The 56,948-nt window shown below is 45.2% G+C and overlaps 2 protein-coding genes and 1 pseudogene across 2 annotated transcripts; 1 reads left to right on the forward strand and 2 right to left on the reverse strand.

The window, feature by feature from the left end:
- Nucleotides 1-6,413: 6,413 nt before the first annotated feature.
- PpV (Protein phosphatase V) lies at nucleotides 6,414-52,435 on the reverse strand. Its single transcript, XM_084588448.1, has 10 exons — nucleotides 52,277-52,435; nucleotides 50,455-50,550; nucleotides 50,110-50,175; nucleotides 49,951-50,018; nucleotides 33,759-33,832; nucleotides 32,844-32,923; nucleotides 32,613-32,730; nucleotides 23,131-23,222; nucleotides 7,684-7,741; nucleotides 6,414-7,609 (listed from the first exon to the last, which is right to left on the reverse strand). Exons 1-10 carry the CDS (start codon nucleotides 52,343-52,345, stop codon nucleotides 7,419-7,421), a joined length of 912 nt encoding a protein of 303 aa, XP_084444574.1. The 5' UTR covers nucleotides 52,346-52,435; the 3' UTR covers nucleotides 6,414-7,418.
- Nucleotides 15,152-19,539, reverse strand: LOC146202894 (uncharacterized; annotated as a pseudogene).
- A 140-nt stretch (nucleotides 52,436-52,575) lies between the features above and the next one.
- On the forward strand, nucleotides 52,576-54,935 carry Bx42 (Puff-specific protein Bx42). The gene has a single exon (XM_084588447.1). It carries the CDS (start codon nucleotides 52,619-52,621, stop codon nucleotides 54,212-54,214), a length of 1,596 nt encoding a protein of 531 aa, XP_084444573.1. The 5' UTR covers nucleotides 52,576-52,618; the 3' UTR covers nucleotides 54,215-54,935.
- The last annotated feature ends 2,013 nt before the right edge of the window (nucleotides 54,936-56,948 follow it).

The raw sequence follows: 56,948 nt of genomic DNA on the forward strand, positions 1-56,948 counted from the left end.
TAATCGCCATCAAATCGGTCAGTAGAGAGTTTCAGCTTACCGTGAACCGCGATCCGCTACCGTGATCCGCCACCGCACATTCCACTGCGCATGCTCAGACCCCCTTGACGCCAACAGATGGCGCCACATACTGGATGCCGGCACACAGACCTGCTGCGTCGGGTCCAATCAGTTTGAGCGCCCCGCCCACGCGCGGTAGAGAGTCACGGTGGCGGATCGCGGATCACGGTAAGCTAAATCTCTAGTGAAGGTGCTCCGTGCCAGTTTCAGACATTTTCGGACAATCTCTGTCCATATTTTCCCATCTCTTGAAGATTTCTTCTTTGTGCCGGAGCGCGTCTCGTCAGGCCTAGCTCACCAAGGGCTCCTACATTTGCCGGTCAGGCCTAGCGCCGCCGGCTGCTCATCGCCCAAACTCTTTGACTGCTTCATCTTTCAAGATGGCAGTTGGTGTAGAAGGAGAAGATATTTCACCAGAAGAATTTCATAACAATCCTCGTTGGGCCCGTGCGGTGCGGGCCCGGAACAAGCTCTACCCCAACCTGGAGCAAGCCTCGGACAGCGGCGCGTCCGCGTCTGCTGGAGCCTCGACAAGTTCGCACAACCTTGCTTCCGCGCCGAAAGGCAAGACTTCCACTCCCAAGCTGAAGAGGCATGCTCCTCTTTCCCGGTTGCCGACATCGGACTACAAAGTTGTTTTCCAACCGGGCAGGGACTTGAATCTTCGTCTAATCAATGGAGGTGCACTCCTGCCTCTGCTCTTTGCCGGAGCAGTAGTCGACTACAATGAAGCCAGAATCAATGACAAATTGCGCATCAACCTGCACAACTCTTTCACGGTGAGCACACATTCTGAAACTCGTATGAAGCAGTTTGTCCATATCTCTCACTTCTTGTCTTGGCAAACTCTTTGAACATGTGCTCGCACGCCTCCAGAACCGCACAGGCGACCAAAACCTCTTCCCTGACACAATGGTCGGCTTCCGGCCATATCTTTCCACACAGGATGTTATGCTGCAGACATTCATAACCCTCGCCACCAAAGCGCAGCCGAGGAATTCTTGCCCTAGACGTACCTCACAAAGGCCTTTGCTAATGTCCGTCACGCAGCCATTTTAGATGATCTTTCATCGCTTCAAGTCGGCTCGCGTGTCCACCCGTACATATCCGCCTTTCTTTGTCACTGCACAGCAGAAATCACCATCGGCTCCCTCTCATCTCCATCTTTCAAGCTTGGTAGCATTGGAACACCACAGGGCTCTGTCCTCTCTCCACTACTTTTAATATTACCCTCATCCCCATGGCACACGCCCTCAACCAAATTCCAGCCTTGTCCCACTCCTTATACGCCGATGATATTACACTGTGGACCACCACGGGTAACAATTGGCGCCATAGAAGATACATTACAGGCCAGAGCAGACATTGTAGTATCTTTTGTCGCAAATGTCGACTTGGCTTGTTCCCCTACCAAATCGGAGCTTGTCATACTCTGACCTCCTATATGTCGGACAGACAGAGGCCCTCCTCCCCCCATCTTCGTGACAGTTGACAACAACCGGATACCAGAAGTGGAAAAAATCCTGATTCTTAGTATCCTGATGCAAAACAATGGCAAGAATACTGCAACCATCACTAAGCTGACGATGATGGTTCATCAAACAATCCGCCTCATTTGCTGCATAGCCAACTGCCATCGCGGCATGCGCGAGCATGACCTCAGACGCCTGGTACAGGCATTTGTCCTGAGCCATGTTGTGTACTCGCTCCCCTACCTCTTCCTTACGCGGGCATAGGAAGACAAGGTTAACGCCCTTAGCCGACAGGCATACAAGGCCGCCCTCAACGTACCCCTCTACACCTCCAATGAGCGCCTTCTTCACATGGGCATCCATAACTCTGGCTGAGCTCACGGAATCCCACCGCTCAGCCCAGTTGGAGCGACTATCATCTACCCTCACCGACCGCAACATCCTCGCTCGCTCCCGGTCACTACTCCCCCTGCGATACACCGCGTTGTTAAGGTGCATCCTCTGCCTAAGAATATGCACCCAGAGAACCATGTCGCTCGCCGCAAGGCACGCGCTGAAGCTCTTCAAAAACACTGTCTTCCAGCTAGAGACCCTTTACGTAGACGCTGCCTCATACCCCTCCCGCCCTGCGTTCGCCCTCAGCGCTATCTCCAACTCAATTGCAACTGGTCGCGGCCGGTACAACTTTTGCCTCCACTTCCCTGGAGGTGGTGGTTGCCCTCGCCGTAGCTACTGTACCGGCCACCATCTTTAGCGACTCTAAATCCACCGCACGGAACTTCGCCCGCGGTCGGATCACTGGCCTAGCCTTCCGGTTCCTCGCCTCCCTCCCCACCCCCGAACACCCTATTCAATTAATATCTGTGCCCGCTCATACGGGTCACCCAGGCAACGAAGCAGTTCACTCTTTTGCTCGAGGATACGTCAGCCGAGCAGGGACTGCCACTGCCTGAGGAGATGCTCGTGAGCGCATGGTATCCTATCACGAAATCTCTCTCCATTACCGTGATCAACGAACCATCTACACTCCTCCTCATAAATTTCTAAGCTACAACGGGTGATATGGCGCCAGCTTCAGTCCCGTACATTCCCATCCCCTGCTTCCTTAGTTTTGATACATACAGTAATGTTCTCGCTGCAGCGCACCATGTGTGGGGCACCTAAAGCTGGTTTGAACACATTATGATCAAATACTCGGAATTCCACCGTCCAGCCACTTGGCAACTCTCCGACCTCGAGCAATGGGAGGCTGCGGTATCCAGCTCTGACCCGGCCGTTCAAAAGCGGCTGACTGACTGGGCTTTGGGAGTCGCTGGGAAGCACTAGCTTCCGGCCACAACACGCAGCCAAGAGCCTACCCATTATTAGTATGTAATCACTTAAGGCTTCCAACATTGCATAAAGTGTTTCACCACGACCATCGCGCTGGCATGACACTAGACAAAGAAGGTACGTTTCTCGTGCCCGGCGGGCTGTCAGGATAATTGACAGCTATAGTTTGACCGAACAGGCCACAGTATGAGCCAATAAAGGCTTTCGCCTTAAAATGAAATTCTCTGCGCTTTCGTTGCCAGGCGTCGGCTGCGCATGCACAGGGAACAAGTGTCCTTCTGGAAATAGCTACAAAGCTCCTACAGCTAGGGCACCCTACCCCACTTCAACGCTGCAGAATGCAGAAGAGCAGCTCCGCAGATACCATGATATCTATATTATTCTCTGCATAAAATTACCAACGAATATCGTTGTACTCTTCAAATATGCAATTTATTTTGAGCTCCATGCATTTCGGAAACGTTTTTTTTTTCCTAAGCCGGGCGCTCACGTGACAGCTGTAACAGAAAATGAGCATTCCTAATTACAACCTAAATATACTGAAAAAAAAAGTGTAATTTTACATATATTTTTATAGCGCAACAAGAACAAATTAGTATCTCCCACGCGGTGATGCAGGTTCGAAGAACGTTCGCTCGTCGTTCGGGCGTTCCTGCGCCATTTGCCTAGTGCAGAGAACAACGGTGTTACTAGTGTTGCCGTAGAGTGCCCAGTCAGTCTCGGCCTTTCAGGGTTACCTCATTATCACTGCGGCTTCCTGTGAGAAGAGTCTGGCCCTACTTTTTAGCAGCCTGGCATAATGCCGTGCGTCCATGACGCAGTGTTCAACAAATCTGATCACACCGCAACATTCTCGGAGATGTGCCAGCACATTTTCCAATTCTCATACAACGGACTCGAGACGAACTTCCGCGTTCCTGCAGAACTCGAACGGCGAGGCAAGTGGCAGTTGCACCTGCTTTCTTTGAACGACTTCTGCAGTTCCATTGGATTCACCCCGTACCGCGTCACGGAGGGCGGCGGCATGTCTTTTGTTCGCGTCCCTCGACTTGAAGGATGGCCAGGTCGCGGGTCGTCCGATGACGGTTGTGACTGCCTACTGAACGCTACCTTCCTGTCCAACTACTCCTGCGACGGGACGCAGGACACCGTCACCCTCGTCAGGGAGAGGCCGCCTCGAACTTCGGTGGCTGGTCTGAGGCGTTCTGCAGCGCTGCTTGGACCCGTGGTTTGAGGCGTTCCTCCGGCCATACCTGGGCCTGGCACCTGCGACTGGCCGGAGGCACCAGGGCACTTACCAAGCTCTCGCAGAGGCTGCCCAAATCATCCGATAAACGCATCAGCAGTGTCCGACATTGCTTTATTAGCATATTTTGATTTTTTTGCACGTACTTACGTATGCTGAATAAACGTATTTTGACGAGATTGGTCCGATTGCTGAACGATGAAAATTATCCCATCGATGAACCCTTGACGTATTCTCGGGCGCCTGCACGGTGACGCTGTGCCGTTTGTGAGTGGTCCTGTTTCGCTGATGCGTTTGAACTTGCATACTGGTTCTCTGCAGCGGAATCGGAGCTATGCGCTGCGGACGATGCCTTCCACAAGTGTGCTCCCATGCTCTCGGGAGCCGACCGCCGACCTTTCACTTTTGGTAGGCGTCTCCTAACATTACAAAGGCACGGTTCATGTCGATATACGTGTGAATTTCACCGTTTGCCATATTATCGCGAGTTGAGATCCTATTGGTGACATGTGGTTGCATTAGATGAAACACACGAATCTATGACACAGACACGACACGTATCTCCATCTGTGGCGTTTGTCGTTTGGCTGTTTATCTTTTACTCGAGATATGAACCAACTAGCTAGGATCCAGATACTTGCATACTGGTTCTCTGCAGCGGAATCGGAGCTATGCGCTGCGGACGATGCCTTCCACAAGTGTGCTCCCATGCTCTCGGGAGCCGACCGCCGACCTTTCACTTTTGGTAGGCGTCTCCTAACATTACAAAGGCACGGTTCATGTCGATATACGTGTGAATTTCACCGTTTGCCATATTATCGCGAGTTGAGATCCTATTGGTGACATGTGGTTGCATTAGATGAAACACACGAATCTATGACACAGGCACGACACGTATCTCCATCTGTGGCGTTTGTCGTTTGGCTGTTTATCTTTTACTCGAGATATGAACCAACTAGCTAGGATCCAGATCTTCAGAAACATTCTTTTTAATTGTCTTCAGAAATTTTCATTGCTGTTTTCCCGTGTCTGTATTTATCCGAACGTAATATGAACACAAGCTTTAGCAGTTTGACGAGTATGCTGAGGACATTGGAAGTATTGTCGCTTTACCACAAACATTTTTTTTATTTTAAAGGCCTGAAAAGTAAAATTTCCTTTCCCGGACTGATTTTGAGAATTTTTTAAAAACCATCTACACTACCCAAAAAAGCAAAAAATAACTGAATACAAATCAAGACATATACTTTTAGTCAGGCAATTTTCAGCAACCCACTTTTTATATTTTGTGCAATTCATAACCAAAGTTTGCCAAAACTGCAGAGAAGATAAGTGCGGCATTCCACCTCTTTATTAAATGTTTTGGCAGCAAAACCAAATGCACATCTCTTTTCCATTGTAGTAATATACAAAATTTTGAAATAAATTTAAAAGGTCGACTGACCATCCTTTGATCTTACCTCTATGTTTAATGAAGATTACCTTATTGTCTTGCACACGCGATGACCGTGTTGCAGTATGTCTACAACCTACAACTGCAAGCGAACAGAGAAGTTGATAAGTTTCCTTCAAGCTGTTCTGTAGGCCAAGTTTCGACATGCATGATTTCACTGTTCTCTCGAGTTACGAGAGAGGAGTCTACCAGATGCAGTTTCTTTCATTGTTCCTGTTCACGGCGCCTGTCGGTCTGCGCGGCTGCAGCCACGTTTAAGATGCTTAACAGCTTTGAGAAATGCGAGTGATGCTGGAAAAAAGGAAAAAAAAAAAAAAAAAAAGCCGGCACACTGGTCTATTTTAATTGCGCCAAAATTCCATGACTGGCCATAAGAAGCTTAGTTCCGATTGGTGTGTGACGTGTATCCCAGAATCCTGAGCAAGGACATTTAAGAGGATTTTTTGCCGCAAAATTGGCGACAGCATACAGTCTCGGCCGCCTGCATTCTTTCCGATTGTCCTATACCCTGGTCTGCCGTGAATAAACCATCACCCTGTTCAGGAAGTCTGCTTTCAACCTGCAACATGTCGCTGGACAAGCAGGCGAATGAGCTTTGCGTTATTTGTCGGCGCACTGTATGATCATCCAACCAGCCATCACTGCCCTGGCTACATCTAGTCATATTTAACTGCAAATATGAAGAGATGTGGCCAGATAGCTGAAGGGATACCTAATGGTTGTGCGCATTCTCTAGTTTCATGGGCCCTGTAGCATATATCTTGTACCATAAATGGTGTTTTGGGTAACAATCTGAGCAAAGGGTCCTACTTCAGCATAAATAGGCACTTCTGCAGATCAAAACAAGAAATCAGAGCTTGAAATAGGCATTTATTGTGCCACTCTGCCCCTGGACCAAGGACTATGCTGCCAATACTAACACCTCAGTGATGCTCATTCTTGCTGTGAAGCCACCAGACAGCTGTTAAATGTTTGGAAGCAAGCCAGCAAGCTTGTTCCAGATGCAAGCAATGTTTTGATTTCTGCAAAATTCATAAAACTGCTCCAAATGGGTTTTAAGTAATAAGCAATGCCTGTGGTCGGTCATCAGACTCCAAAACATTCACATAAAAATACTGATTACTAAAATCAATACAATATTCTACCCTTAAATATTTCAGCTTTCCAAGAAAAGAAGCTATATAAAATATGCAAGCACTATAATCCAAGTTTACAACAGATGGAAAATCCACCTACAATTAAATGCAACACAGGCTATAAAAATTTACACATAGCATGTTTATGCAGTCTAGTCTCAACAGGAATCACTTTGGGATATGAATACACAAACACATGAAAGTGCTATCATTATCAACATAGAAACATCAGGTTTTAACTTCTTTAATAAGAATACCATAGCGCACATTGAAGCTATTAAAACTCAGTGAAAAGGGCACTGCAAGGAAGTCACCACAGTGTAACATAACACAATTCAATATGATATGTCACTTAACCACAGTACATGGGCCATCAAGTATCATAAGGAACTAGAAGCATGCTCCACTATGATGCAATAAGCCAAATCCAATAAAATGAACATGGGTATTTTAATTACCATTGTCTAAGCCCCTTATGACAATGCCACAATATGTGATGATTTACACATGCAGTGCTGATTTAATAAAGTTTTTCTCAGCACGTAAAGCAATACTGAATACAAAAAATATCGCCGAGCTTTCTGGCAAAGTACACCAAAGGCTGGCAGCAGCAGGACCAAAGTCCACACTTTTGAAATGACACAAACTGCCCTCTCATTAACAGCATGTCTCACTGCTTCACAAGCTGTCTATGGATGGGTACAGCATCACGATCCCCGCTACAAGAAGTACGGTGTTGTGTTCCTGGGTGGTATCACACGCTCTGTGTCTGGCACTGCATGGTACAGCTTTGCGGTTCGAGTGTTAACGTCCGTGAAGGCCAGAACAGCAGCAATGTTGCCACATCGATAGCAGTAGTTCGGTGCAGACCAAACTGTCACCAGCTTGTCATCAAACATGTACTTGTAGCCTGGAACCACAATTCAAATAAAAAGGTCAAGAACAAAGCAATGCTAGCAAAAATGAGAAGTTATACAGCCTCACCTTCGTGAACTAACTGGTGTGCCCTGCATATCAGCTTCAAGTTGTTGAGGTGCATGAACTGAAAGATTTCAATGATGGAGGTTACAAGACAAGCAAAGCAACTAAGCTGGCCCTGCCAAGAAGAGCCCGTACAATTATACACAGCAGCACAGTTTCGAACCACTACGTCCTGCACCAAATGATCCTGCGTGCAACTATTAAAGCAAACTGCCATCGCTCACAAGGTCACAGATTATGGTCTTAAGTTCTTTGAGATATAACTACACATTGATGCTTGCCTACATTTTCTCGAATTAAATAGAAACTGCTGGTGGTTGAGAGTGGTTTTTGCAGACGTGAGCCAAGAAGCTAAGCCAGGACACTATTCCACCTTCCACACAAGGAAGCAACTAAAAGCACTGTTTGGTGGATGGGCAAACTGTTTTGTTTTGTTTTTTCAAAAGTTACACCTGCATCTTTACCCTGTTGCATTTAGAGAAGCAATGGCTCTTCCTTCTGATGTTAATTTTAATGAGCAGACAAATGGCATCTCTAAGGGACTACACAACTTGCCCATCTACCAAGCCAAGCTGTTTCTTATTTCTGCAAAAAGCAGAGGATGCATCCCATTGTTGCCGCTGAACAGCTTTTAGAAAAACCATACTCTACAGTGATTACTGATACCAGTTTTTCATTATTTGCAGGAAATCCAGACATGTGCCAACAATAGGTTACACATCAAAGAACATAGACCTTAATATTCTCATTTGTGAGCAATCTTCAGTCTCAAAAATGGCAGCAGTTATAGCACGGAGCAAATATTTAAATCCAATATCATACACAGAAACCTCTGCATATTTAAAGCTTACACTGATTCAGCATTAACAAACAGGCCAGCGAGCCTGCAATGCAAAGATGCACACTACTTCTGTGCACAAGGGAGCAACTAGAAAGCTAGAAGTATAATGAATAACTTCTGGCTAAGCAATGAGGTGGTTGGGGGGACTAAGCAAGTGCCCAGCCCACAGCTTCGTCTTCGACCGAAAGCTTGCGCACATGGAGTTTAAATGGCTGCAAATTCAAGGTTGACGCCAGCCAAATTCCATCCGCTCAGCTATCGCCATACACACCTAGAGATGCGGTGCACTCTCAACTTCAACTGAAGAACACAGCTTGCTGCAAGGCAAGCTTCAACTTCAGGAAGCAGACACCTAAGCCTTGTCTCAAGGCAGCCAGCCCGGTTGTCATCACCACCAAGCAACGGCGGCCTTTATGTGCGTGCCATGGGCGGGTCACATCGATAAAGTTTTTAGTGAAAAAAAAAAGAATGGCCCAATGGAAGTGCACAGATGGGTGGCACTATGCTTATTTTATTGTCAAATGTATTTTTAAATCCAGCTCCACTTAGCAAAAACTTCGCTGAAGCGAAGACTCGCCCCAAAAATGTAGCTGTGGCCAGAAATTTGTACCATTACTTTATCTGGCGAGCAGATGGGAAACTAGAAATATTTCATTTCGAAATGAAAATCTGAATGCAGTGGCATTTGTTGATGATGAACTGATTTTTTTCTGGCGCAAGGGCATCTATGGCCAAAGAGCGCCAAACACAAGGTGAAATGCCATCTCCGGTTGATATGATAGTTTTGGCGATTATGATGATGATGTGCTAAAAGCTATGGTGTATAGGGCCTAAAAGTTCGTTTGCAGTGTATGATCTCTAAAAACAGTGGTGTATAGAGCCTAAAACGTTCCGAGATGTATAGTGGTCTGAGTGAAATATTAAAAGAAGAAATGTAAATGTTAAAACGCTAGTTATCTAAGTAAGAGGGACGGGTGGGCGTTGATAAAAAATGACATAAAAACCCTACCTTTGAAAAATATTTAAGAACTCTTTCGGGTGAGAACATTGGGTCATCGCCGAGAAATATGCACGGATGTTTCGGTATATGTTTTTTGTGTATTTCGGGAAAATGATTTCGCCTTTGTTTTTCAAGTGTTGGACATTCAATTAAAATATGTATTACTGTAAGATGACCACCACATCTCGAGCAGCGTGGTGCAGCAGAGTTCGTTAAAAGGTATGAGTGTGTAGTATGTGTGTGGCCTATTCTCAGCCTGCACAAGGCTACTTCTTTGAATCTGTCTCTTTTGTCTGTAGTGTACCTGCCTATGATAGGTTTTATAGTGTGTAGTTTATTTTCAGTCGCTGTGTCCCATTCCTCTTGCCACTGTTGTCGAATTTTGTTTTTAATGTGTGGCTTGAGGTCCTGGTATATTATTTTGTCGATGTCTGTAGTATTTCGACAGGCAGCTGACACAGCAAGCCTATCAGCCGCCTCGTTACCTGGTATGCTACAGTGGCCTGGCACCCAGCAAAGTGTAATTTTAAGTTGTAATTTATGGGCAGTGATAAGGTTGTTAAATAGAGTATTCAGGACTGGGTTCTTATTGTGCCATTTCCAAGAAGTTAGGGAGGTTAAAACACTAAGGGAGTCTGTGTAGATGACCGATGACTGTATTTTGTTTTCTATAATGTGTCTCACGGCTAACAGGATACCGTGGGATTCTGCAGTAAATATACTTGTATGTCTGTGCAAATTGTGGTCCATGTGTGGCACATGAGACTTGAGTCGACTTTGAAGCATCAGTGTAATACTCATTACAAATGTATTTTGCCTGCAGAGACATGAAGTGCTGTTGTATGGCTATAGGAAGGGCATGTTTCCCGACTTGAAGGAATGTTAGGTCGCAATTAACAGCGTGCATTTCCCACGGAGCGATGAAGTCTTTTATGGAAGTTGTATGGAGGCTGCCAACCGGGATGTCCAGATATTCAATATGAGTGGCTAGTCTTATTGGGTATGGTGGTGTTAGTGACGGTTTTCTTGTGAAAAGTTCTGTGTTAGCTGTGTCAAGCAGGAGCCGGCAACAAGGATGGTCCAGTTGAGACAATATTTTGGTAGCATATCTTACAGCAGTAAATTGTCTTCTTCGCTGTAATGACCATCGGTTAGCCTCAACATAGAGGCTAGCAATTGGGCTAGTTCGAAAAGCACCCGTGGCAAGGCGAAGGCCAAGGTGGTGCACTGGATCGAGCATTTTTAGGGCAGAAGGTGATGCTGACCCATAAACCACTGAGCCATAGTCAATACGAGACAAAACTACGCTATTCAGAAGGCTCAAGAGGCAGTCACGATCTGTGCCCCAGGACTGGTGGGACAGAATTTTTAGCAGGTTCATTGCCTTCAGACATTTTAATCTCAGCTGTTTTATGTGTGATATGAAGGAAAGCTTTTCATCAAAAACTACACCAAGAAATTTATGTTCTTTTTGAACTGCAAGGCTCTGACCACTCAGTGTAATGTTGGGCTCAGGTCTAATGCCACGCTGCTTAGTGAAAAGCACGCAGACGGTCTTTGCAGAGTTAAACTTAAACCCATTGTCGTCAGCCCACCTAGACAGTTTGTTGACGCCTAGTTGAATCTGGCGTTCACAGATGGCCAGGTTGCAAGATTTGAAACTTATCTGGACGTCATCGACATATAAAGAATAAGAGATGGTTCTTGGCAGCACGCCCTTTAGCGAGTTCATTTTGACAATAAAATGCGTGCAGCTGAGGACACCACCTTGAGGGACACCATTTTCCTGTATAAACAGCTTCGAGTATGTATTGCCAACACGAACTTTGAAGGTTCGTGCAGACAAGTAGCTTTTTAACGTGTTCAACATGTTCCCTGTGATACCAAGAGAGAAGAGGTCGCGGATAATACCATAGCGCCATGTGGTATCATATGCTTTTTCAAGATCGAAAAAGACAGATAGACAGTGTTGTTTGTGTACAAAAGCATCCCTTGCATAGGACTCAAATGCAATGAGCTGATCGTCTGTTGATCGCCCAGCCCTAAAACCAGCTTGGTTTGTGTCAAGAAGGCCATTGTATTCTAGGAAGTGAACAAGACGACGGTTTACCATTTTTTCGAAAAGCTTGCATAAGCAACTGGTTAGGGCAATGGGCCGATAGCTCGCTGCAAGTGTGGGTTCTTTGCCAGATTTTAATATCGGGACAATGATTGCTTCCTTCCATGCTTGAGGAAAGCGTCCTGTGGCCCATATTTTATTATACAGGCAGAGTAGGGTTTCGAGGGTGTCCACATGGAGGTGCCTGAGCATTGCATATGTGATCCTGTCAGCACCAGCTGCTGTGTTCTTGCATGTGTCTAGTGCACTCTTCAGCTCCTGTAGTGTGAACGGGCTATTGTACCCTCCTGTGCATGGTCTCTTATCATGTATAGGTTTACTCTCTTCGGTCACCTTGTGCCGCAGAAAGGAATCTGTATAGTGTGCCGAGCTAAATATGTATTCAAAGTGTTTCCCTAGTGTGTCTGCTTGATGTTCTAGTGTGTCGCCACTAGTGCTGACAAGAGGTGTGAGAGTGTTATATCCTTTGAGTGCTCTTATTCTGTTGTAGACTTTGTGTGCGTCAGTATAAGAGTTCACAGACGAAAGGAACGAGGCCCAGCTTTCTCGCTTGGAGATGCGTCGAACACGCCTGCCATTTGCCTTTGCTCGCTTAAAGGCTATTAGGTTTTCGGCAGTGGGGTGTCGTCGCAAGTTCGACCATGCCTTGTTCTGAGCTTCACGAGCAGTCTTACATTCTGCATTCCACCAGGGTCTTCGTTTGTTTCGTGGCTTACTTGACGTTTGTGGGATGCATTTTTCTGCAGCTTCTATAATGTGCAGTGTGATCAAGCGCTGAGTTTCATCTACATCTAGACCACTAATGGATGAACAAGGCAGTGATGAGTGTTCCCTGAACATCTTCCAGTTGGCTGCATTTTCTTTGAATTTTCTGGGATTCGACACATTTTCATTTCCGTTCCCAGTATATTTTATTAAGATCGGAAAATGGTCACTTCCGTATAGGTTGTTAATGACAGTCCACTCTGTAGCCGCCAGGAACATCGAGGAGCCAATGGCTAGATCTATGGATGTGTAAGAGTTATGTGCTATATTGTAGTAAGTTGGCTGTTTCGTGTTTAGTAAGCATGATCCCGAGGACAATAAGAACTTTTCGATTAGAACACCTCGAGAGTCCGTTCTTGTACATCCCCATAATGGGTGGTGAGCATTAAAGTCTCCGACCAGCAACCAAGGTTCCGGAAGTTGATCAATCAATTTTTCAAAACTTTCGCTACTTAGCTTATAAGTTGGAGCAATATATAGGGAACATACCATTGTTATTTTACCATAAACTAAGCTTCTGATTGCCACTGCCTCTAAGTCTGTGTTGAGTGAGATGTTTCGAGAGGGGATTGATTTTTGTGTTACAATGGCAATGCCACCAGAGGAGTGAGAGCTGCCTTGCCGGTCGTTCCTGAATATATTATATTGCTTAAGGAAATTTGAGTCTGCTGGTTTTAAATGGGTTTCTTGCAGACAAAGTATGTTTGGTTGATAGTCCGCAAGAATTTCATATATATCATCTAAATTTTTAAAGAGTCCTCGGCAGTTCCAATAAATGAGGAGCGCCATAATTAAAAGTTATTTAGGGGACAAGTTTAAACTTAGGTTTGTAGGTCCTTGGGACCTGTTATTGGGATTTTTCCCCTTCTTTTTCGCTCCAGTGAGCTTTGCCGCCTAGGCAGCTGGGGTGAAGAAGTTGTGTCCATCGCATCTTCAGATGCGGTGGACGACTGTGCAGAAAGCACAGGATTGTCAGTTTTAGGCCTCGACTCATGGGTCGAGGCCTTTGGGCCGGCTGACCTGGGGGTCCGCGCAGCCAGCTTTGTGGGTGGTGGTGGAGTAGCGCTAGCTGACTCCACCAAGGGCGCAGGTGGCGCTGCCCTGGAAGAACTGTGTGCTTCCTGGGCAGGTGCCGACGACCGCTGTGATGCCGCGCCCTGCTGCGTCACAACGGAGTAGTGTGGCTTTTGAGGAAGAGAAAGCCGCTTTCGTGCCTCTCCGTAAGATATGTTTTCGGTGACTTTCAGTGTAATTATTTCTTTTTCTTTTTTCCAGTACGGGCATGAGCGTGAATAAGCTGGGTGGTTACCTTCACAGTTTGAGCAGAGAAGCGGCTGTTCTTCGCAGTTCTCTGTAGGATGTTCGTGCAAGGCACACTTTGCACATGTGAGCTGGCCACGGCAACTCTGAGAGCCATGGCCATATTTCTGACATTTGAAGCAACGGCGTGGGTTAGGGATGTAGGGCCTCAGTTTTATCTTTGTGTAGCCTACTTCAACAGATTCTGGGAGAGTGCTTGCAGCAAAGGCGAGTACAATGTGCTTTGTTTCTATCTCTTTGCTATCTCGTCTGATTTTTATCCGGTAAACATCTGTTACATTTTGTTCCTTCAGGCCTTCAAGAAGTTCTTGTTCACTCACGTACCTAAGGTCATCATCAGAGATGACTCCTCGGGCAGTGTTCAGTGATCGGTGCGGGCTAATCTGTACCGGTATTTCTCCAAATGATTCGACTGCACTTAGCTTCTGATACTGATGGTTGTATATTAATTCTAGTAGCAGGTCACCGTTTCCAAGTTTCTTTATCTTATAGCCCAGGCCAATGGCCTCAGTCAACGTTCGAGAAACAACAAATGGGGACACAAGTCGTGCAGTGACTTCCTCGTGGTCACTGTGGACCACGTGGAAACGAGGAAAGTTGTTTATGTTCTTTGAGAAGAACATGGTGGTCTCGGTGCGCCCCCTTTTAGAAGGAGGACGATCGGGGTTAAGGAGTTTGGATGCCATAAAAAAGTATATTGTTCGGCTGCAGTGCCAGCCACCCACCATGGAGCCCAACGAGGGGACGGGACAGAAATTGTCAATTCCTGCCCACGCCAGCTGTACACCGTAACTATAACCCAATATGGCGTAACTCAGGGTAGCTAGCCACACAAGGTTAACCCTCGCCGCCTGGAAGTAGGAAGAAATGAAGAAGGTAAGAGAGGACAGGACAGTTCTAAGAAAGAAAATAGGAAAGTGAAAGATGGAGGGGAGAACAGGAAAAGGCGACTGCCGATTTCCCCCGGGTGGGTCAGCCCGGAGGTGCCGTCTACGTGAAGCTGGGGCCATAGTGGTGTGTTGCCTCCGCCGAGGGGCCTTAAAGGTCCGAACACTCGGCATCGGCTCAACCACCAGGATCCCCTTTTCCCCGGACACGGCGATGCCACGCACGGCTAAGCGTGGGTGCTGGGGTCCGTGGTGTCGCACACAACACACAAACACCTGCTTTAACAGGTGCCCCCTGCGGGGGCAGTGGCATTTGTTGTAGCCGATTTCGACTGTGTTCACATATTTCAGTTTTCCTGTCATATAAATTCTTGTACTTCAAATTTTTTGTGTATAAAACCACACCTTAGGACAAGGCTCCCGTTTTCTTTCACGTGATAGCTTCAAAGAACGCAGTGCATTTGCCCCAGTTTTTTCTTTTTTTTTTTTTTTTTTTTCCCACTTGGGCTTGTGCGTGGGAGAGCAGTGGGAGCTGTCAAGCCCCAGCCTGGATGAACTGTGTAGTCTCATCGACCGGACTAAGGATATGGCTCGGGTTCACGGCGTCCTGGACTGAGGAGGCTGCCCACCTGGGACGAATATCCCGCCCGCTCGTAATAAAAGTTTATCTCTCTCTCTCTCTTTCAAACCATACTTCACAACACTTGTACCCAAAGTAGTGCAAACAAGACAAGGATGTAGGATCTAACATACATACGGGCACTAACTTAGAATTCTATTGCGATGAGGATCCAATAGCTCGGCAGCGCCGTAAGCTGCAATGAAATGTGAGAATTCCTACTTGGTTGTTTTCACATCCTGTTGCTGTCACTGTGCTGCCGCAGTATTCAGATGGCCTTTCAGGATAATAAAATCAGCTGTAAGCCAGTGTACATGTGTACAGGGTGTCCAGCTAACTTTAGCCAAGAGTTAAATGAAACATGAGGTAGGCCAGAGAAACCTCTTGTATACAGCTGCCAGCCATCTGGCACACCACAGGGAACATTTAGTGCATAGCACTACTAGCTGCAATCATGGATTTCGCCGATGTCTGTCCGAAGCCGCTCACTCTCCCTCTTTTTGTGAACTAGAGAAGAAATAGAAGGTGGTGACGCACGCGTCATGCGGCTCTGCATTGAGGAGGCGGAGCGGCCCGCATAGCTGCAGCAGAAGCCTCTCTCTCTCTCTTTCTTTCCCTCCGTCCACCCATCTCTCTGCAAACTTGAATTGGAGGAAGAGAAAGTGGCGACGCCCGCATCACGCGACTTAACACTGAGGAGACGGAGCAGCCGCATAGATGCACCCAGTGAGAGAGGGGTGTGTCTGTTGTAGCCGTGGCGGCAGTCACTGGGCAGCGTTGCACAAGCGTGTGTTACTCCGGAGTGAGCAGTCGTGTGTCGCTCATGTGTCCTCAACTTCGACATCTCTCCCCTCGCATTAATCACTCCTCAGCCATCACAGACAGCAGACGTTCATGCGAGGTGCTCCCTGGATCTTGGCTCCGAGCTGCTCGCCGCGTCGTGAAGCAGCTTTTTATGCTCACCTCCGCGCCTTAACTGGCGCTCGCCTTCAAGCGCGTTTTCTTCTCTCTTCTCTTTCTCTCTTCCTATGATCCCACTTCAGATCTTTCGGCCGCAGAGCAGTGCATTGTAAAGGGGTACATTATGCCTGTTTTCGCTCATTTCTGAAGATGGTGTAAGGAAAGCCGAGGACGCAGCTGCACCGCGTGTTTGCTTCACATCGCAGTGGATAAAGACGGGCCGTCTGGCACTGCGGCGCAGGTTCGCCGTGCTCAACGTGCTGAAGTGCAACGATTTTGAAGGCAACGGGATCGTGAGTCTACTTATTCTGATATTGCAGCTAAACGGTGCAAGAATCGAGAAGGACAAAAAATGTGGTAACATGCCGAGCGTGCTCAGGAAACTGCTGAAGACACTGCGCATCGTCATGAAATGGATGCCGAAGCGAAGAGGAACAAACGTGCGGTAGAAACTCCGGGGCAATGGGCTGCGCGACTGCAAGCGATGGAAAGGTATAGCAGGGATAACATGGTGTCTACCAAAGTGTTTTTTTTAAATTCCCTGACTTTTCCAGGTTTTCCCCGACTATTTTCATTAAATTCCCTGACCGAAGTCTTGAAAAATAGTTTCGACTAATGCCATTCAAACGAATATATTGCAGAGATAGACATTATGCACAATGCAAAATATTTTATTCGGGTGTACAAAACAACTGATCTACTGTCAAAGAGAAAAAAAACACTGGTCAGCTGTTTTAGGGACCTTGTTTTAGAGAATTAATTTCTTCCTCAAGACAAGCAGCCTGCAACTGTGCATCGTCGATGACCTTTTGCCTCTTTTGTTTAAGCTCTTTTACAAGAGCAGCCACTCTCTTCTTCTTCCTTTCGGCATCCGATGTGTCCAATCTCTCTTGCTTCTTTCTTTGCAGGTCTTCCTTCCATCAGGCATTGGCACTGCGGACCATTTGCATCATTGTGTTTCTGACCTCAGCTTTGGCCACACCTTCCATAGCCGAGACTGTGTCATACACTACTCTTTGCGCAATTAGCGACTCCTCTTTCAGGTTTTCAACAAGGCACTCTTTGTTGACTGAGAACCCTCGTTCCACAGCTGCATTTCCATGGGACAAGCTAAGAATGATCTTGATGAAGGAAAATAGCTCCTTATGGTTGCGTGAACACAATTCAAACCAGAGCGTGTCCAGCCCCTGCTCGTTTCTGTCAAAGTTGGTCAATGCCACCTGTGCAGAGCTCAATGAGCATACCTCAATACAGGAACGGTGGGTACGCTCAGCTTCCAAACCAGTCGGCCACTGGTGCTCTGTTAGCACCTCCAGGGCAATGCACAGTTGCTTTGCACCAACCTCTGGAGACAATGCCATAGTTGGATCCAAGCAGCTTGCTCCTCTGGTCAACTTGTATTGTAAAGGTGACCTTTTCATCACTTTTAGTGAGCACTTCTTTATGAATGCAATACAGTCTTTTTTTAAAGCTGAGCACAGCCAGCTGCGATGATGTGGGGATCTTGCGAAGCTCATTTTTTGCAGCAAACCCAATGTTGAATGTAGTAGAAGCAATCATGTTATCAGGTTTCTCCAAGTCAATCCTAAGTAGCTTGGTGGACGTGTTGGCAGCTTGCAGGACTTCCTTCTGGACGATTCTAGCGAGCAATGACCGCAACAGGCGATCTAGTGTAGGGGCTAGAAAGGGCACCATAGGCTTGTCTGTCTGAAATTCAGCCAAAAATGGTTCCAGGTCTTCAGCAATTGATAGCATAAATGCAAATTTAACAGGCAGCATCTTGTCCCCTACTGCATTTTCAACAATACTGTAGCTAGCACACGCTGGCGCCTTTTTCGCTTGCTTAGAGCATTTCACGAATTTCACCAAGTTCGGAATAATAGCAAGCGGTCTTGAAATCACCTTGCTATTCTCAAGCCACCTTACCGGGCAGAACTTCAATGGAAACAGGGCACTTCCTGTGAAGTGGATATAGTCTGCACGACGTGCTGGCACATACTTGAATAGATTATAGCTCCCACGAAGAAACGCTACCAGATCCCAGTGCGTCGCAGAGTGGCCTGTTTTAAACGCACCATTGACAACATGGAGTCCACAGCTTCCAATGTCAAGAAGTTGGTGGGTTGAGTCGGATTGTCTAAGTTCTTGTTTGAGGGACCTCAGAAACTTCAAGTTCACATTTGGCCCGTCCATTGACACTTGCAGTATCTTCGTTTGATTAATACCTTCTGTGGCTTTCCTAAAAGCAACAGCCAAATCTTCTGCGGTGGTGTGCCCCAAGAAACACGAAGTTAGGTAGCGTGTTTTCACAGTGGCATCAGTTTGGTCCCAGTACCTGATCAGTACATCCATCTGTTCTTTCTGAGTGACTTTGTTGAGCGACTCATCAAATGCAACCACTAAATAAGGAAGGCTAGAAAGGTTTGTCAGCAACTTCTCTTGAAATACCATGACAAATTGTGTATCCGACTTTGTCCTTTCCAAGCTGCATTTTAGCGGCGACCTCACATGTAGGGAACATAAACGGAAACAGCGAGGCAGAGGCTGCCACTGATCGAAAAGATCCATGGATCATTACAGTGTTCAAGCACCACATGATCTCAGCCTTAGTAACTTCATTCTTCAATAAAAAGCTACTCACTGATGTCTTCACAGAGGGGCTAAGTGCTTCCGTGGTGGTGGCTGGACGCAGCTCCGGATCGCTACAAGCATAAGCGCTACCTTCGAATGAAGCACTCGTTGGTGCTGCGGAAGGCGAGCCGCTATATGTCACAGTCTCGAAAAATGAGACGACCCGTGTCTGGGAAGCGCTTTGCTAAGATTTCATAGCAGCTTGATGTTTCTTACTCTCAGCATGGCTAGTAATTGCAGTTTTCCCCATGTTGCTCAAGGAGAACTTCTTGCAGCACATTGTGTAGCGAGCACTATTTGGGTCATTTGGCACAGGCCTAATCCAAGTTGCATGTGCGGAGATTTCCGGGTTTGTTCAGTCGGGGTTGAAGCAGCATTTCTTTGACAGTGACATCGTCACTTCCACACATATGTTCATTTCAGGAGCACAACACGAACTTTCAAACTGAAGGTCGAAACGCACGTGGTAGTAAAGATCGTAGCGTGCACGCAGAGCCAAATGTGCTTGGTCGGGAAACGCAAGAGCGGCAACTACTACGAACGAATGGACTGCTATGCAAGCGCCTCTGAGAGGAGAGATGAAAAACAACGACTAAGTAATAATGATACTTTGAGTGGGGGCGCGCGCCATCTAGTATAGTGTCATGCACCGACGCGACGAGAATCTCGGAGGCCAGTGCGAATACGCCGCGCCGTCACAGCCACACTTCGCTTTTAAAGCGTTAACTTCATTGCGCTCGTGGTGTCTCATGGCTACGCCTGGCCGCACCTGCGGCTACTGGTATGTGCGGGCGAGCGGGCATTGGGAAATTTCCCTGACTGCAATCTTTTTAGAAATATCCCTGACAATTCCCTGACTTTTTCCGGCTTCTTAAAATTTCCTGACAATTCCCGGTTTTCCCGGTCGGTAGACACCCTGGATAAGCAGTGCTATGCACCTACTTCGCATTTGATTAACTATGCAAACCGGACGTAATTTTTTTATTTATTAACTATTGCTTTTAACAATAAATGGATTTGCAAAGTTGGAGAGCACCTTCTAAAACCCTCATTCCATTTATTTCTGATAAAGAAAGCCTCACGTGTATTGTGTCTCCAAGGTCTAAACAAATCCCACGAAATACAAAAAATATAACGTGACTGGCGCATTCGTACGCCATGATTGTGCTGCTCTCAACCTGGATTTCAGTGAACAAAATCAGCTGCGGCTTTGGCTCCACGACCCCGTTGTAAAGGCAGGCCGATATGCCTGCGGTGGTTTCTTCATCCGCTTCAGGCACTTGGCACACATGACGGTGCAAGTCGCAGCGAGCTTAGCGTGCTGGCTGCAACCATTAGCAGCATATCAGCCTACCACTGGGACTGGACTGTTGAGTCACGGTCACAGCTAATTTTTTTCCCTTAGGCCACGATAGAGAGCACCACAATCGCGGTGCACGAATGCGTTAGTCACACAATTTTTTTTTTCATTTCACGGGCTTTCTTTAGAGCTTGGAAAAACTATACAGGTGAGGCTTTCTTTATCGGAAATAAATGGAAGGGGGGTTTCACAAGGTGCTCTTCAACTTTGCAAATCACATTTACTGCCTGAAGGTAGTACTTAGTAAATTAGAAAAATATCATAATTACTAATTAGTTAATTGTAAAATAAAGAAAATTGCCTATGGTGCACCAGATGGCTTGCAGCTGTATACAAGTGGTTTCTCTGGCCTATCTCAAATGTTTCACTTATTAACCCTTGGCTTAAGTAGCTTGAACACCAGTTATATATTTGCTCCCTCACCCTTGCACTGTTTTAAGTACACACAACCACCAACCCACTCAATTCTAAATCTGCAGCATTAATTAAGTGCCTCAAGTTCAGCATCATATTTTAGTTGTTGCTGATAGTTTCTAAAAATTCTAACCAAGAACTAAAACATATCTCAGAAATAAGCAGTTTCTGTGAGCAAACGGATTATTGTAGCTCAAACTGGTCACAGACTGCCAATCAAATATTATAACAAGAAACATACTGCACATCTCAGACTTGAAAATTATTTTCGTTTGTTATTTTGCTTGTGAGATAATATATGAACATAGAACATAATATTTCCATACCGAGTGGGTATTACAAAAATGCATACTCCTATAGTTTTAATTTTTCAGAGTTACATATTAGTGTACCTAGGACATTTTCAATAAATAAAGAAGAATCTACAATATGCGCCCACATTTCTCATTGTATGGCAAGAGCTCAATAAAACATAAGATGATCCAGTTTTCTCATGAGCCGTGTGAGGGAGTATTATTAAATTGCTTGCGAAACCTGCAAATGTAGAGAAATTATGGTGACCATGGCATCCTGCTCAGCATAGGCGGGCGGAATTCTCATAAATTTGCAGCATTGACACTTGACTTTGCAAAAGCAGCAGCTTTGTGTCAAAAGATGATGCCCATTCGTGTGACTTTAGTTAAACAGCATTGTCCGGCCCGGGCTAAGGATAGGATCCTTTCTGAAGCTTGATTTTTGTCGCTGCTTTCACAGTACTACTGCATTAAAAAGGAATGCAAACATTGCAGCGCCTCTAAACTCAGTTGTTGACTTTTTTTTTTATCAGCCCAGTACTGGTTACGTTCTGAACGATTCTGTGTCACCAGTGATGTGACAGATCAAAGTTTTCTTCAAATCTACCTTCAAGCAACCAAAAGCAATATATATATATATATTTTTTTTCACCAATTATAAATAGCTTCAAAAGTCCCGCAACTCTGGATACTTGTTTCTGGTATAGTAGCACACAGAATGTATATTCTAAATTTTTTGCTCCGCTATTCTCTAACAATTTATGTAACATTTTTTTAATTTTCATTGTGGTAGTCTTAAATGTTTGCCATACAAACATTCTATTTTTTTTTTTTTCTGCAAACTCAATAAATTTGCTTTTTCTGTCATTGAAAGAGCACTATTATAAAGGGGGGAACCAGTCAAGAAGGACAAGAGGAGACGTACACCACGATTGGGTGGTTCCCCTCTTCATAATGTACCAATTAGCCAAGATTTCCACTCTTCTGCAAAGCACTATTAGCTGCACAATAATGTGCTACAATAAAGCCAAACACACATATTTCTGGGCAAATAAGTTTTTTACACAGAACACACCAAAATTGCTTGTTTTAATATAACAAGGAAAGAGTTAGTGTCCCAGTACCAAATATGCTGCACAATCTGCAAATTATGTGACATTACACGAAGCTATGGTCCAAGTACCTAAGCTTCGCGTAAGACGTAAGCTTCGATGACTACATCGACGCAGACAGCAGTGCAGTGGTGTGTGGTGCTTTGAGTGACGAGGACATCATCGGGCAGGTAACAGGCGAAGAACCTGCCGTCGATGATGATGAAAAGGACGAAGAAGAGGCGCCAATGCGACCCTCTGCTTCACAAGTGATAGCCGCACGTCTATTTTTTCAGTTTCGAGGAGGGCGAAAATGATGCTCTGCGTTACTTTCGCACTTTAGAAAGCAAAGTGATGAACATTGCTTTTAAAAAAAAAGCAAGTGATAATTGATTATTTTCGTCAATAAATAAAGTGAGCTGCAAGGGCTTTCTATACTCGGGGACTGCTCTTTATGGTAGTGCTGTGGAAGGTACGAGCGCGTGCCGCCAGTTCACCAGCCTGCGTTTCTGGCTCGTGACCGCATGCAAAGAGCATGCTTGTGGAGGCTGGTGGCTTGCGCTCGTACCTTTCGCTGCATTGCCATAAAAGGCTGTCCCCGAGTAGAGCAACCAAGTCTCAATTCTGGCTCTTTTTCCATGCCTCTCGTTATTTCGAATTCGGCTTAATTCGAACTCGTTAAGCGTCCCTGTGAAATTCAAATTAATGAGCTTTCACTATGTTTACTGCACGATAAATATCCAAAATGTACCTCCAATTCAATGCTTCACGGCAAAATACAACGCCTCAAACATAATTTAAAAAGAGAAAGAAAATACGTCATACACTGCGTATAAATTTTGAGCTAATGCCAGAAAGCACTTAATAATAGCAAATGTTTTCTGCCTTTCAACGCTGTCTGCAGTGTTTCTAGTTTAATGAATAAATATCTTAAAACAGCATTGCAGATTATTTCGACTATTACAGTAAGCGAGCAATTAAAAAGTAGTAGTTTGGTATACTACAGTACCTATACACCAGCCCGTTTTTATGGAAAGTAAATTGTTAGTAAAGATAAAGTGTCTCTCGAATTTGCGCCAATACACTATCAGCCCCAGAGACAACAATGTGCAATGCGTGGCACAAAGTGAATGACACAAGAAATACTCACTTCGTGGGTCACTTTTGCACCGAAAAGCCAGCCAGCTCCTCTCGGACTTACAGACCAAGTGTCCACATCTTCAGGGTCGGACCACACAAGATGTACTTTCAGTTAAGGAATGCTATGCCTTTGTAGCGCTCACCCAATCCTCTCAAACAACATTCAAAAAGGCCCTGAAACACTTTTCGAACATTCTGCAACAGTGACTCAGTAGCTCGACTGTGCTTATGTATCGCACAATGTTAGTGTATATACTAACGAAAGAACCACACGTGGTCAAAATTTCTGGAGCCCTCCACTATGATGTCCCCATAGGCTGAGTCACTTTGGGACACTGAATCCTAAAAATAAAAACAAATCGAACTTTTCAAACAAAGAAAGTCAACCCACCAGTAGATTATGTTTAAGGTCACTGGATCATGTGCTCTGGAATACCAGAGTTGAACATAAATGTTTTGCCCGAAGCAGAAAATATCCATAATTTCTAATCGATTTCCTGTGCCTGTCTGAAATTCCTTTCTTTAAATTGACCTCCCTATTGCTGCCTTTACTCCTATCCCATCACGGCAACAAGAGAAACGTGGAAGCCATCAGCCTAAGTCAACACTGAACAACTTATGTGCTCTAGTAAAAAAAAAAGTAAAGGGTAAAGAAACCCCTGGGCAGTTATTGTAAGCACCTTACATTACCAGCACATTGTAATTGTGGGTTAAATGTCCCAAAACGATGCATCAGCCATAAAGGGCGTTATAGTGAAGGGCTCTGGATTAATTAGAGCACCTAGAATTCTTTCATGTCAAAGCCAATGATATTGATAGATATTGAATAGAGTGTTAGAGAGGGTCTGTCCCAAAACTTCCTGGAATGATTTTTTTGTAGTCAGCTACACCGGCTAAAGGGGCGGTGCTTTGGGCGAAGAAATTAGTGGCGGATCTAAGCTTCGAAACAAGACCGGCCTCAGTTGCCTGCAGGCAGCTGCTGAGATAGGCCATACTCCGCACAGAAGTATCTACTGCACCCTCGTCGAAAAAAAATTCAACCAGTTTTGGAACAGCATTATGCAATCAAGTTTTGCGTGAAAACTGGGTAAAAACAAGGTGGAGGCACTCGAAATGCTTCAGAAAGCCTACGGTGACGACGTGATGAAACTAAGCCATGCTTTCATCCGGCACAAGAGGTTGCGAAAAGGTCAAGAGTTTGTCAACGGCGACGACCGCTCGGGACGCCTTTCGACATCACAAACTGACAGCTCGGTGCAAAAACGTTAATCAAATTTTGGACAAGGACAGGAGATTAGGCGTTCAGATGATTGCAAAGGAGTGTGGAATGCTGAAAACAATTGTTCATTGCATTTTAACGAAGGATCTTCAAATGAGGAAAGCCTGCATGAAAATGGTGCCAAATGTTCTGTTGAGTAAGATGGAGGAAGAGCGTTTGTTGAAGTGCCAGGAATTGCATGAACGCTACGAAATAGACCCAGAATTTTTGACAGTGATCAAAGGGTATGAGATGTGGATTTTTGAGTATGAACCTGGATCAAAGCATCAGAGCAGCAATTTGCACACCACAGAGTCCCCTTGCCGGAACAAAGCAAATTGATTAATGTTCATCGAGTTTTTTTGAAGAAAAAAAAGAAACAAATGAAAAAAAAAAAGGGTGTGGTTTATAGCGAATCTGTGTCATAGGGACAAACAGTCAACAAGAAGTTTTACTGTGAAGTGCTCAAACGATTGTGCAGATGTGTCCAAAAAGGAAATCTGAAACAATTGGATTTCGCACCATGCCAAAGCGTCAAGCCACACCGCGCTCATTGTCTCTGAATTGCTGACTAAAATGGATGTGGCAACGCTGCCTCAGCAGCCCGTACAGCCCCGATCTGGCACCACCAGCCTAGTTTTGTTCCCAAGGATTAAAAGAACCTTGAAAGCAACTTGGCATAGGATGCTGGAGGCAGAAAAAGCAGCTGCGATGACCCCACTGAAGGAGGTTCCTGTTGACTTCCAGGGCACCTTCAATGATTGGGCGAAGCATCCGCATCGAAACAGGGGAAAAATACTTTGAAAAGTTCTGAAAAGATTGTAAACTGATAATGAATAAGCGATGTATAAAAAAAAATTTCAGGAAGTTTGGAGACAGACCCATTACTCCTGCAAAAATTATATAGGTTATGTAGCACCAGAGGTCATTACACGCTTTTGGAACAGCAGAGACGTGCCAGCATTGACATATACCGCATTACCATACCCATCTTACACACATGCTGTGGCTACACTGCCCCAACCCTACCACTGTACTTGCGCAGTGGGTGTTTAGTACACAGGTATACGTCTATGCTAGTATGTCCCCCCCCCCCCCCCCTTCACTATCTTCACTACGCTAAACGTCTAGTGGCGATTAGAAACAGCCTCCGCGCTTTCCCTTTTAACTCATACACATGTCTGCACTTGAAAAACAAAGATTACAGACCGGTATCATGCGTCGTCCACAAAAGCGTCACCCGCCAACCCCATCAGGTTTTTTTTTTTTCCGCTTGCTCCTTCACAACTGCTTGACAGCAGAGGAGAGAACAAAAAGGAGAGATGTGTCACGGTCTCTTGCTTGGCTAGGCAAGCACCCTGCTTTCTTTGCCAAGGTGCTGGCAAACAAAAACAGCACTCCGCAGCAGTCTCTATTACTGACATCACATGCACTAGAATACTTAATTCTTATAATGGCTTGAAAATCATCAGCTCGCTTTTGAGGTGTGCTTAGCATGCGCGTTCAGTGCAATTCGCTCCACATAATGCATGCATTTGAAAGCCAACAATTTCTGGTCCCCATTTCAGGGACTCTCTAAGAGTGAACCACCCTGTACAAATGCCATGATTAACTAATTTTCTCAAATAGGTCACTGAAAACACCTCACATATGCATGCATAGCCGCATAGTATGCATCAAACTTGTGCACAGCACTCAGTTGATGCCCTACCCTGCAAATAAGGATGGTGTAATGGTCAGTTCATGAGGCTTAAAGTGACTATAAGTGACGGCATAGCAGAGGGTTTTGGATAATTTGAACCACCTGAGGTTCTTCTAACACGTACGAATTCTGTTACAAGGGCCTTGATATGGCCAGGTAATGCAGCAAAGCATATTTAGCACAGTAGCACACAGCTTCAATGCCGCACACACACTTCAATGTCGTCGTCCCTCAGCACAATCGCTCAAATCTTCATCACATGACCCCCCTCCTTGGGAGCACAGTCCCGGTGCTTGCTACAGTGGGAACGGAGGAGGCGGCTGGTATGGCTTGAGACTGGACACATGGACGATCTCAGACAGTGGTGCGGGTGGCAAAGGATTGGGTACCATGGGCACAATCTTGTATGTAACATCTGTCACTTGGCGAACAACGCGGTAAGGTCCTTTGTACCGTGGTAAGAGCTTGGCACTTAGGCCAACACGACGGGACAAGAGCCGCAGTTAAACAAGAGAGCCAGGTGAATATTGGATGTCCAGATGATGGCTGTCATAACGGCATTTCTGAGCTTCCTGAGAGGCCGAAAGTCAGCTGCAGGCAATTTGATGGGCAGCGTCAGCTCGGACAATCGTGTTTTGGGTGTAACTGCTGACGGCACCGGGAACAGGGAAGACCGTGTTGAAGGGAAGCACTGGACCTCGTCCAAAAAGAAGATGGAGAGGAGAGTATCCAGCTGTGTCGTGACGGGTGGAGTTATATGCGAAGGTGACAAAAGATAGGCTCACATCCCAATCCCGATGATCATCTGAGACGTACATAGAAAGCATCTCCGTGAACGTGCGGTTGAAGTGTTCCGTGAGACCATTAGTCTGGGGTGGTAAGCTGTAGTGAATTTATGATGAACCGAGCATAAATGAAGAATTTCGTTTACCACTCTTGCCAGGAAACAGACACTGCGGTCGGTTATCAGTTGTCAGGGAGCACCATGGTGCAGGATAACATCATTCAGCAGGAAGTCGGCGACGTCTGTAGAGCAGCTTGTTGGTATGGCTCGGGTGATGGCATAGCACGTCGTATATTCCGTCACAACTGCAATCGATTTGTTTCCTGATACAAAAACTGGAAACGGTCCGAGCAGGTCAACACCAATGCACGAAAATGGAGTGGACGGGATGGGAATCGGTTGAAGAGTTCCGGAGGGAAGTACGGAGGGCTTCTTCCTGCGTTGACACAGCTTGCAAGCTGCTATATAGCACCGCACAGATCGGTACAGTCCAGGCCAGAAGAAACGTTGACGTACGTTGTCGTAGGTACGGGTAACACCTAGGTGGCCAGCTGTGGGTGCATCATGCAGCTGTTTAAGGACGGTAGAGCAAAGGTGGTAAGGCACAACTAACAAGAACTCTGAGCCATCTAAGTGCAGATTGCGACGGTACAAACTGGAGCACAAACTGAGCAACAGAAGAAAGCGTTGGGTTGTTGGTGAGCAGATCGATTATTCTGCCAAAAGAGATATCCAAACACTGTTCATGGGCAATATTAGAAAAACCAGAGATGGAGAGGACACAGTCGTCAACTCCGCACTCGGAAGAAGGAGAACTGGGTAGCGGGACAAACAGTCTGCATCCCGATCATGTGGACCTTATTTATAAGTTATCGAGAAGGTGCACTCCTGGAGTTGTAACGCCCAGCGTCCAGGACGGCCAGTAGGGTCTCTAAGAAAAGAAAGCCAGCAAAGCACATGGTGGTCTGTACAAACGGTGAAGTGTTGGCCCAATAAGTAAGGACGAAATTTGGCAATGGCCCACACGAGAGCAAGGCATTCATGTTCGGTAACTGAATAATTTAATTCTGGGAGCAAAGATTGCTCCAATGCCATGGCCACTCGCGTCGGTGCGAGGTTCATTCAGAGCGGATGGGCAGAAATGGGCTAAGACTGGTGGTGTGGTGAGTACGGCAATAAGTGCTGAGAAAGCGTCTGCCTGGTCTGGGCCCCAGAAGAAGGGCACATCCTTTTTCAACAGGTTCTTGAGAGGACAGGCGATGACGGCAAAGTTGTGCACAAACCGACAAAAATAGGAGCATAAACCAATGAAACTTTGGACATCCAGTGCAGAACTGGGAGCTGGGAAGGAACTGATGGCGCGGACTTTGTCTGGGTCAGGCTGGACGCCGTCAGCATTAACCGTGTGGCCAAGAATCCCAATTTCGCGGTGGCCGAAGCAGCATTTCTTGACGTTGAGCTGAAGGCCGCCAAGCTGGCCTTCAGCTCACACAATTGCAATAATTGTAGAAAGACGGCCCAGGTGACTTCCAAAAGTGGACGAAAAAAACAATAACATCGTCTAAATAACAGACAGGTTGTTCACTTAAAACCATGCAGCAACGAGTCCATCATCCGTTCGAAGGTTGCGGGAGCATTACAAAGACCGAAAGGCGTCACCTTGAACTGGTAAAGGCCATCAGGTGTGATGAACGCTGTTTTCTTGCGGTCGCGTTCGTCGACGGTAATCTGCCAGTAGCCTAAACGTAGGTCAATCACTGAAAAGTATTTTGCTCCGTGTAAGCAATCAAGGGCATCGTCTATTCGAGGAAGAGGATAGACATCTTTCCTTGTTATCTTGATGAGGTGGCGGTAATCAACGCAGAAACGTGATGTGTTATCTTTCTTTTCCACGAGAATCACAGAAGATGACCATGGGCTACTCGAGAGCTCGACGGTGTCGTTGGCCAGCATCTTATCAACCTCACTTTGTATTACCTGTCGTTCTGATTGGGACACACGGTATGGGCACTTGTAAACAGGACTGGCATAACCGGTATCTATGCGATGAGTAACAGCTGTTGTCTGACTCAGTGGATCGTGTGGTAGATCTGCCGCAATCATCCCAGAGATAATAGCAGAACTGGAGCTGGGCTGGACGGGGGCACTTCCGACAGAGACGGTGGATTCGCTCAGCGAGGACAGTTCAGCAAGTATAATGCCTTCGGGGAGAACCTGCAGCGATAAACTAAAGTTCAGTGCTGACAGAGTGGCTTGATTTTGACTGACATGAATGATGAGATGGGGAAGCACGATATTACGCTGCAGGACGACATCGGTGACAGGGCAGGCAAGATAGACCCCGTCAGGAACGGCTGGATAGGGCACTAAAGGGACATAGATGGCAGCTTCCGGTGGCAGGCAACAGAGTGGCGGAGCAAAGGCGAGGTGGGCTTGGTAGGTCTTCAGAGCAGATAGGCAGATCAAGGCACAGAAGACCTGCAGAACAGTCAATGAGGGTGGAATGAGCAGATAAAAAGTCGAGCCCAAGAATTAAGTCTTGAGGACAGCTGTGCAGAACAATGAAAAGAACAGAAGTATGGTGATCGCCAACACTAACACGAGCAGTACACATGCCGGCTATAGCAGCACAACTTCCGCCGGCTACGCGGACAGTGGAAGTCGCGGCTGGAGTCATTACTTTCTTTAGGCGACGGTGAAAAGAGGAGTTCATAATAGATACTTGGGCACCAGTGTCAATAAGGGCAGGAACTGAAACACCATCCACAGAAATAATAATCAAGTTGCTCGGTACAGCAGAGGTCGGCAGAGAATTTGCAGTCCGAGTCGAGAGTGCAGCGTCACCTCTAGGAGCTGCATTTCCTAGTTTCCCACAAAGTGTCCAGTGCAGGAAGGCGACGAACTGCGGTGGGGAACAGGAGTGTGGGAACGACGGGATTGCGGGGATGGTGAGTGGCTTCGGGTCGGTGCGGGAGGGACTTGGTAGAGTGCTTGAGGGGTAAAATGCGATGCACACGGGCGTGGTAGGTAATAGTTGTAACGATTGTTAAAGAAGCGGGGTGCTGTGCACCAACGGCTTGCGGTACGGCAGTGGCGGGAGATATGTCCCACACGATGACATAGAAAGCATAAAGGCGATCGCCAGGAGCGCGCCATTCCGAGTCATTTCAATAGCCATATCGGGGTTTGGAAACAGTCCGGGGAGTGGTAGTGGCAATAACAAAGGGTTCTGGAAGAGGGCGGCGGTGTTAGTCCATGGTGTGGCCTGTGGAGATCTCCATGTTTGCAACCTCCTGGCGGACGACTTCTTTTATCATCAAGGAAACTGCAGAAGCGTAGTTAGAGGGTAAATGAGGAGCACTGGGGACCACAGGTGCCAGAGCCTCTGGCACATGATGCGGGTAAAGTTGTCTTGTATAGAAGGCTGCCTTAAAGTCTCTAAATCAGCGCAGGTGGAACTAGCAGCGGTGTTTGGCAGGCTATCAAAACGAGGTGATGTATGACGAAGTTTAGCTTGTTCAAACAGGTGACAGGTCTGTAAGATGACATCGACAGTTGTACAGTCTTCGCATAGTAAATGATTGAAGGAGTCATCGGCAATACCTTTGAGGACATGGCCGACTTAGTCTTCTTCAGTCATGTCCTTAACAACCTTACGGCACAAAGCGAGGATGTCTTGTATGTAGGCAACATACGGTTCTGTGGCCATTTGAGCACGTGACGCCAGGTCTTTCTTGGAGGCGAGCAGGTTTCCAATGGGCTTTCCAACAGATCATGCATCTTTTGCTTGCAAACTTGCCATGAAGTTAGTTCTGGCTCATATGTGACATACCACTTGAGCGCTGTGCCTGTCAAAAAGAAGATAAGGCTGGCTAACATCAAAGTCGAATCCCATCGATTATTTGCGCTGGCGCGCTCATACAGGTCGAGCCAGTCGTCTATGTCGACGTTGTCGTCAGTGCCACAGAATGGGCCAAGGTCGTGGGGCTGGACCATGACGACGGCTTGTGGGGACATGTTGACATGTTGACAGGTGCAATGTGACGACCGCTGCGGAAGTCCAGCGTGAGGCACGGGAATCGAACTGCAGCCTCCACCAAGATGTTACAAGGGCCTTGATATGGCCAGTTAATGCAGCACAGCACAGTTAGCACAGTAGCACACAGTTAACTGCACACACACTTCAATGTCGTCGCCGCTCAGCACAATCGCTCAAATCTTTTTCGTCACAATATTACACAGTACACGGGCACCTTGTGGTTCACCTCCACTGAAACATGCCTGCTGTGACATTGGTTCAATCCTGGCCGTGGCAGGCTAAATGCCGACAGTGCATGTAAATGAGTCCAGCATGTTTAAAAAATGCTTACACATGCACAATATCACGTATATTTTAGTATATGACCAGTAGTAAGGCCAAGAAGTATAGACCAACATCGATCTGTGACGTAAGCGCGATGCGGTGGCATTTCTGCCACCAGGCTGGGCCGGTTGGGGGTGAAAACTAGGCTTAGTGCCCATAGGAATACATTGACCCAAAAAATTTCGAAGCAATTTTCTAATTTCATGGAGCACCTATGATCTCGTTATTCGGGACAGAGCAACCATGGACATCCTAGAAAAGATCACGAAAATATGAAATCTCATTAATGAGGCGGAGTTTTTTTTAAAATACCGCAAAACGTATGCGGGTTCAAGCTGGGAGGGCGACCCATAGAAACACATGTAAACACAACTTACCGCAACATTTTACTCTGTTCAGCAGCGTGGAACCCTTCTGATTTTCTGATGAATGTCTAGTATCAAGCCCCGACATCACGTTGCATGGCAAACTACATTCCCTTGCAAGTACTGCAAGTCTGACGACTTGTGGAACCATTCACAGCACGATAAACTGACCGCGCACAGTTGCAGACGGCAATGCACCACCAGCGCTGTCGCTGGCAGACGGTCCGGAGCTGGAGGCGGCCGCGGTGGGTATCGCCAGCTGCGCTGTCGTCTGCTGCAATGCGAGTCTCGTTCGGTCCACATTGTCGTACGGCATTTGACAACTGCCTTCTAAATGTAATTCTGTCTAGGATGTATCACTTGAGGGACAGTATTATCAAGCTAATTTACTCCATGCGGCAGCATATCAGACTGTAAACAAAACTACGTGTTTCGCTACATGGGAATTTGGGGGTGTTCGGATTCACAACATATATAATTCGGGGAGTTTTAAAAGTAGGCCTTCCCGCAATGACGCAGCATACTTCTTCAAAGCACTGGCCAATGTTTAATGACTGGCCACCACTTCTGGTGCTCTGTGAAACGAGAAAAATGTTGCGGTAAGTTGCGTTTACCTGTGTTTTTATGGGTCGCCCTCCCAACTTGCACCCCCATATGTTTCACGGTGTTTTAAAGATACTTCTCCTCGGCCATGAGATTTCATACTTTCACGATCTGTTCTAGGATGTTCACGGTTGCTCTGCACCGAATAAGGACATCATAGGTGTCTCGTGAAATTAGAAAACTGCTCAGAAATATTTCGGTTCCATGTATTCCTATGGGCACTAGTCCTATTTTTCACTCCCAGTCGGCTGCGACGCCGCGAGTGCCCCCTTTGTTTGTAAACAGGGTGTTGGTCTATAACCTAAAACAACAAATATTTATATTAGTGGTTGAAACAAAAATAGCCTCGTAAGCTCTCTTTGTACTTGCCCTTCTAGTTGACACGCATGAATTCTGTTTCACGAAATTCAAGGATATCACAAAAGGCACCCTTGTGGGGAATTTCCTGATTTCTCTCAATTGTTCGTACTTGGTCTAGCGTCTTGATTTGAGGTGATAGTCCTCCGTGGACACAAAGCACCTGTTCATCAATTATCTGAAAGATATAAATTCTGCAATTAGATAACTGTCCCAATCCAGAGCAACCCTGAAACACTGGCTCTTTCCCCGCAGAATCATTATGCCCAATCAAACAAACAATACACTTACTGCAGCCACAGTCAGAAGGTCAAACACTTTACAGCAGTATTTCCAGGCATTTGCGTTCCCATACTTTGTCTGGCATTCATCTAAAACACAAAATCAAAAACAAAAGGACTAGATTTTAAAATTCAGCCCTAGTCAAGAAGTCATCACAGAGAAACCACTCTGATTCTAATTTGTTTGCATTCTCAGTAAACAAGTTCTTGTAAAACATTTTGATTGACAGCCTGTCAAACTGCACAAGAGCTATGAACATCTCAAAACGTTTTCGGCCCCTCACACTTAGGAACCACCACTGAAAACTCTGTCAATCTTAACGGGCTCACCCTTGCCAATCACCAGCCACACGAACAGCCATACTTGACCAGCTCTTCCCGCCATGTGTATACCATTTCATTCGCTTAACTCATCTGTGCAACTCAAGACACAAAGCTGCATGTCTCGATTTTCTACCCTGATGCGTCAAACAGCTGTCGCAACACGAACGGCAAGGCACTGCTCTCTACAAAGGTGTAGAAATAGTATCGCAGGCGAGGCATGCCATGCCAGGGGAAACCTCAAATGATGAGCACTGCCAGCCTGCTTATCTTTGATGCTGGCACTGACATGCGTGACGTGATATCCACTGGCTTGCAGCTCAAAGCATATGGGGTGTGGTAAGCTGTGGCCCACTGATAGTCACCATAGACAGTGTACAAGTGAAATTTTAGTACTTCAATTTTTTAGATTTCTTACTCAGCAGCCATTCAAATTTCTAGAGAGTAAGCACGACTGCAAACAGCCATCTTTCGGTGAAAATTTGGGTGACCACCCACGTGACAAGCGGTGATCTTGCAACACATGTTGCAGCTCTTTGGAAAGAATGGTACTGCTTCTATCAACAAAGACTATACAATAAGCAATGTGCAACTGAACACACACCATAAAAACCGTAAACTTGAGTGATCTGTCGACTTTCATGGTTCCCACGCAGAAGTGTAATCCTGTCAGGCCACCTGTCGAAATGCAAGCATGAGTTCTTTAAACAAGGGAATGCAAAGCATATTACAACAGCTTAAGTACATAACAGGTTACACCATTTCTTAACACATCAGCAAATTAAGTATTTCACATTCTTCACCATGCCCTCAGTGAGTGCTCACATACCCTTTGCACTCACAAAGACCGTGCACTGCAACATCAAACAAATGCGCCGACATGGCAAACAAAAATGAATGCCCGAAGCAGGTCGTTTGTCTTAAGTCTGCGAAATTTTTAAGTATTACAAAATGTCAATGCAAAATAATTTCATCTGGGCTGATATTTCACCAGAAATATGGCTCAAATGGAAGTGAGCACTACCAGTCATGTCTTAAAAGGTGCCAGCACCACAGCATGTGCAAGCTTCTGCTCCCTGTTGCTCAATTGCATACTGAAGCTTGGTGCACCCAACGCATTTCTGGCAACAAAACCTTGGAATTCAAGAGAATATGCATTGTACTGTATTGTATTGTGTTTTTTTGGGCGCATAAGCAACTCAAGCTATCATGCGCCAGGAACAAGGCTTGTTTTTATTTTGTGCATAAGGAGTGGTGTGTATATATATATATATATATGCTTTTTTTTTTTCTTAAAGTTTGTTCAGGAACATTGCATCCTTTAGGAAATGGATAACATTTTCAACTTCGACCAGTGGATCTCCCAACAGCAGGCTAGGATGGAGAGGGATCTGTTCTGTGTTTCTCTAGTTCAATGCATGAAAGTAGGACGTAGTTTATTGTTAGTTCGCCTCTGCATCTGTCACAGCGGTGTCTGTCATCTTTCTTTAGAATGAAGTTATGTGTCAGATGAGTGTGTCTGATGCGAAGACGACATAAAATGACTTCAATAAAGCGTTTTTGGTGACTGCATGATTTCCATTCTTCAATGATCGACTTGACAAGGTGCAATTTATTATTTATTTCGTTGTTCCATGAGGTCTGCCATTTTACTCTCAATTTTCTCTTTACAAGTCTTCATGTGATATGCTGACTGGCTGTATTTTAGTATGACGGGCTGCTGCAGCACATGCATCAGCTCTCTCATTGCCACTGATTTCAACGTGGCTTGGTACCCAACAGTTTAATTGTATGCCCCTGTGTTTCTGCGGCTATTATACTATGAATGATGTTTCCGATTAGAGGTTCTGTAGCATTTCTATGATTTAAGGCTGTGATAATGCTGAGAGAATCGGTATAAATGATGCTATTTTCAAAACCTGTCCTTAATATTTTTTCTACCACCAAAGAAATAGCGTGACATTCAGCTGTGAAAATTGATGAGAAATCTGGTGATTGTACTATTTTTTCCCATTTTTCTTGTACCACAGCACTTCCAACGCGAGATACTGTTTTAGACCCATCTGTATAGAACGCTGTGTAATCTCTATTTGTCATTAGTGCCAAGAACTCCTGTACTATGTGTTCATGTGGTGTTTGTTTCTTACGGAACTGTGTCAACGTAAAGTCATGTACAGCGAGGAAATGGTACCAGAGGGGCAGTGGACTGGGTTTTCGGGCAATATTTAGAAGAGAATCAAGTATGTCTAATTCTTGGCATATCTGTTCAAAACGAAGAATTAATGGTCTGATTGCTTGAGGTTTGTTGTTAAACAGGGTTCTGGATGAGCACTTTGCAACTATGGAGTAGCAAAGGTGTTTGGTAGTGAGCAGATCTTAAGGATATATGAACATGTTAGCATGATTCTTCTGTCCTCAAGAGATGGCTCATTAGTTTCCTCATAAAGACTGTTTATAGGTGATGTCCTGTAGGATACGGTTGAGAGACGCAAACCTGAATTATGCACAGGGTCTAATCGTTTCAGATATGAAGGTCTTGCTGAACCATACACTATGCGACCATAATCGAGGCAAAAGCACATTATAGAGCGGTAGATATGCAAGAGGCACATTCAGTCAGGCCCCCAATGTTTACGTGAGAGGATCTTTATTATATTGGGAGCTTTAGATGCTCTCTTTTTTAGGGCATTTATGTGGGGGAGGAAAGAGCGTTCTGTCAAAAGTTAAACCGAGGAATTTGTGTTCGTGTTTTACTGGTAGTGTAATTCCATTAAGGCAGATGGTGGGGTCAGTGTGCAGTCCTCGTCTAAGAGAGAAAAGGACGGCTACTGACTTTTGTGTGGAAAATCTGAAACCATTTGTATCTGCCCATGCTGCCAGTTTATTTAATGTTATCTGTATCCGCCATTCACACGTTGCTATGCTAGCTGATGTGCATGCAATTTGCAAGTCGTCAACATAAACAGAGTACATAATGGACTTCGGGATTACCTATGCTATAGAGTTAATTCTTACAATGAAAAGAGACGTACTTAAAATGCACCCTTGGGGCACACGAGTTTCTTGTGTGAAGTTTTTAGAAAGGACGAAACCAACACGTACTTGAAAAGATTAGTTATGTCAGCTAGACATTTTAGCATCCTGCCGCGAATTCCAAGCTCTCCCAAGTCCCGTAGGATCCCAAACCTCCATGTGGTGTCGTAGGCTTTTTTGAGGTCAAAAAAGATGGCAAGGCAGTGTTGCTTACGTATAAAGGCTTCTCGAACTGTATTTTCGAGGCGGACAAGGTGATCAGTGGTGGAACATGTTTTCTTGAATTCGCAGTGGTGAATGTCCAGCAGTTCTCGAGATTCAAGAACAAACATCAGTCTTATATTTAGAATGCTTTCAAAGCTCTTCGCTAGACAGCTCGTCAGAGCTATTGGCCTATAACTGCCTGGGGAGTTTGGCAACTTCTCAGGCTTCAACAGAGGCACTATAATAGCGTTCTTCAAGGCCTCTGCAATTTTCCCGGATATCCAGATTTTATTAAAGAGCTTCAATAGTGCTTCTACTGAGGTTTCAGATAAATGAGCTAACATTGCATAATGGACTTCATCGGGCCCTGGAGCAGTGTTTTTGCCTGATAAAGCACTAATTCTTCAAGTGTAATGTCAGCCTTAAAGGTTTCATTTACGCTACCAGTCATTGGGAGTTTGTTTTTCAGCTATTGGTTTATACTTTAAAAAAGAATGTATAGTGTGCAGAACTTGAAACTGCAGCAAAATGTTTTCCTAATATGTCTGCTTGTTCCTGTATACTCGCCTGTGTGCCAGGGGCTGTCAGTAGTGGAATTGCTAAGGGGAGTATTTTCCGTCCAGTTTATGAACTTGCTCCCACATCTTTTTGGATGTAGTGGAGCTGTTTACTGATGACACATAATTCTGCCAGGACATTTTCTCGACACATCGGCGGGTGCGCCATGCCTTTGCTCTAGCCTTTTTGAAATTATAAAGATTTTCGTGAGTTGGATACCTTCGGAATATTCCCCATGCCTTATTCTGTTTCTGTTTTGCTTGCTTGAATTCTCGTGTATACCAAACTTTGTGTTTTCGCTGTACCACTCCCGACGACTGAGGAATAGCCAAGTGAGCGGCAGCAATAATGCAAGCAGTAAACTTTTCATTCAACTCATCCACGCCAAGGTGACCTGAAAAGACTTTTCCGAGGTTTGCTTCAGTGCGGAATAGTTGCCAGTCAGCTAGATAAAGTTTCCATCGTCGTGGTTTGGTTAATGTGATGGATGGTGAGAATGTTAAATTAATTATAATGGGCAAATGATCGCTTCCATGTGGATTGTCAAGGACGTCCCATTTAAAATCAGTAAAAATAGAAATTGAACAAAAAGACAAATCCAGACAACTCATTTTTCCACTGCTCGGAGAGCAGTATGTGTGCTTCCCTGTGTTTAATAGGCAGACTTTATTACACAGAATAAAATCTTCCAAAATCCTGCCTCTGGTGTCTGTGTGTTCAATTCCCCAAAAGGAGGAGTGGGCATTGAAATCCCCGACTAAAAGGTATAGCTAGTTATTAGAATTGCTTCTATGTCATGGAGTGTGACTGTTAAGTGCGGTTCGATATAAATAGTGCATACTGTGATTGTCTTAAAATCAACGATGGTGACTGCAACTGCTTCATATTTAGTTTTAAGACTGATCTTGTGAGTGGCTACTCCGCTCTGAATTATGATAGCAGCACCACCAGAAAGCCTGTCTTGATTACTTGCGATCACAACGAAAAACCTGACATTTTTTTTAAATGTTTTTTGTTGCAGTCCCAAGCTTGTATCTTGGAGACACATCGCTACAGGAGAAAATGAATTTAAGACATCTGTTACATCACTGTAATTATCTAAAATTCCTCGACAATTCCAATGAATTAAAAAAGCCATGTTTAAAATACTGTTGGAAATAAGGGTTAAAAGCCTAAGATTGTAGGTCCTTTGGACCTGTTATGGGGATTTTCTCCCTTTTTCTCCTCTCAAGGGAGCTTTGCCACCTAGGCAGCGAGGGTGAAGTGTCCATCGCATCCTCAGATGCAGTGGACAACTGTGCAGAAGGCACAGGCTTATCTGTTTTAGACCTTGCCTCATGGGTCAAGGCCTTGGAGCTGGCTGACCTGGAGGTCCGCGCAGCTTGTTTTGTGGGTGGTGGAGCAGCGCTAGCTGTCTCCACGAAGGACGTGGATGGCACTGCCCCGGCCTCACTGTGTGTTATCTGGGCAGCCAGCGATGACCACTGTGACTCCGCACCCTGCTCTGTCACAGCGCAGCAGGAAGGCTTTACTGGCAATGAAAGTTTTTTCTGTGCTTCCCCGTAAGTTATATTTTCCGTAACTTTGAGAGTGATTACTTCCTTTTCTTTTTTCCATACTGGGCATGACCGCGAGTAGGCAGGATGATTGCCTTGACAGTTTGTACAAAGGTGTGGTTCAACATCACAGGTATCTGTAGGGTGATTGTGGGAAGCACATTTGGCACAGGTGAGTTGGCCATGGCAGCTCTGTGAGCTGTGGCCATACCGTTGGCAGTTATAGCATCGACGTGGGTTTGGGATGTAGGGCCTCAGTTTTATCCTTGTGTAGCTTACTTCAACAGATTCTGGGAGGGTGCTTGCAGACATTTTGTTCCTTCAGGCCTTCAAGGACTTTTTGCTCGCTCACGTACCTAAGGTCATCATCAGAGATGACTCCTCGGACAGTGTTCAGTGATCGGTGCGAGCTAATTGTAACTGCTATTTCTCCAAATGTGTGTTGTGTTGTGTTGGGTTTTATGGCGCATAAGCAACTAAGGCTATCATGCGCCAAGAGCGAGGTTAATGTATGTTCTGGTTGCAAAAGAGGAAATGGATATGTTAAATCTATAGTTTATTTAAAAAGCTTCCTTCTTCTAGGAAACTGAGAACAGATGCTAGGTTTACAAGTGCTCTTTCTCCTAAAAGCAAGGTGGGATGGAATGGGATGGTATGATTGTAAAATATAGTAAAATGTTTTCTCCGTAGTGCCTCAAGTTTTGAGCATGTAATTAGAATGTGGTTTACAGTGAGTATCTCGCCGCATTCTTCACAGGTCGGTTTGTTATGTTTCATTAGCAGAAAGTTATGTGTTAGATGTGTATGTCCAATACGAAGACGGCATACTATCACTTCCATAAAACGTTGTTGATGTGTGCTCGATTGCCATTCTCCTAGTACAGGCTTTATGAGACGCAACTTATTATTTTCTTGGTTGTTCCATCTGGACTGCCATTTATTCATCTGTTTATGTTTTATTAATTTCAAGCAATCACTATGTGGTATGTTTACTTTCTGAATCAATTTGTTGTGGGCAAGTGCAGCACATTTGTCTGCTCTTTCATTGCCGTCAATGCCTACGTGACTAGGGACCCAACAGAACACTATGTTATGTCCTTGTGTCGTGATCATTTTTACATTATGTATTATGTCACCGATTAGAGGCATGGCAGCATTTCTGTGATTTAAAGCCATCAGTACACTCAACGAATCGGTGTAGATGACACTGTTCCCAATGCCTTCATTCGCTATTTTTTCTACAGCTGTCAGGATAGCATAGGATTCAGCTGTAAAGATTGATGCGCACTGAGGAAGCCTAATTATTTGTTCCCAGTTCTCTTCAACTACGGCACAGCCAACATAAGTAGAAGTTTTTGATCCATCTGTATAAAACTCTGTATAATTACTGTACTTTTCTTTTATTGTGCGAAATTCTTGTATTATATGCTCTTTAGGAGTTTGGCTTTTGTTGAAGTGTGTTAGAGTGAGATCACAGACATTTGGAAGTTTGTACCATGGGGGTAGGGGGCTGTTTTTTGGTGCAGTGTCGGGCAAGGTGTCCAGAATTTCTAGCTCACTGCAAATGTTTTCGAAACGCATTATCAGTGGCCTCGTTGCTTGTGGTTTATTTGTGAAAATTACTCGTGAGCGGCATGTTGAGACTATTGGATAGCAGAGGTGTTTATTCTGTGACCTTATTCTAAGGACATAAGCACATGTAAGTGAAGCCCTTCTATCTTTCAGCGGAGGCTCATTCGTCTCTGCATACAGACTATCAACAGGGGATGTTCTGTAAGCACCACAAGAAAGGCGTAAACCTAAGTTATGTACCGGGTCCAATTTCCTTAGATATGATGGTCTAGCTGACCCGTAGACTATGGACCCGTAGTCCAAGCTAGACCGCACAACAGATCGATATATATGTAGAAGACACGCCCTATCAGACCCCCAGTGTTTCCGAGAGAGAACCTTCAGTATGTTTAGAGATTTTATGGCTTTCCTCTTTAGGATGTTTATGTGAGGCAGGAATGTTAGTTTTCTGTCGAACGTTACACCCAAAAATTTATGTTCGCTCTTTACTGGCAACTCAATCCCATTTAAGTGTAGCTTGGGATTGATCTGTATACCTCGTTTCAGCGAGAACATTACTGCCACGGTTTTCTGTGGGGAAAATTTGAACCCATTTTTAAAAGCCCATGAGTCTAGTTTATTTAGTGTTAATTGTACTTGTCTTTCACAAATTGATATGTTTGACGATGTGCAGGCTATTTGAAGGTCGTCGACATACAGCGAGAACATAATGGATTTTGGGATTACCTTGCTAATAGAATTCATTTTTACAATAAACAAAGTTGTACTTAAAATGCACCCCTGGGGTACCCCATTCTCTTGAATAAAGTTCCTCGAGAAGGTGGTACCGAGACGTACTTGAAATGAACGACCTGATAGAAAGTCCTTCAGAACATTTAGCATCCGGCCTCGGATGCCCAAATCTGCTATATCGCGTAGGATCCCGAACCTCCAAGTCGTATCGTATGCCTTTTCCATGTCAAAGAAAACGGCCAGGCAATTTTGTTTATGTATGAACGCTTCCCTGACAGTATTTTCAAGACGCACTAAGTGGTCGGTCGTTGCACACCCTTTTTTAAAACCACACTGATGAACATTAAGAAGTTTATGAGATTCTAAGATGAAAGTTAGTCGGATGTTTAAAACACTTTCAAAACATTTTGCTAAACAGCTGGTCAGAGCTATGGGTCTGTAACTGCCCGCTGAGGTCGGCGGCTTTCCTGGTTTCAGAAACGGAACAATAACGGCTTGTTTCCAAGCCTCCGGGAGTTTACCCAGAGTCCAAATTTTGTTAAAGAATTTCACAAGTGCCTCTACAGAGGATTCGGATAAATGAGCCAGCATTTCATAATGAATTTCGTCAGGACCAGGCGCAGTCTGTTTTCCAGCAGCAAGGACGTTCTTTACTTCTTGGAGTGTAATAAAACTATTATATGATTCATTTCTGCCACCACTTGTTGGGAGTTTTTGTTTCTCAGCTATGTTTTTGTATTTTAGGAATGTTTCTGTGTAGTGTGACGAACTTGAAACGTGTGTGAAATGTTCGCCTAGTATATTGGCCTGTTCTTCTATGCTAGTCTGAACACCAGGGGCTGTGAGGATGGGAATTGTAAACGGGGAAAAGTTTCCACTGAGTTTACGAACTTGTTCCCACATTTTTTTAGACGTCATTGAGCTATTTATTGACGTGACATACTTCTGCCAGGATTCTTTTTCAGAGTTGCGACGGATGTATCGAGCTTTAGCTTTGGCCTTTTTAAAAGCTGTAAGATTTTCGTGTGTACGGTACCTTCGGAAAACACCCCATGCTTTATTTTGTCGCTTTTTGGCCTCCTTACATTCCCGAGACCACCACGTCTTGTGTTTTTGTCGCACCACACCTAAGGACTGTGGAATGGCGAGGTGAGCGGCAGTGATAATGCAAGTCGTGAACAACTCATTTAGTCTGTCGATATTAAGGGCATCTGAGAAAACTGCTCCTAGATTCGCCTCTACTTTAAAAAGCTCCCAATCTGCTAAGTGAAGTTTCCACCGTTTCGGTTTGGTCGGCATGACTGATGGTGAGGATGATAAGCTGATTATTGCTGGCAGGTGGTCGCTACTATACGGGTTGTTCAGAACATCCCATTTAAAATCATTAAAAAGGGAAGGTGAACTAAAAGCCAAATCTAAAAAACTCATTTTTCCTGACCTTGGTGAACAGTACGTGGGCTTACAGGAGTTCAATAAGCAAATGTCTGAACTAAGAATAAAATCCTCGATAAGCTGTCCACGTGTATCACTTTTTTCACTTCCCCACAAAGGAGAGTGTGCATTAAAATCTCCTACTACTAGGTAGGGCTCTGGTAGTTGGCAAAAAAGGTTTTCTAGATCATGGAGCGTTATTTTAAGATTTGGTTCGAGATAGACAGAACACACAGTAAGAGTTTTAAAGGCAATTATTGTGGCTGCTACAGCTTCTAAGGGAGTGCTTAATTTCAGTTCTTGAGCTGGAACTCCACTTTGCAATATGATGGCCGCACCACCCGAAAGCCTGCTTGCTTGCTCTCGATCTCGGCGGAAGACTTGATATTTTTTCAGTATATTCAAGTGCATGCAACCTAAATTTGTTTCCTGTACGCACAGTGCAACTGGCGAGACTGTATCTAGAATGTCTTTTATGTCGTTAATATTCTTTAGAAGTCCTCTACAGTTCCACTGTACCAGGAATGCCATCTTATTTTGTTGAAAGCTTGGAGATTAAGTTAAGTTTTTTCCAGGGCCCGTGATTCGGGCCTTGTCTGTTTTTGTTCGTTCCAAGGAGCTCCGCCGTCTCTGTGACGAAGACGGCAAAGAGCTGTCCTGGCCTATGTCCATTACCTCGTCTGAGGTGCTGGACGAACGTGCCAGAGGCACGTGTTCCTTATTTTTAGACCTTGCCTCGTGGGCAGAGGTCTTGTGGCCCGCCGACCCTGAGGGACGCGTAGCCTGTTTTGGGGGTGGTGGAGGAGTGGGAGCTGCTTCCACCAGGGCAGGGGATGGCACTACCTCAGCCTCGTTTGAGGTCTGGGTAGGTGCCGAAGGCCGTTGTGGTGCCCCGCCCTGTCGCACCACATCAGCGAGATTTGGTTTCGCTGTGAACTGAAAAGTGTTCTTGGTTTTGTTGTACTGGGTACGTGCCTCTTTGTATGTGATGTTCTTTGTTGTTTTTAGTGTTATGATCTGCTTTTCTTCTTTCCATTTTTGGCAGGATCGAGAGTATGCGGGGTGATCCCCCTCACAGTTTGCACAGCGTGGGTCTGCGGTGCAGTTATCAGAGTTGTGGTCGTTCGCAGCACATTTCGCACAAGTTCTGCGGCCACGGCAACTTTGCGAACCATGGCCGTATTTCTGGCAGTTGAAGCATCTCCTCGGATTTGGGATGTACGGTCGGACATTTATTTTGATGTATCCAACTTCAATTGACTCTGGGAGGGTGCAGCTATTGAAAGTCAGAACCAGATGTTTTGTAGGGATCTCCTTGTTATCCTTTCGGATTTTTATTCTGTGAACTGCTATGACGTTTTGGTCTGCTAGTCCTTCTGCCATTTCATCTTCAGTAAGAGCAATGAAGTCTATCTCAGATATTACTCCTTTTACAATGTTCAAGGATCGGTGGGGAGTGATGACGACGGGGATGTCCCCAAGCGACACAATGTTTTTCAGGTTGGAGGACTGGCACTTAATTTGTACTTCTAGCAAGAGGTCACCATTTGCAAGTTTTGATACTTTGTATCCAGGGCCCAGGTCTTTAGTGAGACACTTTGACACTATGAAAGGGGATATTTTTCGAGCGGGTTTTTCTAGCTCCTCGCTATGTATGACATGGAACTTTGGGAAAGTCTCTTTTGTTTTCACAAAGAAATGGCTTGTAGCATCGGTCCGCCCTCGTTTGCTTGGAGGGCGATCATTTGTTTGGGAGAAAGAATCCATGAAAGGGTTTGTGTTTTCGGTAGTTGTGCCTGCCACCCACCATGGAGCCCAACGAGGGGACGGGACAGGAACTTGCAAGAAGTCCTGCCCACGCCAGCAGTACACCGCCACTATAACCAAATATGGGCAACTCAGGGTAGCTACTCCACACAAGGTTAACTCTCGCCGCCAAGAAAAAAGGAAAAACAAGAAATGAGGAGGAGACAGGACAGTGCTGAGAAAAGAGATAGGAAAGTGAAAGATGAAGTGGAGGACAGGAAAAGGCGACTACCGATTTCCCCCGGGTGGGTCAGCCCGGGGGTACCGTCTATGGGAAGCGTGGGCCGAAGTGGTGTGTTGCCTCCGCCGAGGGGCCATAAAGGTCCAAACACTCGGCATCGGCTCAACCACCAGGATCCCCTTTTCCCCAGACACGGCGATGCCACGCACGGCTAAGCGTGGGTGCTGGGGTCCGTGGTGTCGCATAGTACACGCAAACACCTGCTTTAACAGGTGCCCCCTGCGGAGTATTTCTCCAAATGATTTGACTGCCCTTAGCTTCTGATACTGATGACTGTAGATTAATTCTAACAGCAGGTCACCGTTTCCAAGTTTCTTTATCTTATAGCCCTGGCCAATGGCCTCAGTCAATGTTCGTGAAACAACAAATGGGGACACAAGTCGTGCAGTTATTTCCTCGTGGTCACTGTGGACCACGTGGAAATGAGGAAAGTTATGTTCTTTGAAAAGAACATGGTGGTCTTGGTGTGCTCCCTTATAGTAGGAGGACGATCAGAATTAAGGAGTTTAGATGCCATAAAAAAAGTATATTGTTCGGCTGCGGTGCCACCCACCCACCATAGAGCCCAACGAGGGGATGGGACAGAAACTGGCAGGTCCTGCCCACGCCAGCTGTACACTAACTATAGCCTAATATGGCATAGCTCGGGGTAGCTAGCCACACGAGGTTAACCCTTGCCGCCTGGAAGTAGGAAAAACCCAAGAAGAGAGGAGGAGACAGGACAGTTATAAGAAAGAAAATAGGAAAGTAAAAGATGCAGGGGAGGACAGGAAAAGGCGACTGCCGATTTTCCCCGGATGGGTCAGCCCGGAGGTGCCGTCTATGGGAAGCGTGGGCCAAAGTGGTGTGTTGCCTCCGCCGAGGGGCCTTAAAGGTCCAAGACCTCGGCATCGGTTCAACCACCAGGATCCCATTTTCCCCAGACACGACGATGCCACGCACGGCTAAGCGTGGGTGCTCGGGGTCCGTGGTGTCGCACAGTACACACAAACACCTGCTTTAACAGGTGCCCCCTGCAGGGTCAAGAGAATATGCTTTAGGGCAATTCTGCACCAAATGATTTGAACATACTTGTGCATATCTGTGGATGGGCACATTACCTACAAGTATTTATTTTTGCACAAACATCAAGTGCATAAGATTGCCCTGCAGCCTTCCACAGTTTTTTACACAACGGTCCAACAGCCAATTTCAGTAAGCGACGAATGCTTCTAGGTCAGCCGTGTTAACGAGAACAGTGCTCTCATTATAACAGACCTGGCCACAACAGTTAACTTTTATTATGCCCAGTGTCACATGTCCACTGCATCACAGGTTCTCGAGTACGAATGCCAGAGCTTTGACACCAGCTTCAACATTGAAATGACCCTGGAAAGTGGCAATTCCTACACAAAAACCTCCAGTTGCTTAGCAACACATCTAGGAAATAAATTACTACGCACAATGGATGAAAAGCAATAAATGAACCACTTGCGGCATCTCATCTTATTGACATTATCAGAAGAATGACAAGTTTTGCCACCACAAAAATTAATATTACTTGTTTAGTAATCAACAGACAAGAGATGTTTTGTGACTATATAATGCCTGATGCCCGGCAACTTTTACTCCCAACTCACAGCATTTCTGGTGCGGGTGCACACTGACTAAGCACATATCAGGCAATACTTGAATCTCATTGACGCTTTTGCTTGCTAAGAAGCGCATTTTTACAACAGCACCATAAAAGCAAGAAAAAAAAGGAGGACTATAATTTAAAATTCAGCCCTGTGAACTTCCTGTGTGAATGTGTAGATAATTCTCTTTGTCTAGCGTAAGGACTCTGGAGGTTGTTGAGGGAAAGGGGAAAAAAAAAAGATGATGCTGATAATAAAGTAAAGTATTCAAAAAACTATAAAAACAAAAACAAAATAAGAACAAAAACAAATTTATACTAACTAAAGTTCACGAAACGAAATTATAGACACTGATAAAAAAGGCAAAGTAAGTAAAGCAAAAGTAAAGCAGTGCGCATTAAAAAAGCAACGAAACGCAGAGCAAGCCCGCAAAGGAACTAGGCCTGGAACTAGCAATGCCTTTGCATCCCCTAACGTAAGAAGACAAGTGCAACCTCATAATTTCTTCTTGTGTGATCTTTGCCTTCCATTCGGCTCCAAGCACTTCAAGTTGCCCAGCTTTGTAGCCGGTTGCCTCTCTCTCATCTCATTCCATCAGCAGCACAGCTGCTGCTCACTCCATAAGTAGGCGCATCGCGCAGCAGCTTTCAATGCGCTGCAGGCAATGTGCGTAGCGCCAATATCTGGTCATCTCTGTGCTGCAATAATATGTGTTGTGATGTCATTGAAAATGCGGCCCCGGAGTTTTGAAGCCCCAAGTCAATAAACGGGTGAAATTTGCGCACATGCACCTCTTATGCTGTGGGAGGCAGCGTGACGTATGCACGATGCAGGGATCATATCAGACCTCAGGTGCATAGTGCCCTGCCTCCTCTGTACAGGCAAGAAAGCCTTTCCCACAAGCACGCTCCCATGAGACAGTTTCCTCACAGTTCACAATTGTGTGCGGAAGCCATCTTGTGGGAATGCGCTCTCTCATGCAGAAGCATGTTACCTTTTTTTCTTTTTTTTTTCCGACAGTGCCACACGGGTGCTTTGCGACTGTTGTTGTGTGGGGTCACTGTTGTTCACAATCGCTACAGACGTTAATCTCAACAAATGGACATGCGAAACAGTTTGTTTCAAGCGGATATTTTTTTTTTCACTGAGGTTTATAGAAACCAACAACTGGTCTCGCACTGTTCATCTTCTCTGAGAATTCATTTCAACCAAGTTCATCGTAGCAGTTTACTGAAAAAGTACAAATTCTCCGTCCTTTGCAACCCAGGAAGCACCACCCACAGAGCAGCAGGCAGAAAGATAGGGATGAAGCTATAAGGTTTAATATGAATATGTCTCCACAATGACCACATGACATTACATTTTTTTTTTTTTTTCACAAGGATCAAGTTGTAGGTAAAGTGTATGTTTCCGACACGAATGTACAATAACATCCCTACAACGAAATGTTCATGGTGCCTGAATGCCTTTCATTCTCTAAAGACAGGTTTTACCAGGTGCTTTGTTGTTGAACTTGTCATATTTAGAGCCGTTTCTATTTACTGCATATTAAACTTATGCAATCGCAAAAAGGAATGCCCACTTCTTATTTTTCTGCTGCAAACTAGTGCTGCACATACACTGTCTCCCTTATCAGACTACACACTGGGGACTGGAAATTACTAATTATCTGTCCTCACGTTGAGTCTTATACTGTGCAAAATTGTTATTCAAAGTTCAACTCAATTTCTAGGACCACAGCGCTTTGAGCACACTTTTGGAATCAATGAAAATGCCTTCAATATTTTCCCATATCATTTTCTTGAGAGTAATGTGATTAGCATAATATTTTGCTGTAAAAGTTGATGGACACTGAAGTAGTTTTATAGCTTTCTTCTAGTTCGCTTGTACAGAGTTGATCACACTTATTTAGAGCCCTCAAGTGGTGTGCTGCGGAGCCAATTAGGCAACATTTTAACACTGCAGCTTTGTTAACGGCAATGCGCTCATGTCTTCATGGTTTGCACAACTTTGTGGCTGCACTAGAGCACACGTATTATGAATAAAAGCCTGTATCTGCCTTTGAAATTTACCTCCTCCACATAGCTGTTCTGAAGTGATCTAGACAAGTGTGATAACCTCTATTCTAGTATGCTTCCAACAATGTGCCAGTTTGGAAGTGGTTATATGAAACCTGTGTGGAACTCAATTTCTCTTTAGTGCAAAACATTATAATGTGCTCTTGTAGAATTTATTCACAAAAATGGGTCAGGAGAAGATTTCACATCATTGGAAAGCAGGGTCATACAGGCAGTGGATCAAGTGTTCCAGTAAGATTAGGTAATGCATGTTGTATGGCCATTACCTGGCATATTATTTCAAACCTCAGCATCACCTGTCTAATCATTAGTGGGTTTATTAGAGACTTGTTTTAAAGGGCCTTTTGTGGTGATAACACAGTCGCAGGCTCTTGGTCATGACCATATTATTTTGGAATATAAATGCATGTGAATGTAACTCTATTGTCAACTAGACGTTCATTGCACAAGCAGCATACTGCATGTTGCCACCTGAGCACCAGAACACTGCAGCTGTTTCCCAAGATAACAAAGAAGTTAAATGTCACATAATTAACATGAAACAAACCACAGCTTAGTGTGCTGCTCCAGCGCAGTAGTGTGTCAACAGCTACTCTCCTTCTTCTACAAGAACATAAAGAGACTAATGCAAAGGCATGCCATGAGGGGCCTTGACATCGGATTTTCTGCAACATGAGACCCTCGATGATGTCACATAAAAATTTGGTATGCTACTGAGAAATACGACATTCTAAGTTTTCATCTGAAGTTAAGAACCCAAATAGGAAAAAAATTTAGCAAACATCCTTGTATATAGGCTCATGTGGCGTGAAAATAAAAATACTGTCAAACAATCCCTGCATAGCTTCTGCCTTGCTTGCAACAGTGCTTTTAGGGACAAAGCAGCAAGAAAACCTAAAAGCGCAGTGCTTCCTTTCGTAAAATAGCAAGCAAGAAAAACAGTCACGTACTTCACTACTACCTATGCATGCAGGAATTGGCAGTAAATGGAATATGCTTTAAGTTTGTTAATGTCATTTTCGGATTTGGTGCTATATGCCCCAATTTAAAGTCACTGTATGTGCTTCGTGAACAGGTGCAAATCAGTGAGAAGCGTTACTCGATAGAAAACACAGCTGACAGCACAAGATCTCAGCAATGGCGCTGCACTATAATATTGTTCTTTATTGGAAGTCTGAAAAACTAGCCCTAAACTCATGTTTCAGTCCATAGCGCCAGTGCAATGGTGCCATTTGCAATAAAAAATGCAGTAGAGGTATCAAAGTGTGTTGCTGGGTGAGTTGGTGACTGATCACGGTAGAAGAAAATAGCGCAAGAGAGGGGCAAGAACACTCATGTTCTGTCTACTTCCTTGTTCCGCCTCTTTCACTATTTTCTTCTACCATTCTTCTAGAGGTAACTCGCCCAATTGACAGTTTTCAATAAAACATCTGTTACTTAAAAAGAAGTTGTCTTTAAAAAAATTTGCATGCTATTGCACATGAGAAATGGAGATGACAGTATGAATTTCTCAGGCGATAAGCTGTGGCAAACTCGGTAGGTAACAAATTTGGTTTTGGTTCTGGTGGGGTTCAACGTCCCAAAGCGACTCAGGCTATGAGAGACGCCGTAGTAGAGGACTCCGAAAATTCCGACCACCTGGGTTCTTTAACATGTGCCAACATCGCACAGCACACAGGCGCCTTGCTTTTCGCCTCCATCGAAAAGCGGCCATCGAGGCCAGAATTCGATCCCACATCCTTGAGCACAATAAGTGCCCTAGTTACTGCACCACCCCGGCGGGGCAGTAAGTCACAAATTGGGCTAATGCCATTTAATTTGTGCACATTCATGCATGCTGCACCATGCAAATGGCACTAAAGCGTAAGGCAATAAGCTCTTAATGGCACAGTATTTGTCCATATAACAAAGATGTTACAAAGAGCAACTGCTGCCCTGTAAATAGTGAAAGATGTACTAAAACACTCACTTGGCCTTTAGAGTCAGAAGACGAGTGAAGGTCTCCAAACTATAGTAGCCTCGGTCAACGAAGTCACCCTATTGAAAAATGTATACTGGATATAGCTTTTGCTAATGCCACTAGTATTGTTCTAGTATCGACCAAAAACAGACAAAAAACAAACCATACCAAAAAGATGTAGTTCGTCTCAGGAACTTGCCCACCAGTTCGGAATAACTCTTCAAGGTCGTAAAACTGAAAATAAATCACAAAGAGCCATACTTATGGATGTCTACTGTTGAAATAGGGGCTTTTAGCAACACTTCAACCTCTACTGCTGAGAATTCAAAGTCAACCACATCGTATAGCTTACTAAAAACATCATGAAACTGTCCCCTGCAGTAATAAAACACTGCTCTTTACCTATTATCAGACAAGGCAACTTAATTTTTTGTAGCCAAAACTCTGCCTCTTGAACCCGTTAGCAGCAAAATGATTGAAGAAAACTTTTCATCACAAAAATTTTAAGCGCACCTGTCCATGAATGTCTCCGCAAACAGTGACTGGTGTGGAGACAGGTTGTATGTTGCATTCTTCCAGGAGCAGGCGACACACAATGCCACACAGTTTCTGGCAAAAGAGAACATTATGCATGCATTCAATAAAAGGAAATGACAAACCTGATCACACTGTTTACAAAACATAACTGCCTAGGCTAAAGAAATCCATAGATGATGTAACAAGAGAGGTTCAAAATTTCTGCTCACCACGGAACTAAAATATGGAAATGCTTAATGCCATCTATGATGATTAATTCTTATGGTGCACGGGCACCTGACAACAGAGTGCCATGGCACAAGGTGTTTCACTCGCCTCAAGGTTGAGATCAGAGACCCATTTTCCAATCATTTCACCCCAGATAAGCTGACCATCAATCAGGCCAAGGGAAAGCCTGTACCCACTTTATCACTGGCAAGTACGATCAATGGGGCTTAATCCGTAGTGCCTCTCATATGGAAGGTGCAAGGCGAGTGCTCAAACACCCAGGCCCCCATTGAAGCCCTCTGCCACCTAGACCTGCTACATTTTGAATAGTACAGCATGCTCAGAAACGGTGCCTGTTCCAATATTGCATAATATGGCAACAAAACACAACTTTCATAAGCAGTCAATCGCTCATGTTTTAAAAATTAAAACACACTTTGCATAGTCAATATCACTACAGCCTTACAGCAGTATGGAAATGTGCCACAAAAGGAGCAACCGCGAATAAAATACCCTGTTCAAATAAAGTTATTCAACCAATCAATCACACCAACATGCTTGTCCACCAAACTCCAACTGAAATTTTGAAAATGGATGTGTACCAATAAAGAACTAAGAATGCGTTCACATGCTTTTAAATTATATTTTGTCAAACCCCAACTCTGTTACCCCGTAATCTGAGAGGTTACACATAGTAAAACTACTATTTTATATAAAACCATACAACGTCGGAAACACTAGGCAATTACGCCAATGGCCTCAGCCAGAAAGGATACGACGCTGAATTAGCGACCTTCTCTTTAAACACCGGCATCAATATTTATTCACACCCCAATAATTCAAAACATTTATATTACTACATGGAATAAATGGTTGATTCTGTGTACAGGGCCGTTCACTCTTTTGGTGAACACGCGAATGAGCGGTCAGTGTCTGCGGAGCGCCAATGTGTCCAACCCGGCCGCCCATCGAAGCTAAGTGGAAGACCACGTCAAGCACACCTCCAGGTCCCCCTGCACCAGAGACGCTTCGATTGGATCTGTGGCCTGGTTAGAAGCCCTGGCGCTCTGAAGACGCCAGCCACGAGCTTATGCCTTCACTTTAAGAGCGGACGGCCCTGTAGTACATCAGCCGCACCTCATGCTCCTTAATTCTTACTCACAACCTATGAACAATGTGCTTATATCACAAAAAAAAAAAAAAAAGGCTATCTGCGTACAACTAAGACACATATCGGAGACAACACAGTTTATCGGCGACAATTTGCGAAAGCCTACAAGAACCCGAGTCACTACCACACAAGATGCATTACCGTCTGGCTGTCAGTTAAATACGCGTCGTCAGACATACCAGCAGTCATGCCCACACAGCATGGTAAAACACGCAGTTCTAGATTCCGCTAGCCAACACATTTTCCAGTAAAAGCTAGTGACAGCAGTTTAAAACGCATTCACACCCACTGGGATCTGTCCACCCACCCAACAAGTGCACGCATCAATTCCCGGGCAAACTAGATCCCATTCAGGTCGCTTCATGACGAGATAACAGCGCTGTCAGAAGTGCGCCAGCCTTTCCGCAAGGTTATGCCCACCTTTAGATCGTTTTCTGGTAAATACTTGCATTGTTTCGCGATATCTATCCATTTATCCACATCAAGCATTGCTTAAAAAGTTTCAACTGTCACAGCACTCACTCATTTACCACACCAAGAACGATGGCAACCATATAAAGTAACCCCGCACCCTTTCGTTGACGTTAAAAACTGAAGTTTTACAAAACCAAATATCTTATCAAAAATTAAACAATAATAAATAAATGTAAATAATAATGTACTTGTTACTCAGTTTAATAAAATAACTGCAGTTTAGTTCAAAACGTTGAGCGCAGCTGCGCAGCATATGGTGCCCCGCAGTGGGAAGGCAACGAGACAAAAATGGCGTCGTTGCAGACGCTGCTGCCTGCTCCAACACAGACCGTATTTGATCGAGAAGATGAAGACCGTGCAAGGAAACGTGCCACTCCATCTACGCACCTTGCCCTCACTACGCGGTCTACACCACCGTATGGTATGCGAAAGGGCTGGGTTCCTAGAAGTCTCGAAGACTTTGGTGATGGCGGCGCCTTTCCCGAGATACATGTCGCGCAGTATCCTATGGACATGGGCAAGAAGAAAGAGAAAACTACTTCCAATGCGCTTCCAGTTCAGATAGACGCCCAGGGGAAGATTAAGTACGATGTTATTGTGCGGCAAGGACAGTCAAAAGACAAGGTGATCTACCACCGTTATCAAGACATGCTGCCTTCAGAAATCACTACCGATGACGACCCCACACTCCAGAAACCAGATGAAGAAGCAATACAAAAAACGACGGAAGACACACGGCTAGCCTTAGAAAAGCTCACGCATTCTAAGATATCGGCAGCGATGCCAGTGCGGGCAGCCGAGAAAACAGCTCCTGCTCAGTATATTCGCTACACACCGTCACAGCAGGGCATGTCTTTCAATTCAGGTGCCAAACAGCGCATCATTCGCATGGTCGAGGTGCAGAAGGACCCCATGGAGCCGCCAAGGTTCAAGATCAACAAGAAGATCCCGCGAGGTCCCCCGTCTCCACCGGCACCCGTGATGCACTCGCCAACACGCAAGGTAACGGTCAAAGAGCAACAGGAGTGGCGCATACCGCCGTGCATTTCAAACTGGAAGAACGCCAAAGGGTACACCGTGCCCCTGGACAAGCGACTGGCAGCCGACGGCCGTGGCTTGCAACAAGTGCACATCAACGAGAACTTCGCCAAACTGGCCGAGGCCCTATACATCGCCGACAGGAAAGCTCGTGAGGCAGTCGAGATGCGAGCCCAGCTTGAAAAGAAGCTGGCCCAGAAAGAGAAGGAAAAGAAAGAGGAGCATTTGCGCCAGCTGGCACAAAGGGCTCGTGAAGAACGCGCTGGCATCCGCACGCAGGCCGCCTCAGCCGCCGCGGACGAGGACGTGCGCGAAAGGGACCAAATGCGTTATGAGAGACACAAGGACCGTCAGCGTGAGCGTAACATCGCCCGCGCCGCTCCGGACAAGCGTTCTAAACTAGAGAAGCAACGTGAGCGTGACATCAGCGAGCAGATCGCGCTAGGCATGCCTGGAGCACGTCCTGCTGAGGTCCAGTTCGACCAGCGGCTGTTCAACCAGAGCAAAGGGCTAAGCAGTGGCTTTGGCCATGATGATGCCTATGATGTGTACGACAAGCCATGGCGCAGTGCACAGCCTGGTGTCTATCGACCAAAGAATCAGGACAAAGAAGTATATGGAGAAGACCTGGAAAAGCTTATGAAAACATCACGCTTTGTGCCGGACAAGGAGTTTTCTGGCACAGATCGTTCTTCCCGGCGTGATGGCCCTGTGCAGTTTGAACGTCTTGAGGAAGAAGATCCGTTCGGTCTAGACAAGTTCTTGACAGAAGCTAAAAAAGCCAGCAAGCGACCCACTGAAGACCCGGATCACCACAGGGACAAAGGAAAAAGGCGCAAAGATTAGCCGCATGTGTGAACATGCTTTGTGCCTGACAAGGAGTTTTCTGGCACAGGCCGTTCTTCCCGGCGTGACGGCCCTGCGCAGTTTGAACATCTTAATCTCTACAAGTTCATGACAGAAGCTAGAAAAGCCAGCAAGCGACCCACTGAAGACCAGGATCATGACAGGGACTAAGGAAAAGCGCAAAGATTAGCCGCATGTACTGTGCCAAGTGGCACGTAGTATGCCTGGACTTGGAATGGTTGACAAAAATTAGGCGGCCTACTGTCCTAGTAGGATCAACCTTCATATGGTAAAGGTTGATCCTCCTAGCCAAGAAAGGCCAGTCATTGTAGGATTATATTGTCAGTGACATAGTTTTGTAACTGCAGGCATTGTGCACCTAGGCACTGTTTATCTGACACATTTTGTGTATACATGACAATAAGCTTGGTTACGCTGCTGGCAGCCATGTTTCACGTGATCATCAGGCATGTTGCACAAAGCCCTCTGCACACTGATAGAATCTTTTCCATCACTGCGTTTTAATGTGTTTTGCTGGATATATTGCATGGCAAAACAATAGCAGGTATTGCCTGTCATATATTGAACATTCATTTTCACGGTGTCTTTTGCTTGTAATTTTTTGTCAGTTTATTCTTTATTGCTTAGCTTTTGTGCATTTTCATATATGGAAAGAATGTTCACTTGTCACTCCTGTGTTAATAAACAAAAATCTGTTGCAGCCTTTTGTAATGAAGCAATTTCTTCGCTTAAAGCAGCGCCACGGACTCAGAACAATAGATAGAGAAAGGACACACACGGTCCATAGCGCTGTTTCAAGTGAAGAGGCAAAGCCAACTTGCCCGAACTGCCATTTTACTTCAAGCAGTTTCTGTTCCGAGATGGGTGGGCAGCTTTATGATTTATGTTGCGTGCTGTCATTCATTGCTAGCTTGACAGTGAATGGAAAAATGCAGTCATGGTGGTTTAGAACAGGTTCTGCTTTGTTTCATGGGGCATCTTGAAATAGTGGGGTTGATATGCAGGAAACAATTGCTAGCATGAAAGTGCAACTTGCTGTACAGCATATAACATGCTGCTACTCAAACATGCTCTGCAAGTAGTACAAGCATAACTTTTGAGTTGCCATAATTTTTCTTTTGTTGTCCCTATTCCCTACAAGGGTTTTTGAGGATACCATGGTATGTGGTCACCTGTGATCTTTTGATGTGTTCATTGCTTTGTTTAATTCTGTAGGTGTCATTGAGGCCAAGAAAATATGGTAGCCTTTTTACAAAATATTGGCATTTTTTACCAAGGCAATTATATATTTTCGCTTGCATATGCAGTGTGTGGAGCATTTTATGATAGTACCTTGGTGCAATCATTCCATGGTTGAATGGAGATCTTGCTGTTGCATCATGTAGCCGTTATAAGTGCTTGTGATTTCCTGCACACCTTTGCTTGGGCAACAGTTATTGAAAATAGCTAGTGGAACGTAAAACTATGAGCTGTTAACATGGATTGCTTGTTTGGTTATAACATTTGCTGCAGAAATCATTTGGCTAGTTCTGTCATCAAGAAAAAAGTCGTGCTCAGGAGCATTTTGAAACTTGTTTAAGAGAAGTGTCTGCAAGGAGCAATACCATATTTTCCGGTGTATAAATCTCAACCTCCTACAAATGGCAGTTTTTCTGAAAACATGCACATAAAATGCACCTATTCAGTTGGTAAATATTATAAAAATGTACTGAGGATCCCTTTATTAGAATGAGACAAAAATACACAATTTTGGTTGCTGTTATGAGCATATCATCCTTAAGCTATGTCCAGTGTGCCAGCTTGCTGTCTTGCTTTTTCCGTTGGCTTCATTGACAGAGTGCTGTTACTGCTGTGTGCCAGTCTCGATTTTGTTTTTTTATGTCAAACTGTCTCCCTGCTGCCTTCTCAGTTCCCGTTCCTCAGCACATACTCAATGGCACACAACTTGAATCTTGCATCATAGTGCTTTTAACTCACAGGTGGCAACTTGTGCAAGGAAGGTGGGCAAGCTGCCTTGCAATGTGCACAAAGCCAAATGGAAGGGACGCCACTGGAACTGGCACCGAAATTGTAACATTTCAAAACATGACAAAGTTGTGTGATGGTTGATGCCCAGTCTGTACATGGCAAAATTGTGCCACCCTGCTATCAGATAACATTTGGAAGGACTTTTCTTTTTTCCACTTCTGCATGTGCATTGTGCAAGATGCACAAATGAAAAATTAGAAGGAAGGTACACTGGGAAGAACTGTAAATGTTAAGGGTTAGCACTCATCAGAGCACAACGGTATGGCTACATAGGAAAGCTACACAGCTTTCTCGGCACCCACACAGTTGAAAAATTCACCCTGGACTGGGACTCGTACTGGTGACCACTGCCTTTCTGGGGCAGTCACTTTAACCCGCTCGGCTCAGATAACCAGGAGAGCTAGCAGATGGCATTGCAAAGCCAAGAGATGAGCTTGAAATGGAAACAGCATTGGTACTATCACACTCAGTATGAGTTACACCGCGTGAGAGCGTGTCCGAGCGCTCTGCAAGGTTGTTCAAGGGGTTCTAGCGCGCATGCTGGAATAGCTACACCCTCTCCAGATAACCCGAAAACGCAGCGAAATCGGCACCACTGTACAACCTTGCAGATTGCTTGGAGTTTGCGCGGTGTAGCTCATACTGAACGCGATAGTACAGAGTATAATTACTCAGCTGATTCACT

This window comes from Amblyomma maculatum, chromosome 1 (assembly GCF_055883805.1).
Source record: "Amblyomma maculatum isolate TAMU_Amacu chromosome 1, ASM5588380v1, whole genome shotgun sequence".
Lineage (NCBI taxonomy): Eukaryota > Metazoa > Arthropoda > Arachnida > Ixodida > Ixodidae > Amblyomma > Amblyomma maculatum.

Coding starts and splice junctions, on each gene's coding strand:
- PpV (XM_084588448.1), bottom strand. CDS start 52,345: ATGCTTGATGTGGATAAATGGATAGATATCGCGAAACAATGCAAGTAT. Junction 50,551..52,276: donor TACCAGAAAACGATCTAAAG/GTGGGCATAACC, acceptor CTCTTTTGCCAG/AAACTGTGTGGCATTGTGTG. Junction 7,742..23,130: donor GTGCAAAAGTGACCCACGAA/GTGAGTATTTCT, acceptor GAAATCTTTCAG/TTCATGCACCTCAACAACTT.
- Bx42 (XM_084588447.1), top strand. CDS start 52,619: ATGGCGTCGTTGCAGACGCTGCTGCCTGCTCCAACACAGACCGTATTT.